Source organism: Cupressus sempervirens, chromosome 4 (assembly GCF_028749045.1).
Source record: "Cupressus sempervirens isolate cs-2001-9-10 chromosome 4, ASM2874904v1, whole genome shotgun sequence".
Classification (NCBI taxonomy): Eukaryota; Viridiplantae; Streptophyta; class Pinopsida; order Cupressales; family Cupressaceae; genus Cupressus; species Cupressus sempervirens.
In genome coordinates this window covers 773,246,536-773,318,624 of record NC_143121.1, presented here as the reverse complement: position 1 = coordinate 773,318,624, position 72,089 = coordinate 773,246,536, and the positions used below count along the sequence as shown (strand labels likewise).

At 34.9% G+C, this 72,089-nt stretch overlaps 1 protein-coding gene across 5 annotated transcripts; it reads right to left on the bottom strand.

The window, feature by feature from the left end:
* Positions 1-34,615: 34,615 nt before the first annotated feature.
* On the bottom strand, positions 34,616-64,936 carry LOC149563664 (calvin cycle protein CP12-3, chloroplastic-like). 5 transcript variants are annotated; one of them, XR_016364110.1, is made up of 3 exons: positions 64,441-64,914; positions 34,802-37,342; positions 34,616-34,718 (listed from the first exon to the last, which is right to left on the bottom strand). XR_016364110.1 is itself a non-coding variant. In XM_089826825.1 (2 exons), the coding sequence occupies exons 1-2, from the start codon at positions 64,784-64,786 to the stop codon at positions 39,724-39,726; spliced, it is 444 nt and encodes a 147-aa protein (XP_089682951.1). In that variant the 5' UTR covers positions 64,787-64,912; the 3' UTR covers positions 39,485-39,723. The 5 variants fall into 5 exon arrangements, 4 of the variants coding, with proteins under 4 accessions (XP_089682951.1, XP_089682952.1, XP_089682953.1 ...); XM_089826825.1 differs by lacking the exons at positions 34,616-34,718; positions 34,802-37,342 and adding an exon at positions 39,485-39,821 and having other exon boundaries at positions 64,441-64,912; XM_089826826.1 differs by lacking the exons at positions 34,616-34,718; positions 34,802-37,342 and adding an exon at positions 39,485-39,821 and having other exon boundaries at positions 64,378-64,909.
* Positions 64,937-72,089: the final 7,153 nt, after the last annotated feature.

Genomic DNA, 72,089 nt, shown 5'->3' with positions numbered 1-72,089 from the left:
AAAATACTCTCTGGAATTTACAAGGGAAAACTTTAATTCCCAATTTTAGTAACAAGAAATATTCCCTGTAAAATTATAAAATGAAATAAAATATAAAAATAAATTAAAATAAATCCTATTCTATTCTATCTTACTTTATCCTAATTTCACCTATAAAACTTTAAATCTTTACTTTTTCACCCTTGTCTATGTGTACTTCCATGCATTAGGGACAACACTACACCCATTCCCCTTAACTCCTAACTCTCCCCACGTGAGATTGGGTGCAAGGTAGAGAATGTGGAGTAGTTATGATGTTGGCACAAAGTCAAAAATAGATTAATGAAAGTTCCCTCCAAACAAACAAACTTTTAAAAACTACTCAAATCATATCCCATGAGTACTAGTCTCTTGGAAGGCCCACATGCCTTGCTAAACTTGTACCTCACCAACCCTCCACCTCACCTTTCTCCTACACATTTTGGGATGCAACTCTTTGTTGGCGGCTTGACTGGGCATGGTTTGTTTAATGTCATTAAACTTAGAAGTTGGTGGGGCCACCATTTCCCCTTCCCAACTACTTTCTACCCACCTTGTGTATTCTTAGGTTCCTTGTGTGATCCAAGGGGGAGTGTGATGTGTTGAAAACATAGAGGCATGCACTATCCACCTTGGGTGCTGTTTTGAGGGATGGGAGGCCCACTTGCCAAGTGGGGATTGTGAAGGGGGATAGCTAAGGTAGGATAATTAGGTTGGCTAATTAGGATTAGTAGTAGTAAAATAGGTTATTGCTGATAGTATTTAGTTCATTGATAGTAGTTTAATAAAAGTAGAAAATCATGTATAGTTATTAGTAATTAAAGTTAGTTTACGATTAAGTAAGTTTAGTTGTCATTAATCAAGTTAGTAGTTAGCATTATAGTTAGTAGTTGTTAATTAATTAAAGATAGTAGACATTTTTCTTTGAATAAAGAAAGAATGTTAGTGGTTTATTAAATTATTTATTATAAGATTGAGATTTCATGTTTGAAATAAATTCTATTTGTCGATAAAGTTTAGTGGTTAGATTAGTAGGTGTATAGCTAAAATATATATTTATTGTAGAATATTATTGTTTTAAATATCAATTGTTCTATTTTTTAGTATTCTCGAAATGGTTTAGAAGTAATATTATGTATTTAATTATAGGTATTAATTAGTTGAAATGGCTATATCGAGATTTAAAGATGTGATGAATTTAAAGTTGTCTAGATAGCTTGATAGAATGGTTTTGGTTTTGTTAGAAGATAAATTGGTTGTCATAATTAGTATAATGGTAAACATATAATGTTATAGTTAGTTCTAATAGGTTATACTCATAATTGGAATTGAGTATTATCAAGAGATAGAGTAACCTTTTAAATGCAGAATTAGTTCCTCTAGTAGATTGAACTAGTATAATGTAATGAGGATAAGGTAGTGAATCAAAACCATTGTAACTCATGTTAGTGATCCAATCAAATTATGTGTAATTTTGTATGGTTAAGTAAGGGTTATCAACATTAATCATGGATAATACTCGAACATGAAAATTATGAGGTGTGTTCCCACCCTCATAATGAAAGGCAAAACTTGTGATCCCAACTAAATTGAAACTAGATCTATTTAACTCAAATTCAACTTAAGATTTTAGAAACCCTAAATGCTTCTTGAACTTGTTGTCATACCTTAACTATGATTTAATCAACCAACCTTTAGTCAATCCAAACTTGATGTTCCTATAGCACCTTGACTTAAGTGCTCTGGACCGGTTCAGTATGTTGAAATGAAAACTCTGCATCTTATTGAAAAATAACCAAAATTTCTTGTAATCATTTGTCAACTTTCCATAATCTACTTAGTGTAGTTTACAATAACATAGTGGATTAATTAACTTTTTTTTTTAAATGTGTATTTTTGCCCCAATATTTTGAACATGACAGAAATGGATATTTATGCATATAAGGGAATATTTGGAATTAGCTCTGATGAAGTTAATTAGTCAAAAACTTATCACATTTCCTGAAATAAAAGTTTATGAACCAAAAGTGAAACCACCTTGGTGGAATGATGATGACTATTGTGAATTTCATAGAGGCAAAGGACATAAAACCACTGATTTTCTAAGATTAAAGAATGTCATAAAAGACCTAGTGGATAGTATTGAAGTTAATGTTGATGGGAATACCTCAAATGAGACACATACCACATTTAAAGATCCATTTCTAGATCATGATAAAGAAAATGCCTCCAACGATAAGACAGTCAAACAAGCTAGTTACAAACCACATCCTATATGTACATTAACAACCTATCTAAATGTGATCCTTCTCAATACTAGGCCAATGTCATTACCTTTCATGAGAAGGATGAATCCAATCAAGTTAATGCTACCACTAGAAATCGAGCAAAGGTTACACTGCAAGGTGTTTCATCAAAGTTATCTATGTCTCAAACTAAAGCTACCTATATACCAAATTTTGTGTTTGAAACATCAAAATAATACAACATCTTGGACCAATTGAAGAAGACACCAACCTAGATATTCATAGTAGAGCTTCTGAAGTTGTCCACATCCCATAGAGAAATTCTTGGAAAATCTCTAATAGAGACCACAACTTACCTACCAATCTAGATCAAATTCAATTCCAAGCTATGGTGGGACATTTGACTACACATTTCATATCCTTTACATAAAATGATGACCTTCCCATTCATCAACCTCATAATGCTCCACTCCATTTTGAAGTCCTTGTACAAAGTCACAAGATCAAAAGAGTCCTTATAGATGGAGGAGTTGGATTGAATATTTGTACTTTAAAACTGGTCCTTACACTAGGATTTTATGAAAATGCAGTAGATCCTATAAAAAAAAATCACAATCAAAGCTTATGATGAACAAGAAAGAGCATCCAAGGGAGCAGTTGTATTACCTGTCAGAGTTGGTCCCATGGTTAAAGATGTACCTTGTTAGGTCCTGGATATGGAACTAGCCTACAATATTCTCTTAGAATGTCCCTAGATTCACTCCATGCAAGGAGTACCCTCAAAATTTCATCAATGTTTAAAATTCCCTCATGATGGACAAGAGATAACAATTAAAGGAGATCCCAATCCTTTTCAGTATTGCAATGCATTGAAGTCATCAATAGGTTATCTCATACCATGCAATTGGGTTATATCCACTTCCCTCAGTCAAGACCTAGCAATCTAGCATCTACTTCCAAGTCTTTAGATATAAAATTTGATGTCAAAGAATAGAGTATGGGAGAATATATCTTGGGGAAAACTTTTTGTATCATAGAAATACCCTTGTCTCCTAGATCATATGGAAGGTCATTGATAACAAAACAACGGGCAGAATCACCTCCTACTACTATTCTTGTCACTTTTATGAGTGGGGGAATCTTAGCTAATGAAGCAAATGACAAAATGTTAAACAATTCCTATACAAAGAAAAGAAACAAGAGATCATCAAATATGAACATATATCTCCTGAGCATTATGGAAAATGATATGGTATTTTAGTAAAAATGGGGTACAAAGAAAGTGGACTTGTTGGCTTACCAAGAGAAGTCGTCTTACAACCCATCTTGAAAAATCCAAAGTATCAAAAAGATGCTATAAGATTGAGATATAGATTAGATCAAACATCCAAAATGAAAGAGAAATAGAAGGTCACCCTAGAATTTCTAAATCAAATTCGAGATAAGAAAGAAGACGCTGATTTTGATGAAGATGATTCCAATACCCTCACTAAAGATAAACAAATTGATATTTTTAGGACTTATAGTGACTCATATCATGAGGGAAAAAGTTCACAGTTAGATTCATTAGAGTTAATCTCATATTATGTTAATTGTGATGATTGTGAAGAAAGAGAGATTTATCTTTTATTATCTTGAGGTCAAAGATCATATACCACAAGGAGATCATAAGAAAGGGTTTCTTATTAAATTCAATGACATGGATTACTTTAGTGAGAGTACCAATCCTTTTAGACATAAAAATGTGAAAATAATCAATAGATCTAATGTTGAAAACCACACTATGGTAGTATTAGATCTGAAAATTGTAAAAATAAAAGATGTATATAAGGGTGAAAACCTCTCTAAGGTATCTAAAGATGACATGCTCGACACTCTTCCTGATTATTTATATCGAGAGCTATTAGCAATACTCATTGAACCAATAGTTCCTATCAATATCAAGACATAAGAATCTCAATATATCCTGAAAATAGCATCACCTTTATCAAATCTAGAAAGAGAAGAGTTTATACAGTTTTTCAAATCCAAAAAAATCAATTTTTCATGGTCATATGTTGATATGTTAGATTTAGATCTAGATATCATAATGCATCATTTAAATGTATCTCCAAGAATCAAACAAGTGAAACAAAAACTCAGAAAGATGCATCCACACATGGCACTTCTAGTAAAAGCTAAAATAAAGAAACTATTAGATGTTGGTTTTATAAGAGAAATTGTTTATGCATAATAGCTATCAAACATTGTTCCTATTTTGAAACCAAATAAGTCTATCAGGGTATGCATTGAGTTCAGATATCTAAACAAAGCTTGTCTGAAAGATGTTTTTCCTTTACCAAACATTGATACTATTGTAGATTTTACTGTCGAGCATGAAATGCTATCTTTAATGGATCATTTTTCTGGTTATAACCAAATCAAAATTGTGCCAGACGATCAAGATAAAATTGCATTCACATGCACATGGGACACTTATTGCTAGAATGTCATGCCTTTTGGTCTAAAAAATGCAGGTGTTATGTATCAAAGGGTAAGGACTACAATTTTTCATGGCATGATGCATACCATAATGGAAGACTATGTTGATGATATCCTAGGCAAATCAAAAACAAGGAAAGATAATTTATAAATATTAGACAGGATATTCACTAGATTGGAAAAGTACAATGTTAGATTAAATCCTAAGAAATGTGCATTTGGTGTGACATTGTTGGGATATATAGTTTCTACAAAAGGAATAGAAGTGGATCCTGATAATGTCAAGGCAATTATGGAAATACCACCCTCGAGGAACATAAGGTTGTTAAGATCATTACAAGGAAGATTGCAATCCATTGGGAGATTTGTCTCACAATTGGTTGATAGAAGTCATCCTTTTATGCACCTACTACATAAGAATGTGCCATTTCACTGAGATGCCATGTGTAAAGAAGCTTTTGACAAGATCAAATAGGATTTGACAAATCCACCAACTTTGATGTTAGCTATACATGGAAAACCACTCTTGCTATACATATCAATGACTAAAAATTCTTTGGGAGCCTTATTGACACAACAAGACCATGAAGGAAAAGAAAAGGTTATCTATTATATCAATCACAGTTTGGTGATATATGAGCTTAACTATTCATCAATTGAAAGAGCATGTTTGGAAATGGTTTTTGCATCCCAAAAGTTGAGACACTACATGTTGTCCCAAAAAGTCACACTAATTGCAAGAATAGATCCATTGAAGTATTTTCTTAGTAAATCAGCATTAATAGGCAGACTAGCAAAGTGGATTATGGTTATAAGTGAATTTGGCATTGAGTATGTGGATTGAAAATACATAAAGGGACAAGTGATAGCAGATCAATTAGTAGATGCTCCACTATTAATGGAACAACTAATACATGCTAAACTTCCAAATGCCAAAATCATACAAGTATCAACACAGTCCTAGAAATTATATTTTGATATTTCATTTACTCAAAATGGATTGGGGGAAGGGGTATTCTTTGTTACACCACAAGGATGCACAATACCATAGTCTTACAAGTTATTATTCCCTTGTTCATAATAACATGGAAATATATGAAGCGTTACTTATGGGACTCAAATTGGTAGTACAATGGAAAGTAACAGAGTTGCAGGTCTTTGGAGACTCCCAAGGGATCATTAATCAAGTTAGTGATTAATATCAAACCAAGGATTATAAAATTTTACCATACAAGTAGATGGCAGATGACTTCAAATAGTATTTCACAATTATCACATTTGAACAAATTTCTTGACAAGACAACGAAGTTGCAGATGTTATGGCAACAATTGCTTCATTACTCGTTATGAAAAACACACAAGCTCATTTTTAGTTCTTAGTGGAACCCTTATCCTATCCTTCTTATGATGATCTTGACTTGTCAATCATATGTTATTTGGTGAGTCAAGATTCCCCAATTTATGGAAAAATCTACGCCTATCTAAGAGATAATATCCTACCACCTAATTTTACTTGAAATTAAAAGAGAAACTTCCTCCACCAAACATCCCATTACACCCTAATTTCCAATACCTTGTATTGACAAGGTCTTGACGGTACTCTCTTACATTGTCTTGAACATGGTGAATCTAAAACTACTTTATGAGAAGCACATGAGGGTGTATGTGTGTCACACTCTAGTGGTCTTTATTTGGCTAAGAAAATTATGTGTATAGGTTATTCTTGGCCTACAATGGAATTGGACTCTTTTCATTATGCCAAGGAATGAAAAAAGTGCCAAATATATGGGAATCTAATTTATGCACCAGCTCAAGAGCTTCATCCTTTTATAATAGTATGTCCATTTAGTTAGTTTGGATTTGACTTCATTGGGGAAATTCATCCATCTTCTTCCAATGGCCATAGATTTATCATTACAACAACTGAATATTTTACCAAATAGGTTGAGGCCATTCCACTCATAACTACCACAAGAAAACAAGTCCCCATGTTCATCCTTAACTATATCATCTGTCAATATGGTATCCCTACATCCATAATCACAAATCATGGTAAACAATTCCAAAACAAGGACATCAAGGAACTATGCGAGAAATTTCACATCACCCATCATTATTCATCCATATATTTCTCGCAAGGAAATGATCAATTTGAGGCATCAAATAAAACCACTGTTAAAATCCTTTAAAACACTGTCAATGATGTTGGTCGTGATTGGCATGTTCAACACAATCCAGCACTATGGGCTTATTGCACATCCATTTTCACACCTACTAGAGACACTCCATATTCCCTAGTATTTGGTAACAAAGCTATACTTCCCCTCAAGGTCAAATTACCATATCTTAGAGTGTCATTAAGGGAACTTATTCCAGATGAGGATTACAGAGTATCATGCTTACAAGAATTGGGATTGGTAGATGAAAAGAGACAGAAAGTGTTTGAACATTTGAAAGTTTATCAACAAAGGATATCCTATCAATACAACAACAAAGTGAAACCTAGATAATTTCAAGTGGGTGACCTAGTCCTAAGAGAAAATCCAAAAAATCAAGTTGACAGAGAAAAGAAAGGAAAATCTGAAGCAAATTGGCTAGGTCCTTTTGTGATCACAGTAGTGTTTAGATATAGGGCATATCAATTATCAACTTCTGACGAGGAGATGTTGGATGGACCTATCAAAAACATACACCTTAAGAAATTCTATGTCTAAAATCTCAATGCAAAGGACGAAAATTACAAAAAATATTAAAAATACAAACAAAAAAAAAAGATATCAAAAAAAAAACAAATGGTGAAAATCTAGAAACAAGTATCATTTGTGACAAAACTAGCTCCTCTATCTATTAGTGAAATGTCCCTTTTCTGATTTTACATGATATTTCAAGCCTCAAATCATATCTTTAAAATCAAACAACTAATATCCCAAAGATCCACCAAATTTCTCAAGAAACCTCAAATCGGGTATGCTGAAAATAGTGCCAAAAGCTTCACAACTTCACAAATTATTAATAAATCTGAAAATGGAAATTTTTACAGAAATTTCAGCAGCATAACAGCCTACAAATTGAAATTTCCAGATCCGTATAGCCTTTACACAACATCTCAAAAATGTAAGACAAAAACTATGCTCATCAACTCCCGAAATAGCACAAAATATGCCCAGAAACACCACAAAAACACTAATAATCTATCTCAGAAGTTTAATAACATCCCAATACAAATATTCAGCTCTATTTTAACATTTAAAAGTCTGATATACAGCAAAAACACAAACTGATATGAAATACTCAACTGAAAACACCAAACTCATACAAAAAACACACCCAAAAATCCACAAATCTGCACTGTTCAGCACAAAGGAAAACTTTGTATGAGCATGCACATGTAATGGCTTCAAACTCCTATTCTTAGCCTTCTTGGAAACCTGCAAACTCCCGTTCTTGGGTCTCCTTCTCCATAGGTTTGGTAGCCTCTGAAGAACAACAAAGAAATGAGCAAAAATCAAGTTCTAGAATGAGCCCAAAATGACTCCAAACCCCTTAAAAGAGGGCATAACCCTAACTCACGTCCAAGAGGGGTTAATAAAATATAATTTAATAATAATTTTTATTTATTACTCCATTGGTTTCCAAATATTAGCCCCTTTTTCCGAAACTTCACCTTTTTGGAGCCTGCCTGCCTTAACAAAGTTTATTATTATTTTTAATTATTTGAAAAGGGGACATGACAATTAGGATTCCTCTGAATTCTCCATCACCTAGTCTATCTCTCTCATCCCTCTTGTCAATCCCTAATCATTTGTCTTGTACATAACTATAATAAATTTTTGACCATGTACATATCCATAATAAACTTCTATCATAGCTTGGATTGGATTGGATCTTCACCCATTCCCCTCTTTTGTGCCTTTTTTCATCAATAAGTCAGTCCAATACCTAACTAGAGGCATGTCCTTGACCTATTTTTGGAAGTGGATCTTTGACAATCCATGTCTACAAAAGGGATAAAAAATAGGATTATGGTTTAACAATCTTCAGACAAACAAACAATAATCATGTGGTTCTTATTAGTGGATTCAAATTTTTAACCCAAACACTTATAATGCTCAATCAAATTATGCTCTACATCAAAAGCTTTTGACTTATCTATAAACATATAGACAAATCACATCAAGCAATAACATGATCTTTGGCAAGATATTTGTGCATCGTTCTAGTGACAGTTTTGATTGATTATCAAAGTAAATGCAATAATAAATTTGATTTCATTGTTATCATGCTCTTATGATATTCCAAGATGTCTCACTTATACGAGTTAATTACTCTTATTTACCATTGTGACTAGAATAACCTGAATGGAACATTTGTTGCTTGTGGTGTGTTTTCCTATTGTATTCATTGAAACATTTATTTTGGGGTATTTGTGTGTAAGGATTTTCATGGATCAAATTGCATCAATCATGAAGAGTCACATATATCTTTATCTCAAATATCTTTTCATATGATGAAATGGGAAAGCATTCCTTGTTTGTTGATCATGCAAACGAAACTCTGGTCATCTCAGTTCAACTTTACTTAGATGCTTGTCAAGTTTTCAACATTAAAATCCATGTAAGGAATTCTCTGGTCATCCTTGTTTAATTATACCATGCTTGTGTTCACTTACAACAATAAAGATCCCAATGATGATAAAAATTCATGTTACCTTCGAAAGAAAGATATTATAAGAAAATGGAGATTGTGAACTTTAGTATTGCATTTTGTAATTTGCATTTTCATATGCACATCTTTTTTCCTTATTCATCTACATTCATGTCATTATAAGCATGTGAGGTTCCTTTTATAGATTTTAAGTATTTTTCATCCTGGTATCTTCTTTTCTTTTCTTAGGTTTTTTAGGGTGAGATCTTGTTATTATCCAAAATTGAAGTTATGGGTACATCAATCAAAACACTTGCATTTCATATATATTCCATCGTTACAAAATTCATTTAGTGTGCATCCACTTGTCAATTTTAGGTTAAGTCATCATTATCATTTGTTATTACTCATATTTCATATCATAAAAATAAAACATCATACACATTTGAAAATCCAATTGCATCACATCATGAGAAAATCAATAATCATACATATAGCTAAAAATAAGAATCACGGCATAATCCTATCATATCACATCTTGCATAATATGGTGTCAGTATCCATCACATGTAAATATCATAAATCCATATAAAATCATAAGTTTCCAATGTCCATGCATGATCATAAATAATATAAAATGTATAATAGTTGATGATATATCATGGTAATAACATGTCTTGAAATACAAAATCCATCAGAGTTTAATATGTATGTTCATGCTGTATACATAACATCTAAGAAGCACTACCACCTGACTCTATCTGTCTATCTCGTTGCCTTGGAATAGATGATCTAGCCCCACTAGTCTCTCTACCAATATATGTATATCCTCACTAGTGGTAATCAATACTCAATCACTCTCACTCAACAACGGTCTCAAAAACTATGTGTCAAGAAATCTCTCTCTCAACATTAGAATAGCTGAAAAATCGTCCTACACAAATCAATAAAACACAACATTAACTATCTTGGAAGTTATTTTTTGTACATGTTCTATCAAAAAACTAATCCTATCACATGTTTATCACATAACTATCGACAAATTTATCATTTGTTTATACCTATTTGGGTTTCTAGCTAATGTTGCTACAATGGTGCCAATGTGGGTCACATCAATTATCCTACATGAACATTCCAACAAAGCCTTTTCCTATTTATTCAATAATTTATATCATGTTTTTTCCTCTACCTAGCCATCTCAACCAATAAAACATATGTGCGGCTCTGTTCCACAAATGCGTAATATAATCTAACACTTGCATAGCAATCTTGGACCTATGCAATAAATCTATCGACAATTGCGCATTTTAACCAAATGTGCATGATCCCTAATCCAAACATTTCTCATATCAATCTTTCAAGGAGGTAGGGGCAACAAAGTCAACCACTAGCTATCTTTGAAATAATGTGTTGTTCACACATTGTTACAAAGAGGGGAAAATGTATACACTTAATAATCGTCAAGTCAATTAATTAAATATTTTAATATTTAATTAATAAAACCTCTTCTATTATTTTTAATAAATTATTCATTGTATTAAGTTAATTCACTTTTTCCTTAATTAATTAAATATTATATATTTAATTAATATTTTTTCCTCTATTAACTTTAATAAATTATTCAATTTATTAAGTTAATTCACTTACTAATAATTAATTAAATATTTCTATATTTAATTAATATTATTCATCTATTAGTATTAATAAATTGTTTAATTTATTAAACTAATTCACCTAAGTCAATCACATTATCCTAAGTTTCCCAAATGATTTTATTAAGTAATTTATTTAAATTATTTAATTATCTACTTGTCCAAATGACTAAGTCTTTCAGTCCACTTAAGCAGCCCAAATCATGTGTCACCTTATAGTTGCACTAATAATTAATTTTAATTAATTATTAAAAATCCTATTTATCCTCACCCATGTGTCCTATTTTATGGGATTAAAAGAGATGTGGCCTTGATTAACTCAACCTCTAAGACACATCTCTGGGAGACTAAGTTCTCTTCATCTTCCTCTACTAACTTGAAGTTAGTCAATCCACCTCATGTAGTCAACAAGGACTCATGAGACACTTGTCCCTAGAGCTTTCTCTAGAGCTGGAGTCCTCTAGAAAGGTCTTGATGAGATGACTGCTAAGTGTCTTTCTTTTTCCTAATTTTCCTCTCATAACTCAATTAAATCCTTGATTTCCTCCATCTCTTCAATCAAGTCGATCTCATTTGTCTGTGTGTCCTTAATTATCTCTCCACTATCAAATGTTGCCACCTAGGCTAGGGTATTTCCAAAGTCTATAAAAGGAACCTATGTCTCCTCATTTTGACATCTAGATTCATACTCAATTGTAGCATTTCGAATTAGCATCAAAAGCATTCTCAAGCAATCAATTATCCATTTTCATAACCCATTTGCATTATCATCCATCTTCATTATTTAGTTATTTTAGGATCATTCAATTTTATCTAGTATTGAAGTTCATAAATCTCCAACACCTTGAAGCAATCTTGTAGAAGGGAGCTGATCAAAATCTGAGAGCTCACAAATCAAGAAGACTCAAGACTAGGAGGACAACGGAGGCAGGACAATGGAGGCACATTGCATATGTAAGGAAAGGTAAAGATTTCATTTTGATTTGCAATCCTTCATTGTGTGTGTGTTTATTAGCTTAGATTTGATATTCATGCATTGACACATAAATTTGCATGTAGGTGTCACAAATCCCCTTTTTTTGTTACTACTAGAGCTTCTAGGAATTCAAAGGAAAGTTATCCTTTCATGATGGATTTTAGTGAATTAAAGGAGACAAATGGTCATTGTTTGGAAATTGCTAATGTCTATGTTGCTTTTGGGAATGTCCTTCAATGAATGGGTTTGAGTGTGTTACTTATGAGTGCTATAATTGATTACTTTCTCATTGATGCTAATTTTGATATTGTTATTATTTCCCAAGCCTTAATAAGGGAAGATACAAAGACTCTTATTGTTGTCTAGTTTAGGATCTCATTTTTTGAAAGATTATATGATAATCATTTCAATATTAATGTTTTTGGAAGATGGAAGCTTCAAAAATGACAACCAAGAGTTCAGGTTAAGGCAATCATTATGTTAAATATTTTTTCTTATTTTTATTTTCTAATATGAATGATTGGTCAAGAAATATTTTGGAAGGTCCTAGGTTCCTAACGCAAAATGGCCTTGTCATAAAAATTGGTCTTTCAGCTTTGCAATAATGATGATATCAACAAGTTTTCTACATGGGTTAGATTATTGAGGCTATCATTGGAATTCTAGAATGAAGAAATTTTAATACTTGTTTTCAATACCTTAGCAATATTATTTTGTAAAAGCAATCACAAAATTCAAAGTTCTTTTTTTTGTTTCCTAGATTTTATATGCTTGTGGAGAATAACAAATTGCTACCAACGCAATTATCCTATGGTCAAATTTAGCAATTGGAAGTATGCAATGAAATTTGAAGACTCTTTAATAATGTTCCATTGTTACTACAAAGTGAGTCATCTTATCACTAGTTGTCCATGCAACAAGAGACACCACATTGTTTTAAAAGAAAAAGGAGCAAACACTTGTTGTTTAGGAATGCATTGCTCAATTAAGGATGTGCAAAAGGAAGTAGGAGGGAAACTCCACAATTATGGATTGTTGTTCAAAATGCATTATTATAATTAAGGATGTACAAAAAGAGGTAGGGGGAAACTTCATATTTATTAATAACTCTTTCAAAGCTCCATGACTAATGGATCTACTTGTAGGCTTATGGATCTTCCTTGTGACTAAAAATGATTTAGGTTACAAAAGATGGTTAAGCAAAAGTAATTGTAATGATTTGGCTTCAAGCTACCTTGACTTTAAGGTGGTAGTTTGTAACGATTTATAATGTCCTTTTACATTATGTTGTCATTGGTTATTTTCCCTTTTTGTACAAAGATCTAGGTTGATTTATAGTTTCTGATTAATTAGAAAATCTAGACATATTTTGATGGAGTGGCATATTATTGTCAAACATTCCCTTGTACATCATGAAGATGTAAATATATTTAGTTAGCATTTTTTCCTTGAGCATGTATCAAAAACATGGTGATAAGAATAGATTGAAGGTTATCTATAAAAGGTTAAATTAATTACATTCATTTAAAGATGAAAGCATCTCATTAAGTGTCATTCACATTTAGATTTAATTTTTAATTTTTTTGTTAACCCAATGGTATCCCCTAGCAAATCTTTCTATTCCCCAACCATGTTCCTTATCCCAATGTCTCACCCAACCTTACCTTGGTCTTACAACCTATCAAGTTGAGGTCAAAGGAGAGGTGAACTAGGGTGAGACTAGTCCATTAGAGGAAACGAAAACACCTGCCAGCCCTGGGCACCATTTCAACCCAACAAGAATTAAACCCAAGTCCAATGAGGAACAAATTCATAGCCTAAACAAACTCGTCTACTATATGAGATAGTATTATTTGGAATCATATACAACAATTTACATACAAATATAAGTTCCACAAATTAATATTGATTTTAAATATATTTCTATTTGAATAAATGTTTTAGTAATAAAAAGAAAATATAGAGAGCCCACCTGTGGTGAACTTGGTGACCTCCATAAAGAAGGCCTTAAGTTCCACTCTCACCTATGTATATATGTGGCCCTGACTAGCTTTGATTAAAAAGAAACTTGTTGAGAAATTTAGCCTCATGGTGAATTGAAGCAAATCCATATGTAATATGTGTGTGTGTGTGTGTGTGTGTGTGTGTGTGTGTGTGTGTGTGTGTGTGTGTGTGTGTGTTGATGAATTTATGTTGATATCCGTAAATATGTCATTCTAGAAATATCACATTGAGATGATATATCTCCATATGCTTGAGAGCATATTGTGCTCCATAACAAATCCTCCCTAGCTAAGAGGGAGTGTTAAGATTATAGCTACAATCAAATTGATTTAATTGTAAGATGCAATGTTGATATATACATCATATAAATAATATTATAATTATACTACAAATATATATATATATATATATATATATATATATATATAAATGTTTGGTAGCTTCTGTCAGATAACTTAATGGTTATTCATGAGATATAATATTATGTGAGATATAAGCTTATTATTTGAGATATTTATAATATATAATTAAGTTTTTATTATTAATTATCTGTTTATTAAATAGACATGTCTATTCATTTACCCATGCTCAATATAAATGAGAGGATGTTGCATATGGAAATCATATACCTAATTACAAGGCAATGCTAGTACATTTGCAGCAACGATCTAGAAATCTCAACATGGTATCAGAGCCAAGGTCTTGCAGATTGCAAATGTTATGAGAGATCAATTTCTTAGATAGCCACGATGGCAGGAAGTTGTTGGTTGGGTGGAATGCATTGGAATTCACTATCGAAGGTAGTGTTCTATGTATCCAGTCAATGTTTAGGAAAGGAGACCTGGGATGAATCAGATGATTGAAACTTAACAATTTCCACCTAAAACTTGTGCATTAATGTCGAGGCTCTAATTGATGGGCATCTTGGTTTTGTTGGATCTGCATTTCGCACCACACTGCAAGTTGGATAAGGATGTGGTGGGCTTTGCTAGTAGTCTTTCAGTGGCATTCTCAGAAGCATCTTGTTATAACCTGAGCTGAGAGAAGGCCTTCATCAATTCTTCAATGGCATTATTCATTGTAGGAAATGGGGAAAGTTGGGGAGCAATATGAGTCTTGAAGAAGAGGATCAACGTTCCACTCCATTTGGGCCCATGACAAGTAAGATAATTCTAGGGATAGCCTCACAAGACTCAAAAAAAAGACATGATTCTAACTTTCGTCTGATGATTATCTAGAATACAAGGGAGAAGCAGACTCATATAAACAGGGATGAAAAATAATACAACTTCAGTCAACAGCGATCAATTGACCAAGCACTTTAGGAGAATTGTTTTCTTCTATGCACAAACTTGTTATTGAATTGACTATGATGACTTGCAATAAGTTTTTGCCAAACCCCACATAGAAAGAAGCTCTCAATGACTCTGCACGCAAAGAACATTATCAAGTGCAATGCTGAATGTGATTGGGTCGCTAACTGTCCAAACTTGGAGGACATCCATCTAGTTCAGGTATGTCTGGGGATCACTTTCATCTATATATGCATTATGGTAGAGATGCCATTTTGAAGAACAAAGTGATTTTAATAAATGATACAAAGCATTCTTAAGACAAGCATCGGGTGAGACGTGAAGGGACCCACCTTTAAGGTAAGGGAAGGTAAGGGTCATTCCAAATATTACATATATTATTTTTATTATATTGGTATAAGGTTTTAAGATGGAAAATATACCAATCACCCCATTCTACAAAGGTAAGTTGGTAATATACTATACTTTTTATATTTGCATATTGTAGCCCTCTTGCACTATCAATATGTTAATGATAGTTATTTAAATTATGAAAAATATAATTATATTTGATATTAAAATAAATATATATACTTAGAAGATTGAACATATATGTATATATGTTCAAAGTATATATTAATATTAGATATTTATCTTTATTACATTGAAATGATCTTATATCATTATGCAAAATTATTCTTGATTATAATAGTAGTCTCCTTCTTATGAGCATTTGCCTTGATCTTTTCTTCCGAGAATGTTTTATGCAGGAAGAGGAAGATTAAGATTCAGAGGGAGCTTGACTATTTATTAGAAGCGACCTTGGAAAGAGAGGAAGAAGATTGTGAATGTTATTTAGTTAACCTCTGTTATCTTGGTCTTATTGAGAGGGAGTAAACCATATTGATATGGATTCGCTAGTGATCTATAAATTGTGACAATCATGAGGACTTTGGTTCATAATTTGTGACAATGGGCCTACCCCTATGTAAATCATGAGGAAGTGACGACTTCTAAATGATCATCACTTGTATTTGAGGAAGTTGTTGTAAGGTGATGATCTTACAATAAACTTGTATTATGAGATAAAATCAATTGAGTAAATGGTGAATGTCTTGTATCTCAACATTCTAGGAGGCCATTACTCTTAGAGTACTTGGCGAATATCATTGATATTCTAGGAGGCCAATACTCTTGATATCAAATGTGGTATCTAAAAATGTTTTGAGTAAGTGGTGAATATCATTGATATTCTGGGAGGCCAATACTCTTGATATCAAATGTGATATCTAAACGTTTTGAGTAAGTGGTGAATATCATTAATATTCTGGGAGGCCAATATTCTTGATATCAAATGTGATATCTAAATGATTTTGAGTACTTGGTGAATATCAGATGTCAATATTCTGGGAGACAAATACTCTTGATATCAAATGTGATATCAAACCTTGTTTTTGAGTACCTGATGAATATTAGATGTCGATATTCTGGGAGATCAAGACTCTTGATATCAAATGTGATATCTTACCGTAAGTTTGAGTAATTGATGAATATCATATGTTGATATTCTGGAGATCAATACTCTTGATATTGTATGTGATATTAATGGTGGAAAACTTCTAAGATATTACCAATGGTGTAATATTTGTCTTGTGTTTATCCTCCCTTGCTAAGAGGGAGTGTTAATTTTTGGTAGCTTCTATCGAATAACTTAATGGTTATTCATGAGATATAATATTATTGAGATATAAGCTTATTATTTGAGATATATATATATATATATATATATATATATATATATATATATATATATATATATATATATATATATATATAATTAAGTTTTTATTATTAATTATTTGTTTATTAAATAGACATGTCTATTCATTTACCCATGCTCAATATAAATGAGTGGATGTTGCATATGGAAATCATATACCTGATTACAAGGCAATGCTAGTACATTTGCAGCAACGATCTAGAAATCTCAAAAATATATAAATATTATATGATATATTATACATATATATTATGTATAATACATATGTTATATTGTGATTTATATTAACTAATAATTATTAATCATAGAGACATGTCTCCTACTTTTATATTTATAAGAGATTGTGATATGCATTTGGAACATATCCATAACAATGGCAATATAATTATGTCACTCAACATAATTATAGAAACTTATCCATGTTACTCAACATGGTCTCAGAGCAAGGCTGCAATTGTAAGAAAGATTAAAGACATGGAGGTGACAATGTTATGACTACATGATCCTAGAGAAACATTGGGATCACAATTAAGAAACAAATTAACATAGAAGAGAATAATCTGAGAACAAGTCAAACAAGAGTTATTAGAAATTCAAAATATATTCAAAGATCGTTGATGATCTATTTGAATTGGTTGTGGTCAATACCATTATCAAACCTTTGCAAGGCGAATAGCAAAGTTTGTATGTGATCAAGGATGGATAGATACTCACACATACAAAATTATACAGAATATACATAATAGAAAACAATCCATTGGCACTAGCTAATGGAATCACCAATCACAACTCTTAGAATTTATAGGTTTTCAAGCCTAAAGCAAATAAACCACAATGTCTTCAAAAGCTACAACTATACCATTCATTCTTGAAGGTGACAAGAGATAGAAAGTTATTCATTTCCATAGAAATCAATTGAGATGCAAAAAATTGTATCTTAGAATGGACTTGAAAATGTGCACTTAATATAATTAAAGGATGAATCATCAGTTGTAGACCTGGATGTTATGGAAGACACATTTCATATTTCCATTCATTTACATATTGCCAATTTGCACTATATTGTATATGTGTCTTTCCTATTTTGACACTCGTCTCTAGAAAACCCCATATGGTTTTAGGAAATTGGATTCATTAGAGGATCTTAAATATATGTCATTTATCTATGAAATCTAGTAATGTTAGGCCGAGGCTCAAATAATTGGGCAAACTGTAATATGGTGCAATTTCAATTAAGTTTGAACTGAAGCTATTTAATAGCTTCATTCGTGAGTAACATAAAGAGAAAACACTTTGTAGTTTCATCTACTTGATCAATGTGGTAAGATTAGAACTCCATTTAAGTGAAATTTTCAAGGGCTATCATCTATAGGAAATAAAATAATGAAATTGGGAGATAACTTTATATCGATAAACTTGTAAAAAGTTACCTAGAGATTTGCATCAGTATGCAAGCAACAAGTGGATGAACTATCTTATAATAATTGAATATAAAATACGACCATCAAATTGTTGAGATAATGGGTGTTGCACACATTGCATAATATTGTTATATTTTATTTTATTGTACCTAGATGAACGTGCAACATGTAAAGATTCCCATGGAATATTCTTGATGAGTTGTATTGTAACATTGTGAAAATATTTCATGTAATTATTTAATATTGGGGAAAAGAATTAAATGCCCAATATTAAATGTGGGGTCAGTGGGTTAGGTAGCACATGGTTTTAGCACATGGTTTATGTAATACCACTTGGTGGTTTTGTGGGACTTGCTACTATATAAGCAGCCACAAGGGTAGTTGTTGTTGAGAGAGTAAGAGTGACAAGGAGAAGACAAAAGGCAAGAGTCGAGCGGGACAAGGCTTGACAGGTTAGCCAAGGGAGCATTTGTGAAGGTTGGAAGCATGGCATGGGATGTGTGGATTCATGCTTGTTCACATAGTTTGCTCAGTTGTGGCTATGGCCATGAAGGCTTCCATGGTTGTATGACAATGGTATTTTTTGCTAAATAATACATGGTGATGGATGCTTTTGGAGGGTGGGTTTTTTCCCTCAATGAGGGTTTCCCAGGGTATATCTTGTGTCACAATTTTGTGGGTATGTTGTCTATTCTCTTGCATGTGGATTTTAATTCCGTGTTTATTTCAAATCTATTATGGGTTATGTGGAAACGGTTATATTCTTTGTTGCCAAGTTTCCTTACACAAATTGAAATTAAAGATGTAAAATAAAATAGCACCCAAAATCATATCAAGCAGGTAACACAGAGATGAAATTGGTTATTCCAGATGGCATAGATATAAAAATGATAGTTCTTAACCAAAGAGTTTGACACATCAACATTTGGAGATTACTATTTTAGTGACCAATCATTTGTTAATGAAGGCGAGTAAGTGGTGCAATTAAAGGATCATCTAATTAGAAGACATAAATATAAAATATAAATTAAAAGGTGATTATGTAGCAAACATGTTGCTAAACTACTTGAGGGAGATAAAATGATTCTATGGTTATAATCCAAACTAATAGAGATCAACAATTCAAATAAATCTATCTACAATTCAAATAAATATTCTACGATTAAAATAAATCTAGTCATCAAATTCCTACCACTGATCACGACCAACATCACACAAATATGGATAAAGTTTAATGACTTATATATAGAAAATATATCATGTGTGATATTAATTATGAAACAATGATATGGGTTATCGATAATGTAATAAGGAGAGAATTGCAAGTATTAATCAAATCAAACAAGACATTCTAGATCCAAGTGAATCTTCACATGAGATGCCAAGTTGAGCTATGAAAGTCAATGACAATATAAAATTATCAATAAGCTGTTGAAAGGAAGATACAAGTCAAATTTATTAGTTATAATTCATTAATCAACAACCTTAAAGATATCAATTATAATATCCATTAAGACAAGCATGTTAAATGATTGGTTATATATCTAAATAAGGAGGATAGTTAAATTTTCATATTAATGTGTTGGAACATGGGTATAGAACCATAGTAGAAACACAAGGATCATCCCGAGAGGACTGTATAGGAATATAATTCATCTACAAGTAGAAGTGATGTCCTTTTCAAAGTTATTGAACTAGACTATTTGATTGTTCAAATTAATAATAATGAAGCATGTGTGAATTCTACATTGTGGGGGGTGAACGATCACCTTAATCAATGTTTCATTCACAATTGGAGGCTTTTTTGATTTGATGTATACGAACCTTCATTGGAGTAACTTATATCAAAGACGTTGATGTACAGATAAGTATTTATTATCTTTGAGTATTACACTTATTCGTTTATTATAGTCTCTCTCTTATTTGTAGTTCTATACATACTATATGAGTTATTTTTCCTTGATCTTTTCCTTTGTATGTCAAGTTAATCTTGTAGGAAAAGAAGAATGGTACACTAAACATATTGTGTAAAACACAATCTTATGATAGTAGTTTCAGAGAAGTTGTGATCTAGAATTCATTAGTCATCTAATGATAAGGATGGATAAAATGACGTTCTTGAAGCAAACATCTTTGATGATTGAGATTATGAGTATCCTTCTACATTAAGAGGGAGTATGACACTTTTTCGAAGGTAATGTGGGATCTTAGAAGATTGATACTTAGAGAGAGTCTAGAAATACATATGTGTGACTGCATGATATTGATGGGCCTACTTTTGAGTGCATCATGAGGAAGTATTGACTTATCACTAGAAAATCAAAAGATTGATATCAAATTCAGAGTGAGTTCAATAGGTATCCTTGTAGGGCCCATTTTCCGTTGCACCAAAAGCCATGACTGTTAGTGAACATGGAACACCACATAATTAACCACCTGTGGGCAGGGGAGCATGTCGCATCACCCAACAATCTCCCCCTCGACGCGCATACCAGGTGCTTACACAGGTCGGGAAGGCACCGAGGAGATTTGAACCCATGACCAGGCCAAAACCAAGCTCTGATATCAATTTTGGGGCCCATTTGCCGTTGCACCAAAAGCCATGACTGTTAGTGAACATGGAACACCACATAATTAACCACCTGTGGGTAGGGGAGCGCGTCGCATCACCCAACAATCCTTGGGTGAAGAGAGCTTCTGAGGAAGTAACTAGAGGAGCTAACTTCCTAGGATTGATGTTCAAAGGGAGAATTTTTAGGTGCAATCCTTTGTAAATGATATATTCTCTATGAGGAGAAGTTCTAAGGAAAATTTATTGTAATGCATTCTTCTCCATGAGATAGAATTGAGGTGAAATCCTTTGTACCACCTTCTGACTTGGTTCATGGTGGTTACTATTTCACATATGATATGTAATGAAAGGTGATGATCTTTCATTGACATATATAAACAAAAGGTAACCATTCTAAGGTGATGATCTTATAAATGGTAGACTTGTTATCATGACAAACTTCATTAATTTGTTGTCCTAGAGTGTTGAAAGTCATGATAAGAAACGTATCAACTAGAAGGTAACTATTGTAAGGTGATGACTTTATCAATAGTTGATCTATCTCCTAACACAAAAATGTGTTGGAGCAAGTATTATCATGGTTCTTTGGGTCAGATTTTTTCAGACACCTTGATAACCAACTTATCATGGTTCTTCGGGCCAGATTTTGTCAAACACCTTGATAACCAACTTATCATGGTTCTTTGGGCTAGATTTTGTCGGACACCATGACAATCAATTTGTTATGTTTCTTCGGGCCGGATCTTGCCAGAAACCATAACTTAAATCTATCATAGACCACACTTAAGGTGGTGTTCAAATCATCTATTATAATTGCTTTAATTCTCTCTTTGTTAAAGAGGAAGAGTTAAGAAATTTAGCCTCATCATGAATTGAACCAAATTCCATATGTAATATATGTTAATATATATGTGTGTGTGGATGGATTTATGTTGATATCTGTAAATATGTTATTCTAGAAATATCACAGTGAGATGATAGATCTCCATATGCTTGAGAGCATATTGTGTTCCATAACAAATCCTCCCTAGCTAAGAGAGAGTGTTAAAATTATAGCTATAGTTAGATTGATTTAATCGTAAGATACAATGTTGATATATATATATATATATATATAATATTTAATATATATTATATTATACATATATATTATATATAATACATATATTATATTGTGATTTATATTAACTAATAATAATTAACCATAGAGACATGTCTCTTCATGAGACATGTCTCCTACTCTTATATTTATAAAAGATTGGGATATGCATTTGGAACATATCTATAACAATGGCAACATAATTACATTTGCAGAAATCAGTCTATGTTACTCAACAAAATTAAATATAAATTAATAACACATTTTGTTCATATTCTGTCATGGCAGCATTCGATAAAAGCATTCCATTAAATATACACAAATATTGTGTAAGATTTAAACACTAACAACCAGAATGCCTTGCCAGAAAGAAAATTGATTTTACCTTTTAGTTGTGTGGCTTTACCAACATTTACCTCGTATTGTGATAACTACCATCGACAGTTGTAAATGATATTTCCTCACTTCCTCTAAGATTCCTCAACAAAAGCAGTGTGAAACAAATAGACCAAGTGAACACAAGTAACTAGATAGTATGAGTATATAAAGAGTAACATTACATAATAATAATAATAATTGTTACTCTAACTAATTAATTATTATTACACTTTACTTAAGTTTACTTAAGGTTAAATGCATTATTTTATTATTTATCATATAGACACCTACGAGTATGAGTAATCATATGAGTTGTCTTGGTGACAACACAGGAGTTTGCATAATCATCTAAATTGTCATGTAGACAACACAGTTGTTCGCACTCTAATTGAGCACATGGTGTCTACAACATCTCTTTATGAGATACACCTCGGTATTCTTATCTTCTCATCATCACACTAACTTCTATGCTCAATGGAGGATAATCCACTCTTGATGGACATGTGCTTAGTTGTGAGGCTTATCACTTTACTAACTCCTAGTCATTCTAGAGGCCTTTATATACAGGCACTTCTAGTGTGTATGTACACATATGATATTCTCATTATTGTTATTCTAATCATCCATTATTGGTCCATATTGTGCTAGTGTTTGAGCTTCTTGATCTTGGTGTTATTTTTCCCTAAGAAAAATTCTTACACGGTATCAGAGCTGAGGGAGCTTCTCTTCACACAGCCATTGGAGACCATTTTTACTTCACCTCTCGGAGGACCATGATTCAGATCTGAAGTATCTACAGTTATTGGGAGCATCTAGAGCCAAAGCGGACCTCACCATTGCGTCCGAAGGATTGATTTGGTGAATTTTGACTATAAATTTGCCTACCCTAGGCTATAGTCAAATCTGAGGCAAAAAATTTTGCAAACTGGAACCCGAAGGCCCAATTTGCGAAATTGGTATGATCTCTTTACATCTATGCAATTAATTTTTCAGATCTGAATATTTTTGCATCTCTGCATTTTTGCTTTTCAAATTTGCATTTTATTTTCGAAATTCAGTGAAAAAATTAGCCTTTTAGACCAGTAGGAGAGATTTTTTTTGTAGGACAAGATTGGAGCTTGCTGGTGCAAGTCAAATATTGGCACCATATTCAAAAGGTCAAAAAACCCCCAAATTGACTTTTGTTTCATCAAAATCGGACATCTAAGGTGAAATCTAGAGTTGATTTTTGGAGGTGCGATGATGGCGATTCAGGAAAAATAATTGCAAAGGTGATTTTCAAATAGCAATATCTCCCTTATGCGGACTCCTTTTTCCAAGCAACTTTTTTTGTTTTGGGGTAGAATTTTGTGATCTACACATTGGTTCAGGATGTTGAGATCTTTGTTCCTGAATTGTTCTACAAATTGCAAATCCTAATTTTTGCAAGTTCAAAGTCTAAGTTCGGGCTCATCTGGACACATGTTCAGGTGCCTTTTTTATGAAAGTGAATAACTTTTTGTCTACTTTCCAATTTGTAATCAGATTATAGGCTTGTGTGGATAGAAATACCACTTTCAGAAATAGGTCCTTTTTTGCATTGTATTGCTTTGATTAAACTTCAAATTTGTTGTATATCTAAGCTACATTGCTAAGTACTAGATTTGAATCGAAGTCCACTTTTGTCCATTTTGACAAAGTGTCCTATTGTAAACACACTACATATAAAGTTCCTCAAGCATTCATTTAGGAGGGGGGGGGGGGAGGCCGATTCTTTGATTGATTGAAAGGGGGGGGGAGGATGTCTTGTCTTCTTGTGTCTCCTTGATATTATACTCTTTCTTTTGCATTATGGGTTCTTTCTCTAAGTTAGCACCACATATTTATGCTACCTAGAAAGAAAAGATAAAGGAACCATTGGTTGAAAAAGGTTTACTATGTTATGTAACTAGTGTAGCAAAGAAACCTAATGATGATGCTGATGAATCTCGTAAAGAAGACTAGGCATCAAAACAAGAAATGGCCCTAGAAACCTTGTTAAAGAATATCTCAGATCCTATCAAATATCACATCAGGAACCTTAACAATCCAATAGAAGTCTAGGATAAACTTGAAGCATTGTATGGGATACTAAATGAAAATATGGCCTACACCATTGAGGACAATCTTCTCAAATTGGATCCTAGGAATTTTGACACCATGAAAGATTATCTTACACAAGTAGACATGTATACGGCACAACTTAAGGATTCTTATAGTGAACCCATCAAGGATGGAAAGTTGATGAAACATGTGATGACTCATCCTCCTCCTAAATATGCAGCTTTTGTTTCCAGTTATAATACTCACAAGTTAACAATGGGTAGTGTCTTCGTTAAGCCTTCATTCGAGTCATTTTCAGGAATGCTAGTCTTAGAACATGAAAAGTTAGTGAGTATGGGAATTCTCCAGTCTTCCAAGACCAAAGCCTTGGTAGCTAATTAAGAGAATCAAGGTGGTAAAAATTCCAACAAGAAGCAAAAGCAATGGAAGGCTAAGCCACAAGATGACACACAACAATCTTCCTCTACACAGCAATCTTCTTCACAACAAAGAAAATCTTTTTCCAAAAATAATATGGGGAACAACTTCAAAAAAAGGGAGAAGAAAACTTGTGCCTATTGTAAGATGAATGGTCATGATGAACATGAGTGTAAGGATAAGAAAATTGATAAGTTACTAAACTTAATGAGGAAACATAAAATTGATGTATCAAATACCTATAAGGATAAGGAATCTTCAACCACTTCAAAACGTAAGAGACAAGCTTTGGTAGCAAGTACAAACAATTTTGAGGAATGGGTTCTTGATTCAGGAGCTACACATCATATGGGTGCTTCAAGGGAGCATTTTTCCTCTTTGAAACCATCAAATATACCTTACATCTATGTGGGAAATGATACACAAGTGGAAGTTGAAGGAAAAGGGAATGTTGAGTTGGAAAATGGAGTTTTCAAGGATGTTCTTCATGTTCCCAACCTTAGCACCAACCTTCTTTCAATCTACCAAATAACTCACTATGGATGTGGCAACAAAGTAGAATTCCTTCCTGGTTCAGTTGTGATGAAAAATCTAAAGGATGATTCTATGGTGGCAATTGGAAAGGCTAATCATGAGACAAGACTTTATTCTTTTTCTCATTTTGTGCCTAAGTCCACTTCCCTTGCCTTGTTGACCCACTCAAATTCACAAAGTAAACTATGTCATGAGAGGTTTGGACATCTCAATTACCGCTACCTTCAACAACTTAGCAACAACGATATGGTCATAGGTCTACCTCAAGTCAAGTATTCAGAGGGTGTATGTACAAGTTGTGAAGCAGGCAAGCATCTCGAAGAGAAGTTTGACAAGGGGAAGTCTTGGAGAGCTACTAATGTTCTTGAATTGGTTCATAGTGATGTAGGTGGCCCATTTCCAATACCATCATTTGGAAAGGCTCGTATGTTCTCACCTTCATTGATGACTTTTCACGCTACACTTGGGTCTTCTTTCTTGCTCATAAGAGTGAAGTGTTTGATAAGTTTATCACCTTCAAAGCTCAAGTTGAGAAGCAATCAGGGAAAGCCATCAAGATTCTACGAACAGATAATGGAAAGGAATATGTGAACTCAAGGCTTATAGACTTTTGTACTCATGAGGGTATTTCTTCAACATTCAGTTGCATACACTCCACAACAAAATGGTGTTGTTGAATGAAAGAATAGAAACCTTAAAGAGATGACCACTTGTATGCTTCAACATAAGTCTCTAGATCAATTTTTTTGGGTAGAAGCCATGTGTTGTGCCAATTACATCCAAAACAGAAGTCCCTATAAGACCTTAGATGGAATTACACCATTTGAGGCTTGGTGTGGAAGAAAACCAAATGTAAAACACTCTAAAGTTTTTGGTTGTCCAACATGGGCAAGGATACCTCCACAAAGACGAAAGGCATTGGAAACTCAAAGCAAACCTTGTATATTTGTTGGATATCCTAACCATATTAAGGCATACAAACTCATGGATCCAAAGACACATGAAATCTTCTTTGAGAGGAGTGTCCACTTTGAAAAAACTTGTCCAAGTTTGGCTCCTTCAACGCCTCCTTCCTCCTTCATGGCAAGTGATGATAATGATGATAGTGACTTAGAAGATGATATTCCTTCAACTTTGACTCACAGAACACCACCTTCCCAAGGTCCACAAATAGTTGAGGATATTTCTTCTTCTTCTTCCACTAGACCTTGTTGGGCACAACAAACACTTGATTCAACAGGTTCACTGGTGGGGAATCCTTCACAACATAAATCATTTCCACGTGCATATATTGTCATTGTTTCAAATCCACGGTCATTTAAGGAAGCATCAGGGATTCCTAAATGGGACAAGGCCATGGAGGACGAATATAACTCTTTAATGAAAAACAACACTTGGGACTTAGTTCCTCTTCCTAAGGGAATAAAGTTAGTTCAATGTAAGTGGATCTATCAAACCAAATTTGCAGCGGATGGAAGTATGGATAAGCATAAGGCTAGACTTGTTGCCAAAGGTTTCTCACAGGTTCCTGGTATTGACTATACTAAGACCTTTGCACCAGTAGCTAAGATGAATTCCATTCGTTTGACACTAGCTATTGTTGCAACTCATGGTTGAGTTGTACATCAAATGGATGTGAAGAGTGCATTCTTGAATGGTGGTCTTCTTGAAGAGATTTACATGGAGCAACCACAAGGTTTCATTCATGATACTACTTTGGTTTTTAGGTTGAAAAAGTCTATCTATGACCTCAAGTAGGCTCCTCGGGCTTGGTATGCCAAGATGGATTCCTTTCTTCTCTCAACAGGATTCACCGGGTGTCATTCAGATTCGAATGTCTACATTCTTCAAAGGGATGACTCACACTTGATACTCGTGCTTTATGTAGATGACTTGATCATTACAAGAAGTACTTCATCCATCATTGCCACTATCAAGACTTCTTTGCAAAATAGATTTGCTATGACAGATTTGGGTTTACTTCATTATTTCCTTGGTATTGAGATCACACAGTCTTCAGCTGGGATCACACTTTCTCAACCCAAGTATGCTCTTGATTTACTTGCTCGATTTCGCATGAGTGATTGTAAGCCTGCTCCTACTCCCTTTCTTTCAAGTGTTAAGTTAGAGGCCAAGTGTTCCACTCCACTTGTTGATGCTACATTGTATAGACAATTGGTTGGGAGACTCATCTACTTGACACATACACGCCCTGACATAGCTTTTGCAGTTGGCATGATTTCTAGCTTCATGCAAGAGCCACATGAGCTTCATTGGAAGGCTGTCAAATGCATCTTGCACTACATCGAAGGTACACATACACATGGGATACACTATGCTACAGGTACTAGACTTCAATTGGTTGGTTATACAGACTCGAACTATGCAAGGGATCTTGATTCTCGCAAGTCTACTTCAGGTTACATGTTTCCTCTTAGTTCTGGCCCCATCTGTTGGCAGAGTAAGAAGCAAAACAATATTGCTCTTTCTTCAACTGAAGCTGAGTATCGAGGAGTTGTCACTGCAGCTACAGAAGTTATTTGGTTACAACATATTTTGAAGGAGTTTGGATTTGACATACCTAAACCCACAGTCATTCATTGTGATAATTGGAGTGCTATTGAGATCTCAAAACATCTAATTCAACATCAGCAGACAAAACATATTGAGGTTCATATGCACTACATCAGAGAGTTGATTCATGAGCATGTCATTGTATTGCAGTATTGTCCTATAGCAGAGCAGATTGCAAATATCTTCACCAAACCCTTCACTAAGGTCAAGTATCTTCATTTTCAAAATCTCTTGGGTGTGCGGGATATTTCAAAAAGGGGAGTCCCTTGATTTCTCTCTTCTTTCTTATGGGAGGGATTTTTTCCTTACATAAGGTCTTCTTCTCTCTCATCTTCTTTATTGTACTTATATCTCTTTTGGGGGAGGGTTTTTCCCATGCGGTTTTCCCTCTTTCTCCATTTTTAGAGAGATTGCATTGCATTGCATAGCATTGTATGTAGAGCATTGCATTTGTACATGGGTACCTAACATGGCCCAGTAGCTGGGACCCATCATGCATTTTCATTATAGCTTTTGTGAGCTTAAGTGCATTCCCCTAAGTTGCACTTAAGGGGTGGGTGTTAGTGCAAATAATTATTTATTATTACACTTTACTTAAGTTTACTTAGGTTAAATGCATAATTTTATTATTTATCATATAGACACCTAGGAGTATGAGTAGTCATATGAGTTGTCTTGGTGACAACATAGGAGTTTTCATAATCATCTGAGTTGTCATGTAGACAACACAGTTGTTCGCACTCTAATTGAGCACGTGGTGTCTATAACATCTCTTTATGAGATACACCTCGGTATTCTTATACTCTCATCATCACACTAACTTCTGTGCTCAATGGAGGATAATCAACTCTTGGTGGACATGTGCTTAGTTGTGAGGCTTATCACTTTGCTAACTCCTAGTCATTCTAGAGGCCTTTATATATAGGCACTTCTAGTTTGTATATACACATATGATATTCTCATTATTGTTATTCTGATCATCCATTATTGGTCCATGTTGTGCTAGTGTTTGAGCTTCTTGATCTTGGTGTTATTTTTCCCTAAGGCAAATTCTTACAATAATAAAGCCTAATTTCAAAAACTCTACGAAAGATACAATTCTATGTCAATTTTCTCATAAATGTGTAGCACTTCCCCTTCTTTCCCTCGCAACATCAATTAATTTGCAATTGAGCAACAACTTAGTTTTGGGTTTTTTTTTAAAGATCTATATGAAATATGTATTCAACAAACTATGGCATTAGTGAACATAGAACATGTGCGACACTACAAATAGTAACCTTGAAAGTGATTTAGATCTATAAGAAATAGAGAAAAGGTCTTTGGTATACATTGTTGTCATTGCTCTTGAATCTTTTGTTTTATGTTCGTGTCTTCAATTTGATGCTCTTCAATCAACTATTCTTCAATTGGTTATGTTTTTGCCTGTATTTATTCTTCTATGGGATTATTGAATTAGGTGTAACAAACTTTGGGTTGTGATTTATGTTAGTGGTAGAGAAAGCATGACAAGGTACAGTAATGAAAAAAATCAAATCATGGCAATGAAAATTCTCCATCAACACCATCGCATACAATATCTATGAGAACAAAATAGGCAAGATGTCACCATGTATGATAGATTAATTTCAATGGGCAAACAAATATGAATTAAAAGAAACTATGTAAGATAGGCTAGAAGCATACAATAACGATTTTCTGCAAACCATAGTGGTTTTGCATGTTGGTGATAAGTCACTTAGTAAAAGCAAGTTATTAAGAGACGGAGTACTTGGAGACCCTAGAGATAGAGATTGGTGCCGGTTTTGGTATGGCTAATTTTCAAAAATGGGAGATTACATCTAGAGATGCTTTTTAATATAATTTAATCATTTTCAAAAAGTATGATGACACAGAACTTTTTTTTAAAAATAATAAAGTTTAATTTTTATTTTTTTTTAATTAGTAAACGACTGAAGCCTTGTATTATAATTTAATAAATAAATAAATTACATGGATTCTTCATTCAAACAGGCACTGGAATGAAAGAACAGAGTAAGAAAACCTCTAGTCTTGCCTGGGACCAAAATCCTATACTATACAGAATAAAAAGGGCATACCCCAATTTACATCATCTCTTTTAATTTTACATAAAAGTGTTTTAATCAAAATATTTCCTTGCGAAGATGAGAAACAAGGTCACTCTAGCCCACAACTACAAATTTCCTTTCTAGATTTCAATATTTGGCTGGAAATTGTATCAAAAACACTACTCACTTCCATATAAGGTTAGATGTCAACTTATAAGATCATATAAATAACAAAAACTGAAATTTTCATACTTTCTGATGATAAAAGTACTCTATACTTCTAAGTATTAATTGATCTAACATGTCTTTTAAAGAAACGTTCTCACTTATAATTTACATGTTTCCTATCTTTTGACGATCTAGGAGTTTGCTCCCTTAATTTAGATGCTTCTACCCTTTCTAAGATGATGCATATCAGCTCATGATGACAATACCTGATCAAAATCAGATAGGGAAGGATAAAACATAAGTTCCTTTTTCCCTTGATTTGTATGAAATCATTTGTCAATATTGTTAATACTTCATGTTGTAGAAACTAACAATTCTTATTCTTGACCCTTTTGTTTACTGACTCTAAAATTAATTTAGCTACTTCTCGCTTGACCTTTATGTTTGATGATATAATATTCTATCTTGCATCCATTAAAAACCATTCTTCATTCTTAAAAAAATTTAAAACCTGCTGACTATCTGATGTTATTTATAAGTTTGGGTTTTTATCTTTTGCATACATAATAGATTTAATAGAATTCTATTTTAATCCCTTTTTAGGTGCAAAATATAACATTGTTTTCCATCCTTACTCTATTTCGAAATACTACCAATAGAGATGAAATTAAACAAACTTCATTATACTTTATCAGTGATCTACCAAAAGGATATCGAAAACAAGAGAGCAAAAGACAATGGTAGCAAAGTTACTGATATATTAATATATTTACAATTTTCTCCATACCCGAAACATAACTATAAGATGATTACAAACAAGGAAGACCAAAAAGAAGAAGAGGTAACAAGGAAAAATAACCTAAAGGCCCAAGACCTACTAGAGGACCTAAATAAACAAAAGGGGCCTATGACCACATGGAATTGCATGAACTGAATCAAAACCAAAATCCTGCATACAAGTGTCACAATCTTATCAAAATAAGATAACAGTCGAAGCAAGATAACCCGTGCCCAAACAACGAAGGAGGAAACTATGAGACCTAATCTAAAAATGTCTAAAATAGATATAGGCAAAAAGGCACAAAAGGAATAACAAGAAGAAAAAAACCTCCCACAAGTGTCTGAGTTGATCAAAATTTAACATCTGAAAACACCAGAGGACACCAACAAACTTAATCTTTCTTTTTATAACAAAGTTTAATATTATCTTTTAAGTTTAAAATTAAAATTTTATTGAAGCATTAAAAAGTGAAAAATTAGATTTATTAAGAAAATGAAAATTTGAAAAAAAATATATATATATATAACTAAAGGACACTTTCGTCCAAAGGTCTCCCCGATCAAATTACTTTGGCTTCTCCAAATGGTTTTTGGACCCAAATTCTTGATAGGGTATTCCATTCATGTGTAGGAAATGTCATAAGAATAGTCATCTTGCTACGAGGTGCTCTTCTGATAAGGTTAGATCGAAGAAATCACCTTCTTGGTGGTTGAAGATTTTGGACCATCACTATACGGTTCAGAAGGCTTCCAAGGATGAGGATGAGGTGAGCCCTTCTTAGAATGATACCTCTTTGGCAAATGACTATGTTGACGTCTTTGATGATATGAATGTTGTCTCTAAGGAGGCTTTGATTCATAATGTTATAATGTTGATGTTATCCCATCTTCTGTTGCTAACTTTGTCCAGAGTTTTGTTTAAGGTGTTGATTCAGTAGTAGTATCTCCTGATGTTGTGGGTATTGAGGCCCATGTTTCTTCTGCAAGGGTTTTGGGGGTTAGTTGTGGTGCTACCCCTTTCCCCCGTTGGATATTCTTGTGGTCTGCCCTAGTTCTTCTGGTTTGCCTTTGGATTGGCAAATGGCTGCCAAAAAGGTGGAGGATGGATGGACATCAATTAAAGGTTTAAAAGTCAAATCTTCCAACCTTTGTTTGATATGTCTTTATGTTCTTAAAAGATTGGAACAAAATGTAAATCTTGATGGTCTTTGGTATTTTTCTAAGCTGTTTTTTCACCCTCTTGTTGGAGACTTTGGTGTGTCCCTCTAGTTTGTCGGGTGGTGTTCCACAATTGTTTTAAGATCCTTCATTGTTATATCTTTTGTCTCTTTGTACAAGGTTTCGAGTCCTTTCAAAACTTGTTTTTACTTAATCAAAAAACTAAAAGACACTTTCATGCAAAAAAATCAATTTTAGGTGACAAAGGACTTATATAGATGATTCAAAGCACTTTGCATAATCTCCTCATTTATTTTTAGCATGGAGAACTCAAAGTTTTAACATTGATTTTGTTCCAATAAATTCCAATCAAACTATGATTTGAAGTAGCACCAAAATATGACGTAAACCACTTATTTTTCAAAATCCGAATCAAACTTTTTTCAGAAAATAAAAAAATTTATTCATATAAATAGAATTATCTAAGCTCCTTTTGCTATTAATACTCATTAAACAATTATATACACATTAGCATGGTATACCATGTGAATTGATATATACAAATGTATATTACCAAAATAACTATATATGTGTTGATATCTAATTTTGAGTATAGAGTTTTTAACATAGACTGATTTGACTTCTCATAAGAACTTACATGTCATAAGATACATGTGTATATTACCAAACAACTATATATATATAGATTTTTAATTTTGAGTCTAAACATTTGAACGATTAGAATGATTATTGTAGGGTTCTTTGTTTTCTCCAAAATAAATAAATCAAGACTTTGATATCTTACTCTGCTAGAACATATCATGACAAATAAATAAGGCAACTTAGTTAAATCCTCAATTTTAGGGGGAATAAATCATTGCACATGCTATTAAAAATCACTAATAATTTAAATTTTGATAGTATTTTATTATATTAATTATAAACTACATAGTTTCCCCCTTCCGGATCATTTATAGTAGTGCATAATATTTGATTCTAAAATTAGTGTAATAATTATTATATATTTGACTCATCAAAATCTATTCAGTGATGCACATAGAAAGGTCGGGTCATATTGAAATCTCAATTTAGAACAAATTTATTGGTTGCTTCAACACCATTTCTCATGCCCCCCATAATTAAGATGATTGAACTCATTAGCTGCTTTGACACTATCTCACATGCTCCCATAATTTAGGATTATTGAGGGCCCTTCAAATTTTGTTGATGATCGCCATTGCTCCTACCAGTCCTCGGTTTAGGATTTTACAAAGGTCGAAAAGAAAATTGCAAGGACAAAATTACAACTTTTTCCTACACTAATTCCACATTGACCTTGCTTTTATCCTAAAATCAACACTATTTATGAACACTATTTCTAAATGATTAGTCATTTTCATGAGATTTTTATAGAGTTTTGTAATCTTTGCAATGATGTTTTACATCTTTCTCTATTTTAACATGGTTTTAATGCACTTTACATGCAAAAAAGACATTGAAAATCAGATCAACAATCGCTCAAACAATTTTTCCGAGCATCAAAAAAAATTTCGGGAAAAAATTAGCTTGCTCTAGGATTCAAGATTAATTGGGTATAATCTAGACTTTTCATATTCTGCTTCTATGTTACTTAAAATACACAAATGTCAAATGTTAATGTGTCCAACAATCCGAATTCAAAAATCACTACACATTTCATATTAGATTATCATTATATAATATTGATAATTTAACTCTGATAAACATGCCAAAAGATATGTGTTGCCAACTTATGCAAATTTTTGTAATGGTCTAATAAGAGTGGAAAAGATTAGCATGGATGTATCCTTATAAGATATTTGAGAAGGCTCAAGATACACAATGGCTTCTACTAATCCCAACAATTGAATTGATGATACACAAGGATCTTTTATTACTAATATGGTTACCTCTTTAACATAACATTGGTAAGTAAATCATTATACTACAAGAAAGTGAATAATTAATCACTGATGAGCCTTTCTGGAGAGGCGGAGCAAATTAATCAAAGGACTATACTGGCTATCATGAGAGTGGAAAAGATTAGCATGGATGCCTCCTTATAAGATATTGGAGAAGGCTCAAGATACGCAGTGGCTTCCACTAATCCCAACAATTGAATTGATGGTATACAAGGATCGCTTATTACTAATCCGATGACCCCTTTAACATAATAGTGGTTAATAAATCATTATACTACAAGAAAGTGAATAATTGATCATTGATGAACCTTTCTAGAGAGGCAGAGCAAATTAATCAAAGGACTATACCGGCTATCATTATCATTACAAACAGTGTTTTGTACAATGATAGTAGAGGATAAGAATCGAAGTTTTTTTTATAACACCTTACACCCTGCATTAAAAGAGGGATAAAAAAATTATTAAATACCAAAGCGAACAAGACAACAGAGGAAACAGAGCACTAAAGAGCTTTACCCTGGTCAACAAGTTGAGCCAACTTATGAGATAAGTCAGGTGGAAGCATCCTATGATGAACAATGTTCCAATCCAAGGCATGCTCGAAGGCCCATTTAGCCAAGCAATCAGCCACACTATTCCACTCTCAAGGGATATGCATAAAAGACACAGGATCCAAAGAATTGCATAACTGAGTGATCTATTGAATAACCAAAGTCAAATGCCAATACACATCCACAAGCTTCCATCTATTCAATAAATTCACAACCACCTACGAGTCAGTCTCACAAATAATTCTTCTCTAGCCCCGTTGACGGCACTGTTCCACTATAACCAAGATAGCAAAGGCTTCCATGAGGTTATTTGTATGATAACCCTTGTAGATAGAAAACAAAAACTGAACATCACTAGAGCTATCATGCCCAACTCCCCAATGCCAAACGGTCCAAGATTTCCCCAAGACGAGCCATCAGTGTTAATTTTAAGAACGCTAGCCTGGGGAGGAGTCCAATGCCCCTCACGATTAACACACTGAGAGCGTTGCCTAGCTTTATTCCCAAAGCATCTGTGGAGGAGAGAGGGAGCACCACCTTGTAGAGGAAAGGCATGAGTAAATACCAACATCTCTAGGGTCCAAACTGCCACCAAAGTCACATTTAGCCAAGAGTGTTCCATGAAGAGAGTTAGCAATTTTCCCCCATAGGGGTCTGATCCCCAGCTACACATCATGAAAGATCCTCCTACTTCTCTCAAGCCAGACATTCCATAAAATAAGGGAAGGTCGATAGTCCAAACAACCTAAAGAAAAGAGGTCTTGCAAGGGGGATGGCCCAAACAATCCCAAAACTCAAAAAGGAAGAAACATGTCAGCACGTGCATCCCCACACACTCCACCAAAAGTGCCAAATCTGGTTGACAAAGGCACTAGAAAAAAAGGTGGGAAACAGTCTCTTCACTATTGCAGCATAAGACACAGATGGGGGCCCCTGGAAGCCTCTCTTGCAAAGATTCTCCCAAGTAAGATAGCGATTGTAAACCAAAATCCAAAGGAAAAAAATTACACTTAGGCCAAGAAAAGTTATTCCAAGCTTTCTTCCATCAAGAGACCTCCACCTCGCCAAATAGTTGCTTAGTCAATGCAAGGTAACCTGAAGAAACAAAATACTTGCTAGAAGAAGCACCTCCCCAAGCCAAAACATCAAGTTCCTGTAGAGAACTGCACTCCCTAGGAGCCAAGATCTGAGAAAACTCCAATCAATCCTCCAGAGAGCCACCCGGCAGCCAATCAGAAGAATTCTTCCATCTGTAACCAACAGCATGGCCCAGGTTATGAGCCTCCTTATAATGAGCCACCTTATTCCATCCAGTAGAAAGGAAAAAATCACAAAGAGCCTATAAGTGCAGATGTGAGGACAAGAGAGGAGGATGCCCATTCCAGGAATAACTCCAAAATAGAACCTCAGTGCCTCTATTACAAATCCAAAAAAGACTTCTCTTCACCAGGAGAGCCTCAATCTTGAGGATATTCCACACCATAGAGCCTCTTCCCTCAAGAGGAAACCCGAAAACATTTGAACGCTCAACGCCAGGGAAATACTTGTGTGACAAGATACGGACCCAAAGCTGAGACTGACTAGAACACCAACGCCAATAAAGCTTGGCAAAAAGGGCTTGATTGTACAATATAGCAGAACGAAGGTCAAGGCCTCCTTCCCTTTTTGGCCTACAGACAGTATCCCAATTGATGAGGCTCCATTTAGTATTTTGCAAATTGCCGCTCCAAAGAAATTGGTGGGAACTTAAAGGGAGACTTCTTGGGGACAGCAACATAAGAGTCATTCATCTCCCTGGTCACAACAGAGGGAATACAAGACAAGATCGTATTCTCCTCAATCTCCGCTGGACGCAAGTCATCTGAAAAAAGAGCAGAGTAAAACTGAATAGCTTCCCTAGACAGCTTGAGAGGAGGTAAGATGCGTCCCAACAAAAGTAACAAGAGAAGATATGTAACTCCTGTTACATCAAGCCTGGACGGATTTACGGAAAAATGCGGTGTTCTTGTCCCCTTCTTGAAGCCAGTCAACAAGTGTCTTCTATTTCCAATAAATTTCTTCTCTAAGATCCCACTCTGCTAAATCACTAGTAGCTTGGGATTCCGCTAGACCAAGAGCTTCAGAAAAAACCCAAATCCCAAATCTGCCTATTAATGACCTCAAGACGATCCTGAGCCCTCTTCTTCATAGTGTGGAGATTACCAAAACAATTCCTGTTCCAATACTTCAACTTCCTTTTTACATACTGTAATTTTTTAGAGGAGGAGAACATAGCAGTGTCATAGGCAGGGCCTCCCTGTCTCCACCAGTAAGCCATTAAATTAGGGAGAGATTTTGCAGGAGACATCAATTTCTGGTTGAAAGACTTTGGAGATGGCAGCATACACTAGCCAGAAGAACCCTGTGGAATGAGAAGTTTCCAGGGATAACTCTGGGCCCGAAGATGTGTCTCTATCTCCAAAAGTTAAAACGTATTTTAGGGGGTAAGAGACAGGTTTCCTCGAAACTATGGTAAAAAGAAAATAATATAAGTCAGAGAAATAATGTTTAAAGTGAAGGATACAGTTATTATATATTCTTCCGTAAATAAAAGACTAGAAGCTGGAAAGCCAATTTCACATTGTCAGATTAGTCAGAAAAATAATGATCAAAATAGTGGTACAGTTGTTATATATTCTTACATATAAAAAAGCCAGAAGTTGGAAAGCCAGTTTAGCAGAATAACATGTCAGAGAAACAGTTGAATAGATTGGAGCTAGTTCAAGGATAGAAAGAAGTTTAAACCCATATTTCAAACATACCAGAACCGAATTACATCCAACAGAGTAGATATTGCTTTTACCCATTTATTTATTGAAAAAAAAACTCAAATTTTGAAACAGATTTTTATGCACTGAAAGAAGGCTCAATGGTTTGAACAGATAAACAGCTGAATTTTATAGACAGATGGGAACAATAAAAAATGATTAAATTAAAATATTAACAGTTTTTACATGCAAAATCAATCCACTCTCAAAATGGCCAGAGTTGCCTCGTGTTTCATAAGAAGCCACTCCTAATTTTCAAGTTGGTCATGTTCAACAGTTGTAAAATCTTTTCTAGACATAAAATATAACTGAAAGCTTGTCATATCCCTGAATACATGAACAAATCCCAACGGTGAGCTCTTAACAAGCAAGCAGCTCAAACTGCCTCTCATTATTTGATACCAAGCCTGACATCAGACTATTGAAACAACATGCATGATATATTATAATATGAAAAGAAGATTATCTACAGAGATGAAAGGATTCTGAAATCTGTTAAAAGGCTAGAAATGAATTCCCTTGTCCCCAGTGGTGACACCAGATTCCACCACCTCTGCCAAGGATAGGGGGTCATCCCGGTGTTGATTATTTGCTGATTTGACTATTTGTGTTCAATTTTTGATGTTCCAATTCAATACAATGTTCAAGTATTTACTCTTTCACATCTTTATATCTTATATTGCAATAAATCTTTTCATAACTAGCTTTTTAAGTACCATATGTATAATATATACAGCCCCCACCCCACCCCCGGTCCCCCCACCGTCCCCAAATTAAGGCCCCTTTGTCCCTGTCCCGGAAACTTGTCCCCTCGTTCCCCTGTCCCCTGTCCCCCAGGGTGGTGTAACTATGGAAAATAGTCTCTTAGAATATTGCCAGTGCACAAGATATTGTCAAGAGTGCACAAGACCCACCGAGTAACAAATGATCAATTTCATGGTACGTGATAAGTTGAGCTTAGCTGCTGGGCCAAGCGGGCTGTCAGATCAGAAAAGCATAAAATTATTTATACTAAAACAAAAAATAAATGGAATGCTCTATGCAGCACAGTGAGCTCTGCATTACAAAGATAGCAGACTACATAGTTTGGATGCTACGGTGTGAGTTAAGGAATAACTACAAATAATTGGAAGCCAAGTTATTCTGCTCTTTCAAATTAGATGATCCATAAAGCCATAACATGTTTTCAGATAGGAACTGTTTGATGTTAGGTTTCTTTAAGGCGCTTGATTTCTATGAGTTTTCTAGGGCAATCATAATGTATGTAGCTGGAAAAAGTGGGATTGAGGACCAGCCTAAACTCGGGTAGAAACCACCTGTACATGTAAAATGCCAAGCATTACAGTGTCTTGGGTCCCACTGGGGCCATCTGCTACTGTGAAATCTTCTGCAATAAATAATGCCTTCACCAACAGTTTACAGGCAACCTGTCCTAATGAGACCTTGACCACACTTTGCCTTTCTAGGCAGTAGACTGCAAAGAAAACATAACATTCACTCTGTGCCTGCCCCAGCAACCATGTCTTGGTGATTTCAAAAGGCCAAATTGCCTGTACAGGTAATGCAATCAATATAACAAAATAAAATTGTTAAAACAAAATCAAATCCATAGACTCCTGCACCTTTCACATCTGGAAACTTGCTTAAAAGAAAAATCAAGTGAACAGAAATTTCAAACTGGTTTTTAGATGGGAAAAGTTGATGTGACTAGTTTTTCGGGCAGTTCAAACTTGTTTTTTCTGGCAGGAGGCGGGATTGTCAAGGCAAGACAAACTATCTGCCACTTTTTGCACTGGAAACTCACATATTTCGTCAGACATGAGATAATTTGCCATCTGAAAGGTACTACAAACATAGCTTATGGCATAACTATATCAAATCTGTTAAAATTGACTAACAAGCAAAGAAAGAATTGTTTCCAACTATAACTCCAACATGTCAAATGTCCAACAATACAAGTTTGTCAAAGTTTGCACATGCAGAAAAATGTGCGTCAAAAGGTTTTCGTGCTCCTCAAAATTAGTCCAAGACAAAACTGTTCATCTTTGGTCTTCAGCAATTTTCTTCTAATAAATTGACATCAATTTTGAACTGTAATTAAGAATATAATGTCACGGTCAAACTCTGTGCAAACATGGCTTAAGATGACCTTAGCAAAGACCTCGTGAGACCAGAAATCTGGAAAAATCCACAAAAGATATCATTCAAGTTACTACAGAGAGGATAATTACTAATAAATGTCTCAAACACCTATTAAAAGTCAGATTTTGGTAACAAACATTTGCTCCCACAATAAAATAAACAATGTGAATATAGCACATAAAAATATAAACTAACCAAAAAAAAATTCTGATGTGCCAATCTCTAGATTATATAAGGAAGCTTGTTGTACAGACCCGTACCAATAGGCCACTAAACAAACTCTAGATTTAACACACTGCTAAAATATATTGCTGAAATAAAAGAAATAATAGTGCCAATGTATTCATTCAATGAAAACCAAATGTTTTTACAAATGATATGGCAAATTTCAGCACCAAAACATTATGACATAGCACATTACAGAGAAACCCTAATTGGCTGTATACAATTGAGAACTTGTTGCAACTACAGATTGAAAAGAAGAACCTGGATTGATCAAATACTAGAGACTGACTGCTGAGGATGATATGGTGAAAGTGCAACTCCAACTGAAACTCCAAATCAGCAATTAAGCACAAATGAAAGGACTGAAATATCCTTCCCACAGCTGCAATAATTCAGGTGATCTCTCACACCCTCAAAATTGCGTACCGATTGAGAGTTTTTGTTCTTAATGGCCAATTGTGACTATTTGCAAAAACCCTAGGCTCCACAACGCACGTAAGCAAAAATCAATAATAAGTCTCGATGATAGACAATGAGCCCTCAATGCCTATTTATTCTTTTTTCCTTGATAGGTTGGCCTCCCTTTTTTTTAGTTGTTCTCTGCTTCTTCCAGCAACCTCTAGAAGCGCTTTTTTTTTTTTAATTTATAAAGTTACCTTATAATATATATTTTTTAATTGATAACTTTATAATTAATTCCTCCCAAAAGCAATAAATAAAAAAAATGGGACATTACATGTCCGCCCCTCCTAAAATTGCTTGGCCTCAAGCAATCTTAATGCTGGATGCTGCAAAATCACTTCTCCCTCCCAAGTAGCATCTTCAATAGGCAAATCTTTCCACTTAACTAGATACTATTTGATTACTCTCCTGCGAAGCTGCTTCTCTCTACTATCCAAAATGAATTCTGGCACTAAGATCAATTTCCCTTCATCATCCAAGGGAGGTAATACTGCAGAAGGCATCACATTCTGACCCAACACCTTTTTGAGACGTGATACATGAAACACATTGTGTACTCGACTATCTGTGGGAAGCTCCAACTCATAAGCCACCTCACCAACTCGTTTGATGATCTTGAATGGTCCATAATAGCGTGGCTTGAGTTTCTCTGTACTACTCTTCTTGAGAGTGGACTGCTTATATGGCTGCAACAAGAGGTAAACCATATCATTTACCTCAAAACTACGCTCAGTCTTCTTCTTGTCTGCATACTGTTTTTGCTGGTTCTAAGCTCTAGCAATGTTGTTTTTGAGAGTAGCAACTATATCCTTACTTTCCTGTAATAGTTCACTTGCACGAGGTACTCAACTGTCTCCCAACAACAAATCTAAGAAACTAGGTGCCATGAAGGGTGTCATTTGTATAGTCATATGATATGTAGTATTGTAACAATACTCACGGAGATATATCCATCTGACCCAAGCTCATTGTTGATCTGCCACATAATTCCTCAAATACCCTTCCACCCATTTGTTTATAATCTCTGTTTGACCATCAGTCTGTGGGTGATAACTGGCACTAGGTGTAAGCTCAGTGCCAGACAACTGAAATATCTCTAGACAACCGAAATATCTCCTGCCAAAAGTGACTCATGAAGCGGCTGTCCCTGTCACTCACAATGCTCTGAGGTAACCCGTGTAATCTAAAAATCTCCCTGAAGAAGACCTCTGCCACCTGAGTTGCTGAGTATGTAGTAGCGATAGGGAAGAAGTGAGCATATTTTGTCAGCCTATCCACCATCACATAGATACAATCACGCCCCTAGGCCCTAGGCAAGCCCGTAATAAAATCCATAGAGATGCACTCCCACTTCCTGTCAGGAATAAGAAGTGGCTATAGGAGCCCTACTGGATAAGTGTGCTCTTATTTGTTCTGCTGGCAAACATGACACTCACGCACATACTGCAAAACATCAGCCTTAAGTCCCTTCCAAGTGAATCGTTCCCGTACTAACCTGTAAGTCTTGAAATACCCAGGATGGCCTGCTGTAGGTGCATTATGGAATGCTCTCAAAATCAACTGCTTCACTTTCGATCCTGGGACTAAGTAAATCCTGTTCTTGTAAATGATCAAATCATCTATGAGAGTGTATCTGGTGTTGATTGTTGTCCCCTCCACTATAGAAGAGGCCCACGTGTCTTTGGCATATTCTGCTACAATCAAGTGTCGCCAATCCTCTGATATCCGAATCATAGAAGTGAGGTGTGGCCTACGGGATAAAGCATCTGCAACAATATTCTGTGTCCCCTTAACATATGTGATATCAAAATCATATGCCTGTAACTTACTCACCCACTTCTGCTAACGATCATTCAGGTCCTGCTGTCCCAAAAAGTGCTTCAAACTATTATGATCAGTTTTAATACAAAATTTGCTGCCCACAAGATACTGTCTGAATTTAGCCAAGGCGTGCATGATGGCTAGCATCTCCTTATCATATATGTTGAATGATCTCTCAGCCCCTCTGAGTTTCCTACTCTCATAAGCTATAGGATGCTTGTCCTGCATGAGTACAGCACCAACTCCCTCTCCAGAAGCATCACATTGAAGCTCAAATGGCTTCGTGAAATCAGGCAATGCTAATACTGGGCATGTAGTCATTATTTCCTTGAACTGCATAAAACACTCCTGTACCTCCCAAGTCCACACAAATGCCCCTTTCTTCAACAAATCTGTCATGGGTACTGCATGTCGTGAGTAGCCACTAACAAACCTGTGATAGAATCCACATAGACCAAGGAACCCTCTTAACTGTGTAAGGTTCTCTAGTGGTGGCCAATCAACAATAGCACAGATCTTTTCAGGATCCATTCGCACTCCTTCTGCACTAATGATGTGTCCAAGATACAACAATTTTGTCATCTCCAAATCACATTTGGACTCCTTGGCATACAAGGACTCGCTCTGTAAAATGCTTAATATTGTCTCCAAGTGCTCTAAATGTTCCTACCATGTCCTGCTATAGATCAAAATATCATCAAAGAACACTAGCACAAATTTCCTCAACTGATGGTGGAAGACCTTGTTCATAGTGGACTGAAAAGTGGCAAGTGCATTAGTCAAACCAAAAGGCATGACTACAAACTCAAAATGCCCATAATGACATCTGAAAGCAGTTTTTTCAATATCCTGCTCTCAAACTCTGATCTGGTGATAGCCTGATCTCAAATCAATTTTTGTGAAATAACAAGCCCCATGCAATTCGTCTATCAGCTCATCGATGCGTGGGATGGGATACTTGTTCTTTATAGTTCTCTTATTGAACACCCTATAATCAATACACATTCGTAGAGTTCAATCCTTCTTTTTTACCAAAAAAGCAGAAGATGCAAAAGGTGACTTACTTGGTCTGATGTGTCCCATTGCTAGCAATTCGTTGATGGTCCTCTCGATCTCATCTTTGAGTCGTTTTGGGTCCCGGTATGGTGTGATCATGACAGGCTTAGCACCTTCCTCCAACTCGATAATGTGCTCAATACCTCTGTCTGGTGGCCTGCCTGGTGGAATCTCGCTGAATACCTTCCCATACTTGATTCTCAATTTTTGAATATCTAGATGATATTCAGTCTTATGTTGCTCCCCCTGGGTAGGCATCAAGGCACATATTGTTGCCCACTCTATATTATTATGCCTGGCTAATCTCTCCAACCGCTTAAATGAGATAGTCCTAACATCACCATTATGGATAGCCTTCAGCACATGAGTCCTACCATCCACCATGAATCGTATTTCCATATCCTCCAATCTCAGGGTAACCTCCTTCAAAGAATGTAGCCATTGCATCCCAAGTACTATGTCCATGTCACTCATGTTGACCACATGATAGTCTGCCTTAAACTCATAGTTGTTCAGGCGCAAAGGTAGATCTCGCACCATCCTATCACAACGAAGAGTATATCCATCATCTACTTTAACTCTTAGTCCCTCAAACTCCTCAATAGTGAGTCCACGCCTCTACACAAATTGTGCATCAATGAAATTATGCGTGGCACCTGTATCCAACAGAGTAATAATCTTTTGTCCTGCCAAGACTCCTCGAAATCTAAAAGATCCCTCTCTTTGAATACTAGACAGACGTGCCTCCTGTAAATGTATCTCTGGAGCCTCTTTTTTCTCAGCACGATCTACCTCTTGTTCACCCTCTACCTCATCAGGATCCTCATCATGGTGCTCTGAGATGTCTGAATCTGAACCTTCATAATAAACCCACATCACCCGGTTAGCCTTCCCCTTCTTCTTACGCAGGTCATTAAGTGTTTCCTTATCACAAGGTGCAGCTAGCTTGTCTTTTGAGTCACTAACCTTCTCTTTACCCTTGCTGAATTCTCCTTTGTTATCTCTAAATGATGAAGAACCCTTTGAACTAAACCGGTTTGCTGGAGCTGCAAGTTCCATACTGCGGGCTTTCTTCATGGCTTCCTGTAATGTAGGAGGATCAAAGGCCTTTACCCACCCCTTAAGTGGTTCAGTTAATCCCTCTATGAATAAAATGACTAGCCTCCTTTCTGAAATGTCAGGCACCATCACTGCAAGCTTCTGGAAGTCATTGATAAATTGTTCTAAGCCTCCTGACTGTCTCAACTGGGCTAACTCCCAGAAATAAACTTCAGGATTTTTTTTATCAAACCTTTCTATCAATCTATCCACAAACTCTTGATAAGTGGTTACCTAATTGTGTTGCAATGTTATCATGCCATGTGTCCACCAATCATGTGCTGCCCCATCTAAGTGTAAAGTGGCATACTTGAGTGCTTCAATTTCTGTCATAGTCTTCAGAGATAGGAAAGTATTCACTTTATGAATCCAAGCACGAGCAGTCATTTTTCCACTGCCATCAAATGTGGGTAATACCAACTTGTTGGTGACCTGTTGCAACTCACTGTGTTTATCTACTTGCTTCTGCCTGGCAGCTCTATAGTTCAAGTACCTGTCAAATGTCCATCCATCCTATACATATTCTGGTAATGAATCCCACTCATTCCTTGCTTGTCGGAGTTCATCTACAATATCTGTTACCATAGCATCAGGTGTGCATGCTAGAGTTTCTTCTCTAAATGTAGGACGTGTGGGTCTATCAGCTGTTCCAGACCGTGTCCTATGTTGTGATCCTGCCATGCTTCTATCATCCTGATCATGATTATTTCTCCTATTTTCCCCAATCAAATGTTGCATCATAACCATCATTGCTTGTGTACTTGCCTCTATTGACTGTAGAAGCCTCTCCTGTTGCTGTAAAGTCTCATCATTTCGCACACTTCTGGATGGACTTTGAGAATGTCTCTCAGCCATATTCTTAGTTATGCTGGTTCCTCTGTAAACTAAATTAAATGGTGGCTGGGTAACCCTATCAGGCTGGCAGGAAACCACTCTGATACCACTGTAATGACCCGTACAAGCAGGCCACTAAACAAACTCTAGATTTAACACACTGCTAAAATATATTGCTGAAATAAAAGAAATACTAGTGCCAATGTATTCATTCAATGAAAACCAAATGTTTTTACAAATGATATGGCAAATTTCAGCACCAAAACATTATGACATAGCACATTACAGAGAAACCCTAACTGGCTGTATACAATTGAGAACTTGTTGCAACTACAGATTGAAAAGAAGAACCTGGATTGATCAAATACTGGAGACTAACTGCTGAGGATGATATGGTGAAAGTGCAACTCCAACTGAAACTCCAAATCAGCAATTAAGCACAAATGAAAGGACTGAAATATCCTTCCCACAGCTGCAATAATTCAGGTGATCTCTCACACCCTCAAAATTGCGTACCGATTGAGAGTTTTCGTTCTCAATGGCCAATTGTGACTATTTGCAGAAACCCTAGGCTCCACAACGCACATAAGCAAAAATCAATAATAAGTCTCGATGATAGACAATGAGCCCTCAATGCCTATTTATTCTTTTTTCCTTGATAGGTCGGCCTCCCTTTTTTTAAATTTTTCTCCGCTTCTTCCAGCAACCTCTAGAAGCTTTTTTTTTTTATTTAATTTATCAAGTTACCTTATAATATATATTTTTTAATTGATAACTTTATAATTAATTCCTCCCAAAAGCAATAAATTTAAAAAATGGGACATTACACTTGTTGTCTAATTTGCAATTAATAGATCAGGCACAACTTGGAAATTGTAACAAAAGCTTAACAGGCATTTCACCTAACCAGATATTTAAACATCCCCTAAGTCTATAAGCACATGAAGAACACTTGACATCAGCCAATGTTTTTTGTGCATTCTGTTAAATGCTAACTGCTGACTTTGAAATGAAACAAGCAAACTCATAAGTCACCTTTACAATCCTGCAAGTTGTTCTTCAAGGAATTATAACTTTCTAAACATTTTTACTCTGAGAAGAAGTGACTCTTTCTTTAGCAGACATGTTTGGCAAGCCCCCCTGGCATCAGCTTTCTTAAAGCACCCACAGAAATGACATAAAACAATAAAGTAACCGTTGGGTCCTGGCCTAGCATATTTAAATACTTACAACCAAAACAGCTAGGTTCAAAAACTCATGGGCATGATCTCCACACTCTGAAGTTCATTTTTTTAAGCTTGGGGTATCCCCGCAACCCAGCCCAGTGACCCCACCACACCTCAGAGGCAAGATGAGCTGACACTAGTCCCCATGGATTGACTGCACAAGCTCAAACAATGCAACCAGTGGATAAACATGGCCGGCAAGAGTTGAAACTTGAACCTACATGGGACAAGCCCAAAGCCTTAGCACAGCCTAATTTTGAAAATTATGATTACAACATGTGCTTCATGCATTGTAAATGGAGTTGACAAAAGTCACAAAACTATGGGGAAAAAAATGAAAAAACAGAACAAAGTTTTCACACAGTAGCCAGTTCCTAGAAAACCTACTCTGACGGAACAGATCCTAATTTATCATATATCCTGAATTTTTGTAAAACTAATCAAGATACCTCCCTACATTCTAGTACTCTTGCCAAATCACTTGACATAGAGAACCAAGAAACATATCAGATTTAATTTACTTTGACTTGAAAACAAGTGGCAGCACACAGCCCTGGTTTCAATTAGTTCTCCCCCAGCGAAGGAATCAAACATATATATCTGTCAAAACTTGACCATATTAATGCAAAATAATGCGTAATACTTGAATTCCTCAAAGTTTTGCTGTCAGTCCAATATTACTTTCTAAAATCAACTTGTGACCCTGATAAATCGTATAATCCAAAAACATTAAATGCTAAACCCTAATTTGTTGCAAGTTCAACAACCAACTGATTGAGCAAGCTCAATTGGGCCAAACCCTCTTGCTAGATATGCAGAGGTGGTACACATCCCATGCTAGAAATCATACCAAATATAGCATATACTTTTATCTTAATTTAAAAGCAATAAAATGTAGCCCTTGTTAACATTATTTCTTGACACAATAGTTTGAAGTAAAACAAATTCATAGAAAGTCTGCTGCTAGCAAAAATTAATCCTAATTGCATTATCCTTTGTTTCTGGTCTAAACCAGTGTGTTGCAACTTGGCAAGTCTCAGTAAGGACTTGTGGATCCAAATCCAAGTCAGTCTCCATGATTCTATAGCCAAGACTTATATCTGAGGCCAATTCAGGCTGACTATAACAGCTGAGACTAGAGACTTTTGGCAGACTCAACTTTATAAAACAACTAATAAAAACAAGTTTTCATTTATATTTTGTTTAAATTGCTTGGTTTTGCCTGATTTTGTACAAAATATTTCACTAAGTTGGAAAAGAGACAGCTTGCCAAGTTCCTACGAGTTCAAGTCTCAACACTATTGTCTAAACCAGTGTTCCTCGACTCACCACGAGTCCTGCAAGTTTTCCGGGTCCACAAGCTAAGTCACCAATTCGGGTGCAGATCTGGATGCAGATGCAAGAATCAGATCCATGAATGTGCAAAAAATTTGGGAGGAGGAGGCGGATGCGGATGCATTTGGATGGATTTATATGTATATTATGTATAACAGTATATCCAAAGAAATGAAAGAAATATACAAAATTAGAACATTTGACAGTGTGATAATTCACTATTCCATATTCAAACTGAAATTCCAATAACTAACAGTAATAATTGAATATTCAATAAGATTAAAAAAACATATCATATATGTCTATTTTCATGATTCCAAATGAGAAGAGAGTGTAGCTGCAAACAAAATGAGATGAAGAATGATCGAATGGCCTCTTTTATGATCGCTTTAGAGTTTAGGAGCAAAAAATAGAATAAAAATTTCTTATTTGTGTTAATGCTTTGAAGCTGCGAGAGTTATTTCAGACCCGTTATTATCTGCTTTGAGGTTCTCAGAAATCTGTATCTACAAATATGGATGGTATTGATTCTTGTCCTCTTCTTTGCTCTAGAGATGAAAAGATTCTGGCTCATTTATTGTTTCTCACTGAGTAGTGGCTCATCATTCTTCGGTTTTTGCTATCTTCAGATACTCTTGTTTATACCGTGACTCTATGTGGGAGAAATTTCCTCTATACTTATTTGTATCTTTCTCATATCCGGGTAAGCATGACATGGCGTTAAAGATGTGGTGAGGTGTCTATTGTTTTGACATGGCCCTTGATGGATGCAACATGTTCTCCCTTCCATGTATGCATTGAAGTCGACAGTTTTCTTATTGAGGTTGTCGGTTCTCAAATTAAAGGCATTGGTTCTTTTTTCTGCTGCCATGTGTAATTCATAACTAGCGTTGTTTGGAATACTGTGTGGCTCTTTAGTTTAGCAGCATCATTAATATTGAAGGCTATTTCAAACAAAGCTCAGGCCCCATTATTTAGCGAGTATCATTTTCTTACGGTTTTCTGGTGTGTTCTTAGTTTCATTGAACTATGTCATTTTTTAAGTGCAGAGACAGATTTATATCTGTTTTGTGATTTGAGCAGCATGTATCTTGTAGAAGAATTTTATCAGTATTATTATTACTGTGATGAGAAGATAGGATGCTCTGTCTGAGCAGGATTCAGAAGTTTTCTCTGTGTAATGTTGATCTGTGTATTAGGATTAATCGCAGTTTATCTCTGTTGTATGTCATATATGATCACTATGTGATCATTGAGCATTTTGATGACAATGTTGTTTAGAGGACTTACTGGCTGTCAAACTGAGACATCAAAAATTGGAAAAATTTTGTAATGAGTTGTGAACTCTGAAAAAAGGCATCATCATTTTTTGTGGGCTGGGTTGTTTCCCTCGGGGACGAGGGTTTTCAAAAGTTTAACATGGTATCAAAGCAAGTTTAAAGAAAAGATCCAGAACTAGAACTCTCATAAAACTTGAGATATTCTAATCATGGAGATATTCATTAGTCTTCTTTGTGTGAAATAGTATGCTTGGAATGCTATGATCACCATATGTATGCTGGTCTGCAATTATTGTTCAATATTGTTAAAAGATATAGTTGTGTACTAACCCATATCCATGTGTACTCAAATTCTTCTTGAAAAAGACTATACAACAAGGAGATAAGTATTCTATGATTATACCCTTAAACATTGATCATGAATTTTTTGTTATAACACTGGGAATAGTGTATGTTTTTAAGCATTGATCTATATATTTCTCTATTTGATAGGTTGATTCTATGAATTATCATTAATCTCTCTTGTTTACAGGGCAGATCGAGAATCAACAGGATGACGAGAGATTTTATGCAAAGTCATGCAAGCTGTAGAAATGAACATGGGGACGCTGTTTGCAATCATGGGACTGAATTGGTGATATATAACTTCATAAAGAGGGAGATTTTATACAGGTTGTGATTATGATTAGTTTCTTCAAAGAGGAAGAAATGATATTCAGGAAGACCTTGTGAAGCAAAGCGAGAATGCAAAATCTCTTTGCTTGGTCAATCATTGGAGCCAATCAATTTACTGTGATATTCTAACTGTGAGTTTGCTTCCCCACTTGAGAGGAAGTCTCAACATTCAGATAATCTTTTATGTGCTTTAATGAGTTCTTGTCCAAGGGGTAGAAGTTTGAGGTAGAATCCCTTGATCCACCCTCTACAAGTAGGCATGCTGGAAATGCATTCTTCTTCAGGAGAAGTTTGAGGTGTAAGCCCTCATTCCACTCTCTACGAGTAGGTATGGTGTATCCACACTCTGCAAGTAGGCATGGTGGAAGTCACACGTGTGACTCCATGACTTTATTTTCTATTTTTCTGGTTCACCTTCTAGGAGCAGCTATGGTAAATCTATGATGAGATTTTATTTTTGTTGACATTTCTTGGTCGCAGCTCCATTGTGCTTGTCATGTTGAGACGCTCTATGACATATGAATGAACTCTCTCTTGCTAAGAGGGAGTGTTAATATTTTGTAGCTGCGAGAGAGTTATTTCGTACCCGTGATTATCTGCTTTGAGGTTCTCAGAAATCTATATCTGCACATATGCATAGTATTGATTCTTGTTCTATTCTTTGCTGTTTATGCCGTGACTGTATGCAGGAGATATTTCCTCTGTATACTTATTTGTATCTTTCTCATATTCGGGTAAGCATGACATTGCATTAAAGATGTGTTAAGGTGTCTTTTGTTTAGACCTGCCCCTTGATGGATGCAACCCATTCTCCCTTCCATGTATGCATTGAAGTCAACAGTTTTCTTATTGAGGTCATCGGTTATCAAATTAAAGGCATCAGTTCTTTTTTTTTGTTGCCATGTGTAGTTCATAACTGCAATTGTTTGGAATTCTGAGCAGATCTTTAGTTTAGCAGTGTCGTTACTATTGAAGGCTATATCACCCAGAGCTCGGGCCCCTCGGGCCCCATGATTTAACGAGTATCATTTTCTTACAGTTTTCTGGTGCATATTCTTAGTTTCATCACACTAAGTGTTTTTTTAAGAGCAGTAACAGATTATATCTGTTTTGTGATATTGAGCAGCACGCATCTTGCAGAAGCATTTTATCAGTATTATTATTACTGTAGTGAGAAGATAGGATTGCTCTACGTGTGAGCAGAATTCAGAAGTTTTCTGTGTAATGTTCTGTGTGTAGTCTTTCATATATCTGTGTGCTAGGATTAATCACAGTTTTTCTCTGTTGTAAGTCATATATGATCATTGTGTGATCATTAAGCATTTTGATGGCACTGTTGTTTAATGGACTTATTGACTGTCAAACTGAGACATCAATAAGTGGAAAGATTTTGTAACGAGTTGTGAACTCCAAATAAAGGTGTCATCATTTTTGTGGGCTGGGTTGTTCCCTCGGAGAGGAGGGTTTTTCCCAGGATATTATCATGTCATTTGATTTTGTATTTCTGATTTTTGTATTCTGGTTCGAAAACTTAACAATTTGCACATGTTAAAACTAAATTTAAGTGGGAAAAAGTCAGAAAATATGTTTTTTGGGGCCTGGGCCCACAAAGGCGTCCGATGCACCCTGTGGATGCCTCTGGGAGCTAAGTTGCTGGTTCAGATTCTGGTACGGATGCGGGTCCAAGATTTGGGTTCGAAATTCATCCCAAAAAAATTTGAGTTGGGTTCAAGTTTGTTTTGGATTCGTTTGTACAAGACTTTTTTTAAGAAAAAAAATTAATAAATAATATATATATATAGAGTATAGACACACACACACACATATATGTATATACATGTGTGTGTGTTATATATATGTATGTATGTGTGTGTGTGTATATATATATATGCTAGAAGTGGGAAATGTCTGTTGAATCTTGATGCCAAAGAGGAGTGTTGTTTGGTGTTGATGCCAAAGAGGAAATGAGTGTTTAAATCTGTCAGCTGCCGTTCTTGCCATGATGACTTTGCCTGTCGTGTGAGTGTTGCAAACTTGCTAACAATCGTTATTGTCGCTGTCCAGGAGGAATTAGGCCAAAACATGTCAGGTGTAGGCCAATCCAAAATACACAAAACATGGAGTGTTAACGCTCTGCTAGTTGTTTGCATGAAATTGCGCAAAGAATGGAGTGTTGTATACGCCATGCTAACTGTTGGTCAGGTTTGACCCAAAACGTGTCGATGAAGCCAAACAAAAATGCTTTCAAGTTTCTGTCTACCTCAAAAACATTAAAAATAGCCCAAAAATATTATTAAAATATTGTTGGTTTGACCTGTGACTCACATTTGCCCTGAAGTGGCTCGATAGTCATTTCAGGCTCATGCAGGCAGAACGAAAGTTGAACAAAAGTCATTCAAAGTCATCCAAGGTCCTTGTGGATGAATTCCGAACGTATTTCTCAGTCTGACAGAATTTTGGACGACTTTCAAACCAAATACGACTCTGAGCAAACCATATGGTGACTTCAGACTTGCAGGGACGAATGTGGCAACTTAGTTTGGGAGGCATCCCGCACATCCGGGTGCCTGGGAGGCGCATCCAACAGGCACCCACCTCCAAATCCACTCGTGCACACATCTGGATCCAGATCCAGAGCCAGGGAGCATGAATCGGTAACAAAGGTGTTAAGGCAAAAAAGTCATAACAACCCGTTGTCATGACTCAGCTAGTCATGGCATGACTCACCGAGTCTGTGCTTCATGACTTGTGTCAGCATTTGGCAATTTCAGCCAGCAAAACACACCCAAAAAAAAAGTTATTTCCTATTTGTTTTTTCACTTGTGTCCTATTTTTGCCCGAAAAGTCATTCTACTTGCTAGTTGTGAGAAGAAGAGAGGAAATGTGAAAGAGAGAAAGGAAAAAAGAGGACTTAGGTTTGCAACTAACAAGGAAGAAGAGCATCAAGGAGTCCACAAATCACATTGAGGAGGCCATAGGTGGGTTAACCAAGCAGACATTGAGGCTGAGGTTGTGTTTCTATGGTAGAGGAGGATAGAGCACGATCAAATACCCACGCACAAGATGTTGATCAGAGTGGCACCTCACAGGCAAATACTATGGCTTTTCATTCATCTAGGACCTACCTAAAACGCTTTTGTTGGAGGCAAACAAACTACTCTGAGGTTGACCTAGAGCTTAAGATATAGAATTGTTTTTGTTTACGCATATGTTTGGGAACATTTGACCTAGAGGAAGCGGACAGAGCACGATCAGGCACCTGTACAACTGATGTTGATTAGAGTGGCACCTCACATGCAAATACTATGGCTTGCCTGTCATTCAGGACCTACCTCAACCGCCTTTGCTGGAGGTAGACAAACTACTCTGAGGCTGAGACTGAGGCTGAGCTAGAGCTTAAGACAGACTTGTTTCGGTTTACACATATGTTTGGGAAAATTTGATGTCATGGATTTCAAAAAATTTATATACATTTGACAATATTTATAATTCTTTATATCTATGTTATCTATTTCCTTCCGCTACAATTTACGTTTGTACTTATGTAACGGATGTATGTTTATGCATGTGATCAAATTAGCTTCTATTTGATGATGTTATAGTGTCTTTAAACTTTATTAAATAATGGGTGCATGAAACAAGTTTTAAATTGTTAGAAATCTCTAAATTTTAAGAGTTTTCCCATTTTTCCAAGTCATAGCCAAGTCACAAGTCGAGTCAGCCTTGCCGAGTCCGAGTCTGGGAACTATGGTCTAAACCAGACAAACACAACCCCAATGCAAATTAATCCTTCTTATATTTGTCTACATAACTGTCAAAATTATATTGATTTCTTTAAAATCTTTTGCGTTACTCTGATTCCAAGAACAGTTATCGCATTTCTCTTAGACTTTCGACAATTGCATAATGACCAGCTCAAAAACTAGTCCACACAAATTATATGCCAACACTAGTTCGAGCCACAACAAAACCTAATTCACGTAAAAATAAAATAACTCTAGTTCGAGCCAAATCTCAATCCAGAACTAAGCAATCCAGTGTTTTAGGATTCGTTGAGTACTCGGCAAGACCCACAAACTCGACTTGCAAATCAAGAAGCTTGCCAAGGCGACTCACCAAGGACTCATGAGCTGAGTCCCAAAGAGTCCTGGTGAGCACTCAATTGAGTCTGGTGTGAGGACTCACCAAGTCCCAGCCACATACTCACAAACGTTGGGATCAGACTCAGGCCTGTCTGAGCCACATTCAGCCATGTTAAACAGCAAAAAGCTACTCATTTCTTCATTATTTGCCTCAAACTCGTCTATTTCAGGTCTGAACAGAAAATAGAAAGAGTAGGATCAGACAAAACAAGCATTTGGGATCGAAATACTCGCAAAGTAATTTTATTCTCTTTTATTTTTTCTTGATTTGAAAATCAACAAATTTAGAAAACTTAAAACTATGGGAAATGCTATCAAAAAAAATTCCATTTCCCTTCATCCCTTATTTCCTAACATTTTTAGCTTATTTTTGGATTCTATTTTTTAACCAATGCTTATCATTTTTCTTAATGCTGATTTTTCACAAAACCCAAAAGGTTTTTTTAATGTTAAAATGGCAAAGTCAAGTTAAAGGTCAACACAAGCAAATGGTATAAAAGAACCGGCAAGGAAGTATGGGATACCAGGAGATGTCACGGGCAGTCACTTGTACCGAATGCAAGCAATGGATGACAGGTGGAATTAATATATTAAAATATCACCTTGCTAAAATACTTACACAAAACATGAAGGTATGCCCAGGCTCCAGCAACAACCCTGGAGATTGTTATAGAGATGAATGCCCTACTTGCAAAGTATGACCTGAGAAAAGTAGAAAAGCAAAAGACAAAGGAAGCACTAGCATCATTGATGAGTTATAATGTGTCTAGTTCTATGCCTATGCATTCCTTTGGTGGCCCAAGTCCTAGCTTTTGTCATCCACATTCATTTATTGGTGAGAGCCAAATTCCATTATCACCGCCAAATTTATTTGTCACAGGCAATGTTCAAGAGAGCAACCTTCACTCGAAGGTACTACTTGGAACAAAGAAAACACCACGAGGCTAGGATGGCAGCAGCAGACTTTTGGTACTACAATAATTTACCCTTCAATTTAAGCAGCCCATGTTGGGAAGGTTTGACAAATGAATTGACAGTAGCAAGGAAGGGGTTCAGACTCCAATAGCTAGAGGATGAGAGTGTGTCACCACTACAGGAAGCTGTACTAAAAATACACAACTTGTGGTTGACAATCAAAAGAAATTTGGCAGAGAAAAGGTTGCAGCATCTTATGAGATGGATAGACAGATGGGTTGAGTAGTACTCTCCTTCATTTTGACGTGACTTCTAATGGCATCAGGAACATCGCAGCTGCATAAATATCTGCAGGCAAACTACTTATGGAGAGGCATCCTACTATTTCGAGGACTCTTTGTGCTGCACATTGTTTGGATTTGTAATTGAAGGTACCAAATTTATATACAACCACACCTATGTCCTTTCTGTGATGACAAAACACACAAATAGCAAGGACCTTGTGCAACGGAGACTGACATGTTTCCTAACCATCTTACTTTGTAAAGCATTTTTGCAGTGATTCCTTATCTCACTAAAATGTTTGTGTTCAATGCTTGGTTAAAGACTGTATTTCCTAAAAGGGTTGAAGGGGGAGACAATTGCAAGAACAATTTTCAATGACACATTCATAAATAATGGAGAGAAGTCAATCAGGGTAAGTGACCAATACAAACATAAACTTAATACAAAATAATCTATTTGCTGTTTTTTTTGGGGTTAATTTTCAATTTTTTGATAATTTAAAATTTGTTTCAAATTACCTTTGGTCAGGGATCTCCTTATGGGGGATAGATAGAGCATGCCAATGCCTTTACCTTATGAGGCCATGAATAGGGTCAAAGAGGTGTGATTGTATTACTATGGAAAAAACAGAAAAAAAAAAATCCTTTGGCACATCATTTAACTTATACATGGACAAACTAACTCCACCACCCAATACATGCCTTCACATAATACTTGAACCCAAAGTTCTACTTCTCAAATACATTTAAAGCTGATGAGGAGGTCAAGGCAGGTGTTACCACATGCATGAATAGGATGGTGCCAAATCGTGAGTTGAGAGACAATTCTAGATGAGTTGGAGGTGAGAATTGCTATATCTTATTTATGAACTTGGCAATGTTGAGTCTCTCAAAACATCTATTTTATATAACATAATAGTTAATTTCTATATTCGGTCTATCTATTCAAGGACAACAAGGGTGCAAAGAGGAGATTTATTGTGAAGTTTCACACCATTGCCCCATTGCAAAAAGGGCCCCACTCTTTTCACTTGGAAATGGGGTAGTTGTCCCAAGTAGTCTTAGTTCAGTGGCAATTTTCAAAACTTCGGGTCTGAGAAGTGAGTTTGAGCATCTTTGACTTGCTAGGGAGCCAAGACAGTCAGGAATATGAGTGAGAGTTGATAAAACTAGATCCCAAAAAACCATGAAGATAACCAGCAATAAAAGAGACAAAACTAAAACAAAGAACACCAAAAATATCCTGGGAAAACCCTTCTAGAATGAAGGGAAAAACCCAGCCACACAATAGAAAATGTCATTTTATTGATAATAGAATTCAATGGTTACAATATCCTTTGCTTGATGCAAATATATAACAATAGGAGAGACTCTTCACATTATAACCGAAGGTCTCTTGAGATTCTCATAACTCCTACAGTTAATTATAACTCTTCGAGTATTCATGCCTCAATGCATGTGAATGACACATGTCATTTACATTTAATATTACAAATTAAACTTAAGTGTCCTTTTCAGCTGAAGGTGACAATAACGGTAACAACATCCATATTTCTAGAGATAAAGATCTCTATCGCATCTACAATCTTCAACACTCCCTCTTCGCCAGAGAGAGATCTTTAGCTAAACAATCACACAAGACTACAACCAAAATGTCAATGATAAAATCTCATCATATAAATCCTATAAAATTCATGGAATTAATCTCTCAACATGAGAACCTGTAACAATTACTTATATTCATGGATTCACTCAACATGAAAAACGGTATCAATTACTCATTTTCATGGAATTGCTCAACATGAAAACCGGTAACAATTACTCATTGTTAATAATCATGGAATCACTCAAAATGACAACCTGTAACAATTACTCATTGTTAATAATCATGAAATCACTCAATATGACAGATTTGTAAGATTTACAGCTAAGCCTTTAATCACGATCTCTCTTAACATGAACTGTCATGGAATCGCTCAACATGACCTCCAACTCTCATCATGGAATCTCTCAACATGATGACATCATGGACTCTCTCAACATGATGTTCACTATCACATAGTGAAAGAGTTATCATAGCTGATCTTACAATCTCATTTTATTGATTTCACATAAATAATAACTCATTAAATCACAATTGATACTCTTTCCCAACACGAGTCTCAAAACCACAAACATTAGAAACATGTATAAGAGAGGAAGGGATAATAGAAAGACTTGCTCTCAACAAAGAACAACTCCCTCTGAAGTTGAACTTTCTCCCTCTAAAGATCATTGTTTTTGTGTCCTCCCTCTAAGATTGAGCATCTCTCTCTGAATGAATCAATCAAGCAACATCATTATCTTATTACTTCTTGTCGCACCCTACAACTGTAACAAATATTAAAAGCTGATAACATCATCCATAGTTAAATAAAAAATTAACATTATGCAGATTTCTGAGCAATACTCAAAAATATACTTATCTCTTTTGTGATTTGTACCCAACAAGAGACCGACTTATGAGCTCAAGATGATCTACTATAAAAAATAGCCATAATAGCCTTTCGATTGACTCCAATCCAGGTGATCTTTCTAGCTTGATACATGACACAAGTGCTCATATATTCATTGCTATGTTTGAACCAGTTGCGTCAACTGCTAGAATCTCCCATCATATGGCACTACTAACTGGAACAAATTTCCAGCCTCACAGAACTACTCACGGCTAAGACCACTCTAAGCTTTCCCTTCTCCAATAATTCAACCTTAAATTTTATTTATTTTTTATTAATACCATAATTGAACTACACATCTGACACTCTGGCTGAAACAATTTGCAGGCAAGATTTAGGCAACTCGGTAACGTCTAGACAAGGAATTTAATATCACATATGAGATGGTAAGTTATCCAATCGATGAAGGAGATGAACGTTATTCCTTCAGACGTTGACTTCTAAGATTCCAAAATTGGCACACATTTTAAATTCTAGCATTGAAGACCAATAGTACCACCCTTCACAAATGCTCTTGACCTTTTCAGTTACCACTGAGTTTGAGAAGAAAAAGAGAGTTGATAAAGGCTTTGGATATTTAATACTAGCGGTTTTGACTAGCTTGAATGCCACATAGGCATCACCATTGAAGTCCATATTGTATGCAGAGTTGGCACAACAGTGCCAGCTTCATCAAAAATGAAAGGGCAGATGATACATCACCGGCAAGATGAGAACAATATTGCTTCTGCTTCATTGTCGATGTTGCCAAAAAAAATAACAATCAACGATAAAAAAAATATGTCTACACTTTATTGAGAAGAGATTGATGCTAATCCAAGAGACCGAGAGGTAGAAAAAAAATTTAAAAATATATGTCAAACTGGGCAACACAGAATTATGCTCGCTAAATCAATCGCAGCGTCCGGTGAAAACAAAGAGACCACGAAAAATAGACGGGTTTCTATATTCGACTGGCAGAATAATTACAGCAAAGATCACCATTGAATAAACAATGCATATACCACTTGAGCGTCAGCACTACCACAGTAATATAAGGAGATAAAGAAAAACAACAACCCTTCTATTTTCCTTGATATAAAATCAATATGCTACAGTTACACATAAACATTTATCAATAATGAATAATGCCCAATATAATAGAGAAACACTGCAAAAAATAAAAAATCATGAAATAGAAGTCCAAGATTAACACGATGGCAAAAGTGCCAAGCCATGCACAAGCTCTGTTGTTATCGTAATAAACCAAATCACAACCTGCACATGAATCACTCCATTTTCCATAACAATATGATACCATAGAAATGAAACTATAAAATAAAAGCAGTGAATATAAGCAGTGAATATACACACAATGTGTTCACCTGAAGATTTGAATAAGGTATGCAGATATCTCCTGTAAACTTTGAATGTTCAGCTGAGAGCAAAGATTACTGACAGTGGCCATGGACTAGACAAGTTTGTCTCTCAGAAAACAACCTGGCTCTGATACCATGCTAAAACTAGAGCCCAGAAAACCCTAAAGATAGCCAGCAATAAAAGCGACAAAACTGAAACAAAGAAACCAGAGATATCCTGAGAAAACCCTTCTAGAATGAAGGGAAAAATCCAGCCACACGACAGAAAATGTCATTTTATTGATAATAGAATAAAGTGTGTACAATATCCTTTGCTTGATGCGAATATATAACAATAGAAGAGACTCTTCACATTATAACCAAAAGGTCTCTTGAGATTCCCATAACTCCTATAATTATTTATAACTCCTCGAATATTCATGCCTCAATGCATGTGAATGACACGTCATTTACATTTAATATTAGAAATTAAACTTAAGTGTCCTTTTCAGCTGAAGGTGACAATAACAGTAATAACGTCCATATTTCCAAAGATAAAGATCTCTATCACAGCTACAATCTTCAACAGGGGTTGGGCCAAGCTAGTCAACAATGTGGAATTGAAGTCAAGAGATTTGTGACGAAATGAATTAGCCAAGGCGTAAAAAGGATGAAGCAAAAGTGCAACCTGAAAAAGAAAACTGACGGAAGTATGTTGATTCTTGAGATTTGGATTAGTCTCTAGAAACTCCATTATAACTCCTACAGATCTGAAACCGCTCTCAAACATCTTAACAGTATATACATAAAATATAACTTGGAAGTATAAGAAATGTTATAGTTTATGCATTCCACCTTCCCACATAACCCTTCACTCCCAACTTGCATTAAGAAAAATAAAGAATGGACATGAAGACGGAAGATTCTGCCACTCTCATGTCCACAAGTGATCATTGGGCCTCAAATTTTCACCCTCTTTTTGACATGAGATTGATCAAGAGCAAGAATGGTGAAATTGGAATGGAAATGAAGTTGTTAGAAATAAGTTATGATAAAGTCATTGTCAGTAAGAAATGCTGGACATGGAGGTTATGGATTCCCCACCTCTCATGTCCAAGGCTGGACATGGAAATTGTGAATTCCACAACTCTCAAGTCCACATTTGTGGCTGACAACCCTCAAATTTCTGCATTAGTATTGAGAAAATTTTAGTTTTGTTTGACTCCTTGTTGTGAACTATGATGGTTTCAATGTGGACATCAAGTTTTTCTTAACATAAGAGGTATTTGAGTGATCAAAGGATCAATTTGGTGATGAAACCACCTCAATCAGACCTGCACTCAAGAAGAAAACATCATCAAGTCTTACATTCCAAAATGAGGATCCAAGTCATCACAACGTAGGAATTATAGGGGGAGTGAACAAGAAAAATAAGAGTACAAATCCATGTTAAAAAACAAGTTGTGGACATGAAGGGGGTGGACTCCCCAACCCTTTCGTGCACATTTGTGAACAAGGACCCTTGTTTTTCCACCATCATTTTGACATAAGATCTCACTCCTTGAGCGATATGGCAGTTAGAACAAGTATTTCAAGGTGAATACCAGTGTTCTTCCCCCAAAATTAAGATTGGTTTGGCTATGAAGGCATATAGATCAGATCAGTGAGAGTGAAAATCCATGACCAAGGCTTGAAAATTGAAAAGAAAGTCATTGCAATAGGATAAATTTGAGATGAAATTCAAGCTGAAAATTATATGAAAAGTCCAAACACAAGAGGTTTTGAGGAAGAAGAAGGCCAGTCCATGTGAAAGAGCAAGTGAGGAGTGGACATGAAGGTGGTGGATTCCACCACCCCTCATCCACAAGGCTGGACATGGAGGTGGCAGATTCCACCACCCTCATGTCCACAAAACTGGACATGAACCCCAAGATTTCCACCAGTCCCTTTGAACCAAGTAATTTGACACAATTTAGATTTGGGCGAAGGCATTGAGAAATAGTGAAAATCAGACCTCAAGCACCCTCATATTCAATCAGACTAAGGGTAAGCTCAAAATTTATGAGAGAAAATCAGACTTAATAATTTTATAATTTTAAATCTGTTGGAGATTAAAATGTCAGAAGTGTTTAGGTTCTAGTTTGCATTTGTTGTCATGAATTTAATCCAAGTTTCTTTTCTTGTTTTGCAAGGTGAAATGGAGGAGGGAGATGCTCGAGAACAAGTAGAGAATATGACAAGATCAAGCTCAGGATTTCAAGAAAGAGGATGGTTTGAAGTTGAAGATGGAAATGCAAAACTCAATGGCAACACAAAGACGAAATCAAAAAGTCAAGGCTACAAGTGGAGGAAGATTATCATCAACTTGAATTCCGGATTCCAAGTTCAATTGGATCAAGAGCAACAATCAAAGTGCATGAAGGACCTCATCACTCCAAGAAGATCATGGCCAAGAAAATCAAGATTTTAAGAACAAACAAGCGCAATGAAAGGATTTCCAAGAAGTGGAAGAGATTCCTGAAGATGAAGCAATCTCGGGATAAGCTGTCATGATTGAAGACTTGATAATGTTGTGTATCAAGAGATATTTTCTCATCACCCAAAGATTTGTCAAGTCTATGAGATAAGGATGTTGAGGTGGCATCCAATCATCTTCAACCAATCAGAAGACTCTAGCTGCACATGTCCAAGCACATTCAATCAAATAGTGGCAAGTGTACATGTGGAGTCCATATCGTGTCTATACCCAATCTATTTTCTCATTGGCTCTCAAAAGCATTGTAACTTTCTTATTAGCATACAAGGTGGTGCCTTCATGTAATTGGACAGGCATTTAAGGTTTGTAGCTGTTAGGTGGATTACGGTATTGTTGGATAAATCTTGGCCCTTGATCTTGAATCAATCTTGGCCATTTATTGTAATTTAACAGCTATAAAAGGTTGAGCCTTCTCTTTTGTAAATCATGAGATTAGAATTAGAATTAGATTAGTTGGAGCAAGAAAGACCTAGAGAAATTGTTGCCATAATGCTTTCAAAGTAATTGTTAATTCATTGTTGGTCTTCATGGTGGATTATTTCTGTTATTTTGGAGTATTGCATGGTTTCTCCATTTCCTCACTTAGATTAGAATTTCATTTCATGCTGATTAGACATAGTGTTTAGTTAAATGAAAGATGTTTTAGATGCATCTTTCGTGAACTCGCTTATAGACCAAACCACCAACTACTGGCTAATTGTAAGTTTGTCTCAAGTGGTCGAATGGCATATTTATGAGCTTTAGTTCGATTATTGCTTACACGTTGATATGCATCAATGGAATTGTAATACTTTGAACATTTTACATCTATCTTAGGAGATCGCACTAGGTTGGTTGATGTGGATGGCTAAACTACGTTTAGTAGAGGCACAAAGGCTTTCATTATCTTTTGCAATCTAGGAGTAGAATAACTTTCTAAACTCTTTATCCCTTCGCAATTTATTTGGTTGGACATGTTTGAATTGATATCCATTGATTGAACAGTGTAAGTCCCTTTGTGATACTCACGTATCACATTAATAAAACTGAGTTAAAGTCCACAAAAAGGAGGAACCTTGGGGTCGTCTCATTTGATCACACAATCTATACACATAGTTTAGCATATAAGCTTCCCTGTTCAAGAGCAAGTCGGAGATTCAATATTTCATTTGGAATACTAAGTATTGATTTCTGCATGTAATGGCATTAAACTCACATCAACAAGACTCTATTTTTCAACTCAACCAATTGATAGGAGGGTAAAACAATTAAAAAGTGAAAATTTAAGTTCAATACTATATTTTTGTTCTTATAATTTTTAACATTTTTTGTAGATTTAAGATGGAAGTATGGTGTTGGCACAACATACCTTTGAAAGCTAGCTACCATATTCTGTCCCAGCTGTGTAATGCTTTTAAGTATGAATGTAACTGGAGATTATTCAAGAACCTTCGCACAAATAAGACAAACAAGTTGACCTAGTAGGGCCTCATAGGTCTTGTCTTCATTTGGCATGACTTTTGCCTTTGGAGTGGAGAGCATTTCACATTAATCCATTGACTTGGATGATATTGAACCTTATGGCAAATAGACTGTCAATGAACAAAAAATGATGATGATGTCATCCTTACTGATGAAGATCTTGTAGAATTAGAGAAATGGTCAGCAAAGGCAGAAGCAGCAGAATCAGATGAGGAGGAAAATAGAGACACTTTAGAAGAAACAGTACATCATCATTTTGATATTGCAGAACCTTGTAGTTTGAGGCATAACTATTTTAGTTACGTTGAGAGGAAAGGGGAAGATGTAGGTTAAGAGGAAAGGGGAAGATGTAGATTGTATTTGGTTAATTTTCCCATTTTAATATCTCATCATATGTAAATATTTGTTAACTTCTGGTGTCATTATACATTTGATAATTTAACTATGAATTGTTAGATTTCAAATATTAAGAATTTGTAGATCATATGTCATGTGTAATGTTTGAACTACGAAAAATTGAAAGCTAAACAAGATTTTCATGTTCTTTAAATTCATTAATTTCTTTTTAAAGTAATTGTATTTTTTTTTTTTCTGAGTTTTTTGTCGAGACCATACTGAATCAAAATTTTGGGCTTCGATGTAAAGTCCGAGTCCAAGTCCAAAAACTTTGAAGCAATCGAGAAAGGAATCTCCATTTTCATGATATTGAAATGCAAGATTATTTTGTACCCTATCCAGAAAGAAAAACCTTCTTCACTATGTACAACTGATATACTGGAGATTTTGTCGTCCAATGGATAACCACTGCCAGCGAATGTAGCTGCAGCTAACCTAGGAATGGGTTAGTACTGCAGCCCTTCCTTCCCTCGAGCAAAAGGATTTGTTTACTAAGAAGCTTCAAAGCCTCAACTCACAATAAAATACCATACAATGGAAATATTGTGGAGGACGAGTAACGAACCACTAATAGACTTTCGAATTGTGTTGTGCGCATTTAAAGAAAGGCTTGGATTACCCACTCGAGGCCAAAATCTAAGGAACAGCAAATTTGAACAAGCACAGAACACAATCACAATAGGTTCAAGATTTAACATTCAGACCGTACTATTCCATTCAACAGCTATGCTCCTGCTATGCACGTCCTGACCAAAACGAACAACCTTATTATTCATAGAATTCCATAAGCAAATTTCGTTAGCGAGCTACCGAATACAACAATAAAATACATTAATTCATCTCAAAATAAAACCCTATTCCCAACACCACGATATGTTTAACGATATGTTTAACTGTACATCTATTTAATCCAATAAATTATCCCTTAGACGATAATTATTCCCACTAAAGAATCCAGCATTTTCCTTTTCCCTTCAATAATTCAAAAGTATTCACAAAATACAGAAGATTTACATTGAATCTGCAAAGTTCAATCTTCATACAAACGGCACTCATCGGTCTCAGGATTGTCCTTACAAAATGTCTCCAGAGGATCCTCGTTCTGCACACGCTGTCGAAAGTGGGCCTTTGCTTGGCTGACCTCCTCCACTTCATCCCATGCCACTTTACATTCGTCCGAGCCCTCATTTCCCTCACACACTTCCTTAGCTTCGCTAACTTTCTCGACTATAAGCTCCGACAGCTTCTGCTCCCTCAATTGTGTGCCCTTAAATTTTGGGGCGGCATTGCACAAACATCTGTTGATCCTTCTCGATGCCCTTAAATTTAAGGACACCATAGAGGCCGAGCTGGAACCATTGAATTTTGCAGGCATGGAGCAAAATCCTTTCGGAGTAAGAGTTCCATGCCCAGAAAAAGCCATTACAGCCAACAGAATAGGTCTCAAAATTCTCGAAAAACTCTTCTGAGTGATCTATATGTAATTTGATACAGAAACGTAAAACCAACACCGCTGCTAGCTGGGTACGGAGAGAATTCTATAAATGGTAAAAATTAGAAAAATTAATGATGTCTACAATAACAGTAGTTTAACTCACTCTATTTTAACTCTTGTTTTTACTTTATTTATTTAATTTAATTAACGATTATCTACATTGTTAACCTTTTTCTTACTTGGTTATTCATGTATCTCCATTTTTACTTTTGTAATTAACTTATCTATATTTTTAACTCTCTTATTTTCTATTTATTTAGAAAAGCAATTAGTTGTTCTCCCCACATTTAACTCATACTTTTCTGCTTTTATTTAATTTTGATTTTTAAAATTGATTGAAGTTTTAGTTTTTAAATTGTTTTAATTAATTTAGTTTTTTACTTTAAATATTAATTTTTAGTTTGGCAGAGTTCCCATTTTTTTACTATATTTTTTTATATTTTTCAAATTAATTTTTGAAATTTTTTTAAATAATTAGTTTATTCATATACTTAAGTCAATAGACTTGAAATTAGTTAAGATTTTAGTTTTTATAATTAGTTTTTAATTTATTTTTTAAATTAGTTTATTTTTCACTTTAAATATTGATTTTGAGTCTAGAGAATAGGATTAGCGATAAGGATATTTATATGAATGAAGTTTTAGTTTTTAAATTGTTTTAATATATTCTTTTAATTAGCATTGTATTTCATTTAAATATTGATTTTTAGTTTAGCCAATATGATATTTGTGGGAGTTGCTATTTTTTAATATATGTTTTTTATTTCTCATATTAATTTTTCATAATAGTTTTTTTTACGAATATTGTTTTTAAATGATTTTTTTTTTCATATTTAAGTTGGTAGATTTTAAATTAGTTTAGTTTTTTACTTTTTTAAATGATTTTATTCATATATTTAAGCTAATAGACTTTAAATTAATAGGTAGGAGATATTTTTCCACAGTAAGTTAAGTTGTGATATTGTTATCAGGGTTTAACTATGTAGTTTTTGAGTCAAACTCATTGACTCATGTTTAATGAGTAGTGATTTACAAGAATCCATCTCTAATGATAATAAATAGAACACTTAGCAATCATTAGATCTAGGTGATGCTCACACAGGTGAAGCACCAGGGCTTCCCTTAGTTTAGTTAAATTAGTTTTTATAATTATTTCAGCTTATATTTTTTTCTCCACTTTATACATGATGTTTTTTTCATATAATTTTCTTATTAGTTTTTCATAATAGATTTTTATAGGAATTTTTTTAGATGATAATTTGTTAGTATATAACTAAATAAATAAATAAATATTATTTATTTGATTTATTACAAAGTTAAATTTTATTCTACTTAAAGTAAACACCTATCGGCTCATTGTTGCAAGCACAAAAACTGGTCACTGCTAGTTTCTATAAGTTTTAAAGTGTGTTTGGTTCATAGAATTGTAAAAATCGAGATTTTTACAAATTTTGATTTAGCCAAATCAAGGTTTTGCACCATTTATTTTACTTGGAAGATGAGTGGGAAGATACATTTTTATTTGTTTGGTTCCTTAAATTGGAATTCGAATTCGAATTAGAACACAAAATCATGTAATGGTTTGAAAATATAATAAAACATCATATTTGTAACATCATTCATATGCAATGGCTTAAATGCATGATTCCTCTACTTCATTCTTAATAATGTGCTTTGAGCAATTTCTAATCTCGTGGGCTTAAATTTAAAATCAAAGATATGTAGAATGAAAATAACAATTTCAACTGAGAGATAAAATAGAAATGCATCTAGTGATAGTAAAACAAAAATTCATATAGCATCCATTTGGGGTTTGTTGCAGAAAGTGACAAAAACAATCTTTAGTGTCATAATGGAGCACAAGGTCACACATTAGTAGATTACAAAATCACATTGAAAATAAATGATTAAATTTGATAAACTTATGAAAGGATATGAGACATTTGCCCCCACCCTACCACTGCGACTCTCAAAACCCTTAGAAATTTTAATCAGAGTTTGGTTGTAATTTGGTATCCAACCAAGATCACAAATCTTATAAAACATCTGTGATTTGATAGAACAAATTGAGAAAAACTTATTAAATTTTTTAATGCATTATCAATCGAAATTGACACAAATGAAGTTTGGAGTTGCAAGCAAACTCCAAAAAATAGTCCTTTCTAAAAAAATTACACTCCTCAAAAAGTGGAACTAGGTTTTGATTTTCAATTCCTAGTTGCTAGTGGAGAGTCTGATAACCTAGTTTTGAGGCCAAATTAGAAGTTTGGTATTATAATTCCATTTTGCCAATGTTGAAACAAACTCAAAAAAACTCAAATCCAAATTATGAAAAAGCACGTAATGCAAACCTCTGAAGCTTCTTAATGCACTTAGGCTAGTAATAAGTCTTACCTTCTTGTTTAACAAGTGCATCACTCTCACCTAGCTCTTTAGGCAACTCCTCGATAGTCACTTCCAAAAAAAATCGTCTCTATAGATTTTTTTGCCTACAATCAGAATACTTGTCACTTTGGAAATTGGTTCCTCAATGATGGTGAAGTTTTGACCACCCACATCCAGGGTTTCTTCATTCCACTTCCTCAAAAAAGATGGGTGACTTGTGGATTCCTGCCATGGAGTCTCTCTATGAAAATAGTCAGCCCACCTCTCTCTAGAATTTCCCAAACCTTCATCATTCTTCTACATTTATCCTAATTTGATGGTTCCCTTCCCCTGCACTAACCCTCCATGATCTTCTTCTTGCAATTGTTGAACAGAGAACTGAACCAGCAAAAAATCACAATGTCAACCAGAGATTGAACATAATGTGAAACAATGTTTCTCATAAAAACCCAAAAAGCATGCAAAAGAGCAAAAATATAACTACAAATGTTGTCATTTTGCCTCTTCATACTTCTTAGAATCAACAATTGATCACTTCTAATTACTTCTCTTTCTTTTAATAATTGCTCCTTCTTTCCCATTTATGATATTGTAATCAATGCATGAAATGACATTGTTATTCAAGTTTGCCCTTCCTTGCCATGTCATCCTTTGATCACACCTCACCACCACATTCGCAGTAGCATCAACAACCATGTTAGATTCACAATAAGCATGGGTAATATAGAAAATTTTCATAGAATTAAGGACATTAATGGTTTCCTTAATTATGTTGTCAATAGTCCAAGAGGGACTAGTTTGGCCCTTGAGACAATTAATAATGTCTAAAGAATCACCCTCCAACCAAAGCTTATAAATACCTTTGTCCTTAGCTAATTTGGTGATTTGAAGAACAGTCATTCCCTCAATTAAGTGGTTAGACTAAATACCCAAGGGAAGTGTCGCCACTGCTATGCAATGGCCAAAATGGTTTCTTATCGCTCCCCACACCCAACCAGCTCAAGATTACCCTTCACTACCCCATTGCTCTTATCATTGTTGAGTGTTGATTTTGCATAACATTTTTTTTTGCAATTATTGTCTAGTGTCAGTTCTACCTAACAATCATATCTACTTTGAGGTTGAAAACATTGCTAGTGAATATGCTACGGGCCTCATTTTATTATCATTCTAAGTCTTTTACTTTAGCTATTAGGAAGTATCTAGTAAATGAATTGGGAGTTATATGCTCTAGTTCAACCTTACTAAATAATGGAGACATTATTCATTACAAAAATTAACTTTTTGCAAATTGATTATTAAACATTATAGAATTTTTAAACCCAAACCAGGTTGTTATAGAAACAATAATTGGATTGGATTTTACAAAATTCTATTGACAATCCTTACATCAACAAGTTTTGAAACTTGTATCTGCCAATCGCTATATGCATTTCTAGAAATCGTGCATGCTTAGTTTTGTTCGGGTTTCTTTTGGCTTAAGGCTTAGGATTTATGCATTCAATAGAAAACTTAATGTATTTATTATTATTAATTTCTTCATTGATAAAAATTCCTACCTATTTCATAGTTTCCACCGTGCTAAAAAATAAGAAACATCGATGGTTGGTTTTATAAACTATTTTATGCGAAGAAAACGTTGGGCATAGTACAGTTTTTGAGGGGGCTAATATGTTCCCTTTTTCAAATTGCATGATTTTTTTTATTTGATTTAAATCAAATTATTAAATATTTTTATATTTTAATAGAATTATCATCAAATAATCTATTTTTCAAGATTATATGATTATATTTTCAAATAATCTATTTATTCTTTTATGAATATTTTCAAACATTCAAGATTGTAAGCATCATTCTATAATGGTGCATAGAGGATGAAACTATTTTTCTTATCAAATATTTTAGAAAATTATTTCATTATATCTATATTTCATCTATTTGTTCATTATTTGAGTTACAATTGGTATTAACACTTTATTCATTACTTGAGTTACAATTGATGTTATCACTCAATTATATAATTATCATTTTAACATTCTTAGATAAGCTTTGGTCAATCGTTATAGTTGAATTAGGGCTAGGGTTAAATCGATTAGACTAAAGTTGGTATTTTAAGATTAAATTAAGGTTAGGGATAACATAAGGATTAAAGTTCTATTAATAATAGAGTCAATATTATTATTATGGTTAGATTTGATGATTATTTATATTTTTCTTAGGGACATAAATGAATTACATTTCAACATAAATTGTGTGTGTACATATAGGTTTAAAATATGTTAAATGTTCAATCTTGATTTATAACTAACCTTACATCAATAAGTATCAAGATTGGAAGTTGAGACCTTGGAAAGAAGGTTAACACATCTAGAAAAAAAATACACAAATCTAAACTCATATGATCATATTTTAATAAGTATTTTATCGATTATGTTACAAATTTTATTAAATATTTGCTTATAATATTTATAAAATGTAACTTTTAATAGATTTTAAAATTGATCATTTTAAAATGCATTTGTCTATATTGAAATTATCAAGAACGGGTCTTGTGGGAAACTCTATAAATATGCTTAATTTCACAAAGGTAAAGTCAATTTATAAAAGTCTTTTATTAATTTATTTGTTTGATTTTGTATTCCTTAAAATAAAATGATTTATGCTTGACTGTATATAGGATTCTAAATGGCATAATATGTAAAGATTATATTATATTTATCTTTAATAGTTTTTGTTAAATGTTGAGACACTTTCCTACAAAAAGAGGATATAAAGGACATGATAACTTCATTGTTCAATTCTTGAAGAAGGAGAAGGAGAAGAAGAAGAAGTTGAAGTAGAATGCAAAGAACATAATGGAACACGTAGGAGGGAAGATGCAAAAGAAGGGGGAGAGGAGGGATGCAGAAGGAGAAGAGGAAGAACATGAAGAATAGGAAGAAGGAAAATAAGGAGAAGAAGAAATTTTTTTTTAAAAGGAAAAGAAGAGGAACAAAAAGGTGAAGGAGGAAAGGAATAAAGAGAAGAGAGCGAAGGAGAAGGAATAGAGATGAAAGGGAAGAAAGGGGAAGAGGAGGAGAAGGAAGACGATGATGAAGATGATGATGATGATGATGATGTGTGTGTGTGTGTGTGTGTGTGAGAGAGAGAGAGAGAGATAGAGAGGGGGGGAGGGGGGGTAAGATATGACAGAGATAGGGAGGGAGAAAAAAGTGTGTATGTGTGTGAATAAGATAGATAAAAAGAGGGCAGGGAAGTAGACAAGGAGAGTTTATAAATAACTATTCAAGTACATCATCAGAAGTATACAATCCTATTGGATTAACCCTTGTACCCTTTAAAGGTGTAAGTGTTGGTGTACTTTTTAACATACAAAATCATAAGACAAAGAGTACGAATGATTATACACACACAAATTATTTAGTCATATTTACAAGTCACTTACAAGAGCGAGGGAACACTTTGACCCTCATGATTCTCCACTTGATCTTTCTTTCGAGGTTGATATGATTGTGGATCCTTTCTCACAATAGTTTAGGATGTCTCTTTCACTTCATAGAAGATAGATGAGTCTTTGGAGATTGGTCTTTATGAGTCTCACAGTTCACTTGAGATTACATTGCATAGTTGATCATACTCATGTGTTGGAGATTCATATTCTATTTCCTAAGACATCATACCTTTTGAGGGTTCTTCCTATAGATTGGGGAGGATTCTTTCATACACCTACGACACCATTAACTCTTAAAGGAAGGAACACCATTCAATTTTCTTGGTGCAACTTCTACATTGACCCAAGAGCACCTTTTATGGGTGTAGATTCTACATTGAGGGAGGGGGTGGGAGGGGGGGTGGGGGGGGAGATTTATTTTCTTCTATCTAACTTCTTCTTTTAAGGAGGCATCTTTATCTTTCAAGTTTGAACAAGATTCCTACATGGATCAGTCAATATCATTTCCTTGTTTTTCATCTTCTTCTTTTGGACTTGATCCTAATTGGCTTGTGACACTTCACCAACCAAGGACATAGTGACACATGATAAGAATTTAGAGGCTTCATACTTCATATGGATTCCCCTTCCTTCTTCCTATCCACAATGGAAAGCATACTTGCATTTTTATTTGATGTATCTTCTTCCTAAGGGGAGAAATGTTATTTGTAGGCATTGGACCACCCTTTGTCTTCAAGCACTTGCCATACTTGTAGGAGTTCATTCACTCTGGAGGGGATTTCATTTCTTCTTGCTTCCTTCCTATGGAGGGATTCTATATTGCATATGCATGATGTATGTCATAATAGGGAGATCTTGATTACTCTATTCATACATGCATCTCACTTTATTTTTCATCTCTCTTTTTTGAAGAGGGTTTTGCCCATGTGGTTTTCCCTCTTTCTCTGCTTTATGAGAGATTGCATTGAATATTTTGTACACTTGTAGTTTGTACATGGGTATCTAACATGGCCTACTAGCTAGGATCCATCATGCATTTTCATCTAGATCTTGTAAGATTAGGTGCATTCTCCTAAGTTTCACTTAAGGGGGGAGGGGGGTGTTGGTGTAATTAAATAATACTAATTACACTCTACATAGCTTTACTTATGATAATGCATTTTCATGTAGCTTTACTTAGGATAATGCATTTTCATGTTAGTTGTCATGTAAACACTTAGGAGTTAGCAATCCATTTGAGCACATATTGTCTACTACATCTCTTTGTGAGATACACTTTTGTATTCTTACCCTCTCATTGTTGTAGATACTTACATGCGGAGGATAGTCCACCCTTGTTGGACATGTGCTCAGTTGTCATGCTTATCACTTGCATAACTCCTAGTTATCTTGCAT

Coding starts and splice junctions, on each gene's coding strand:
- LOC149563664 (XM_089826825.1), bottom strand. CDS start 64,786: ATGGCTTTTTCTGGGCATGGAACTCTTACTCCGAAAGGATTTTGCTCC. Junction 39,822..64,440: donor GGATCCTCTGGAGACATTTT/GTAAGGACAATC, acceptor GGATTTTTCCAG/ATTTCTGGTCTCACGAGGTC.